Source organism: Canis aureus, chromosome 21 (assembly GCF_053574225.1).
Source record: "Canis aureus isolate CA01 chromosome 21, VMU_Caureus_v.1.0, whole genome shotgun sequence".
Taxonomy (NCBI): domain Eukaryota; kingdom Metazoa; phylum Chordata; class Mammalia; order Carnivora; family Canidae; genus Canis; species Canis aureus.
In genome coordinates this window covers 52133110-52205198 of record NC_135631.1, presented here as the reverse complement: position 1 = coordinate 52205198, position 72089 = coordinate 52133110, and the positions used below count along the sequence as shown (strand labels likewise).

Genomic DNA, 72089 nt, shown 5'->3' with positions numbered 1-72089 from the left:
AAATTACTAACTTAATCTTTTTATTTGTTAAGGGCCTATCCTGATTTATTATATATAGCATGTGTTAGTTTTCATATTCTGTATCTTTCTTTCTAGGATTTTCCCCCCTTTCTGCTAAGTTATCTAATTTTAGCATGATGTTCATATTTAATTTACCATCCTCTTTTTTCCATAATATTCCACAATAGATAGCCATGTCCACTCTTCCTCCATTCCTGACTGTAGTTAATTGGATTTCCTCTCTTTCCTAATAAATTTAGCTAATAGGGACACCTGGGTGGCTCAGCAGTTGAGCATCTATCTGCTCAAGGTGTGAACCCAGAGTCTGGGGATCCAGTCCTGCATTGGGCTCCCTCCATGGAGCCTGCTTCTCCCTCTGCCTGTGTCTCTTCCTCTCTCTCTCTCTCTCTCATGAATGAATAAATAAAATCTTTAAAAAAAAATAAAATAAATTTAGCTAATGGTTTATCAGTTTTTTTTTTAATCTCTTAAAAATTGGATTTTGGTTATTTTGAATATCTCTATTGTTTTACTAGTCTTCATTTCATTACTTTCTGCTCTAATCTTTATCACTTCTTTATGCTTGCTTTGTTTTTGTTTGTTTGTTTGTTTTGTTTTTTTCTTCAGTGTTGTTAAGGTGGTAAAGTCGGGTTATTCATTTGAGTTCTTTCTTCTTTAATATAGGTTTTTAAGCCTTCTAGGGATGAAGATCTGACTCTTCCTGATGGTTCTTCTAGCTAGACTTTGAATTAAATTCACATGAAACAGATTAATAGGAGAAAATTAAATGTAGTAGGTGTACCTGATGGGGACCAGGAAGCTAGCTCAGGGCAAAACAGTCTCACACCCCACAAATCACCCCCCTCCCCAATCCTGGGTGGATACCTGTGACACTCCTCCAGGAAGTTCCCAGCTGTCTTAATATTAACACCTTATTAGGGGGGAAGCAACCTTAACTTGACAATGGTGAGGCCTCTGGTATCTTGTAGGTTCTCTTTAGCATAGAAAATCCTTTGAAGTCTCCCTTTTCCTTACTGGTCCTAACTCCCAAGTATATAATCAGTCACTCCTCACAACCCTGGGGCAGCAGCTCTTACTGCTTATGGGTCCTGTCTCTGTGCTGCAATAAAACCACCATTTTTGGATCAAAGACATTTCATGGATTCTTTCTTGGTCATTGGCTCTGGACCTCACCCCACTAAACTTCACCTACATTCCAAAACCACATCAACAAGAATTATTTTTTCTTATAAATCTCTAAGACATTTCTAACTGAAGGAGATTCCTGTCTTGCAGGACTGTGATCTCTATTAGTTAACCATTTATTTTTCCCTTCTCTTGGTTTTAGGGCAGCCAGCAGTGCATAAGAAATGTCACACACAGGGACCTGGGAGTGGGGGTTGGGGTTTACAGGGTGTCAACTTGTACTTTACCCTCAGCTTGCTCCCTCATCAGTAGGAATTGTAAAAGTACATTTTAGATGAATTCTTAGAAACTTGCATCTCCTTCTTTAGTACGTTTCAGACCATTGAGCTAAAACCTATAAATTTGTTGTTTCTTAACTCAGAATTTATACCAGTTTTAATAATATAATTAAAACAAGGCAAACAAATGTTCTAGAAAATAGGATTTTCCTCGTACATGAATCACAAACCAGTCATCACAAATGCAAGATGTTACCTGACATTTTAAAAACACAATTGGAGTCTTATAAATATTTATCAGTTAATCCCATCAGTCTTCTTCCCAAACTAGAGGATACATGCTTTGGGTAGAAGTATAAGGCTTAAATTGCTGTTTTTATTTTTATTTTTTTATTTATTTTTATTTTTATTTATTTATGATAGTCACACAGAGAGAGAGAGAGAGAGAGAGAGAGGCAGAGACATAGGCAGAGGGAGAAGCAGGCTCCATGCACCGGGAGCCCGACGTGGGATTTGATCCCGGGTCTCCAGGATCGCGCCCTGGGCCAAAGGCAGGCGCCAAACCACTGCGCCACCCAGGGATCCCCTAAATTGCTGTTTTTAATAGAGAATATAATACTCTCTATAAAGTAGAAAAAAACAAAAATAATTGTTGATTATGTTACAGTGCATGTAAAAAGAGCTCAAAAATTCCCAATCACATACATATTTATCATATACAAAATTCCAAAGGTTTTCACTTTTTAGTGCTCAGGACTCGGGACAAAGACCAGACAAATTCTGTATCATACAGCGAGAATAGGGAGGCTTGAAGTGGTAAAGGACCCTATAGAATGTGTGACTTTGTCATAAAAAGTATTTCTAGGGGCACCTGGGTGGCTCAGTGTTTGAGCATCTGCTTTTAGCTCAGGTCATGACCCCTGGGTTCTGGGATCCAGTCCCACATCAGGCTCCCCACAGGGAGCCTACTTCTTCTTCTGCCTGTGTCTCTGCTTCTCTCTGTGTCTCTCATGAATAAATACATAAAATCTTTTTTAAAAAAGTATTTCTAGTTAAAAGTAATAAAAACTCAGCAGATATGTGAAAAGCTCTCTGCCTCCTCAATTGCCTAAATGTATATTGGAAAGAAGGCGTGTAGCGGGAAGAGAGCTTAACAGAGACCCCTTCTTTACCTAAAGAACTCATCTGCCAGATAAGCAACTTTGTTTTCACAAATATCTCCTTTTACCTTCTTCCTAATGAACTTTCTCTCCCTTTGTGTCCTCAGAACCTCCCCATCCTTCTCCTTAGTGCCTGTAAGCTTCATGTTGCCTCATTGTCTTGGGAATCTCATATTTGAGTGACTTCCTGGTAGATATGATGCAGTTTAAAATGTAAGTGACATTTGTTGGGGTCCAGAGCCAATGACCAAGGAAGAATTCTTGAGATATCTTTGGTGCAAAAAGATGGTTTTATTGCAGCATAGGGACAGGATCCATGGGAAGGAAGAGTTGCTGCCCTGGGGTTGTGAGGGGTGACTGATTATATACCTGGGAATTGGGGGCAGGAAGCTAAAGGGAAGTTTCAAAAGGATTTTCATATGCTAAAGAAGACTCACAGGGTACCAGAAGCCTTGCCATTGTCAACTTAAGAATGTTTTTCCCTCCAGCAATTCATTAACATTAATACAATTGGGAACTTTTAAAATATGTCTATATTTAATTTTTCTAATATTTAAATTTATAGTTTTTATATTTAAATTTAAAGATATATTACTTTGAGGACAAAATAAGAACATATATGTTGAAGATAATAGATTTTTTTTTTTTTTTTTGGTAATTGACTAAAAAATTGTAGAAAATACCATGGACAGAAATATGAGGGGTCAAGAGATGGGAATGAAAGAGAAATAGAAGTAATCAGAAGCAGAAGTGCCTAGGTGATACAGCCGGTTGAGCGTCTGACTTTTGGTTTTCAACTCAGGTTGTGACCTCAGGGTCATGTGATCAAGCCCCACATCAGGCTCTGTTAAGGCTGCAGTCTGTGAAGGCTCTCCTTCTTCCTCTACCATTACCTCCCTCATCTCTCTCAAATAAATAAATAAATCTCTAAAAAAAAAAAGAAAGAAATAGAAGCAGTCATGTGGTAGCTTATATATTGATAGCTAGGTACCTCAAACTATGGAACCAAAGTAAAAAAAAAAGGTGATGGAAATAAATATCTGATCCCTATATTAGGCTTTAAAAACTACTTCAAATGAATCAGATACATATGAATAAGTTTAAGAGATTTACAGCCTACAATCTCCCGAATAGCTAATAATATGGCACTATTGACAAAACAAAACAAAACAACAAAAACCTGCAGGGTTATTTCATGTTGGAAATATTGAAACTAAAATAGGTACACACCATTCAAAATTTAAGTAAGATTCAAGAAATATGTTTTATGATGGAAATTGACAAATTAAGGAATTCGGAATAAACCGTAAAGAAGCTGAAGGGCTTCTGATAAACATTTGCAATGTAGGTGGACAAAGTAGAATCCAGGATGGAATACGTTTGAATCAGAATCACCTTTATTGCCTGCTAACATTGCAAATTCCTTTTTTTTTTTTTTTTAACATTGCAAATTCCTGAGATAAAATTTGCTGGGATAAGAAACGTTGATGACAATGTCTGAAAATAAACACTCTTTAAATATCTCCAGGTGATTCCAGTTTGAGAATTGCTGTCCCAATCTACATTATAAATGGATAGCTGACACTATAGAATGTAGTAAATAAAAATAAAATTAGTTCCTGGAATTAAAAAAATGAAAATACATTTTTCTCTGTAGTTCACTTAGTAAGCAGTTCTCGGGTAGGAGTTTGAGAACTGCCACATGGGGGAAGCAGGAGGAAAGGTCCCTCAACACCCACAATGCATCCTTATCTAAATACATACGTTTTCCTTTCTAAATCTGTCTTTTAAAATTTATTATTTTTTGATTATTATTGTTTTAGAAAGAGAGAGTGTGCACAAGTGGGGAGAGGCAGAAGGAGATGGAGAATCTTAAGCAGGCTCCAGAGCCAGCTTGGAGCACAGGACTCCATCTCCTGCCTCTGAGATTATGACCTGAGCCAAAATCAAGAGTCAGACCTTTAGCAGAGTGACCCAGGTGCCCTTCTGCTTTTTTTTTTTTTTTTAATAATGATTTTTTATTAAAGACTTGAATTATAATACTGAAAGTTAATTATACTACTGAGAGTAAATAAACTCTAAACTTTTTAGACTTATTCTAAAAGGCTTACATATATATGTCTCAGATAAGCTGGCTTGATCTATAGATAAAATTAAAGGCAACAGCCAAGACATATAGAAACTTAATGGGGGGATCCCTGGGTGGCTAATTGGATTGGTGCCTGCCTTTGGTCCAGGGCATGATCCTGGAGTCCTGGGATCGAGTCTCCTATCGGGTTCCCTGTGTGGAGCCTGCTTCTCCCTCTGCCTGTGTCTCTGCCTCTCTCTCTGCATCTCTCATGAATAAATAAATACAATATATGTTTTTAAAAGAAACTTTATGAAAAAAAAAAAGAAACTTTATGTAGGGGAGTCTGGGTGGCTCAGTCGGTTAAGCATCTGCCTTCAGCTCAGGTCATGATCCCAAGGTCCTGGCATCAAGCCCCCTGTCTGGCTCTCTGCTCTGTGGGGAGCCTGCTTCTCCTTCTCCTTCTGCCCCTCCCCCCAACTTGTGTTCTTTCTTACTATCATATAAATAAATAAAATCTTAAAATAAAAAAAATAAATAAAAACTTCATGTAAACCTTAATGTTAGAGCAGCCCAGGGGGCTCAGCAGTTCAGCGCCACCTTCAGCCCAGGGCCTGATCCTGGAGACCCAGGATTGAGTCCCACATCAGGCTCCCTATATGGAGCCTGCTTCTCCCTCTGCCAGTGTCTCTGCCTCTTTCTCTCTCTCTGTCTCTCATGAATAAATAAATAAATAAAATCTTAAAAAAACAAACAAATAAATAATAAACAATGTTATTTTTCATACCAAAACATTTTATTTTTGTTGTATTAAAATTGAAAATCAGAGATCCTTGGGTGGCTCAGCAGTTTAGCACCTGCCTTTAGCCCAGGGCGTGATCCTGGAGACCCGGGATTGAGTCCCACATCAGGGTCCCTGCATGGAGCCTGCTTCTCCCTCTGCCTCTGTTTCTCTCTCTCTCTCTCTCTCTTGCTCTCTCTGTGTGTCTCTCATAAATAAATAAATAAAATATTTTAAAAAAAAACTTAAAATAATATCTATATACTCCAAAAGACAGTCAAGGGAAAGAAGAGTAGATTGGCTTGTAAAAATACTTGCCCACAGGCCTCATTCAAAATTATACACATATGTATGGGAGGACTCAGGGAAATTAAGCGAAAAGTATATAATTCCCTTGTACATTTCATTTGCACAAACATTAACCTGTGTTTTCACTAACATTTGTCAAAAGAGAGTATGACCAAAGCTTTCAAATTTTATCCAATTGACAGATACTTTGTGTATTTTATTTTTAAATTATCAAGGAGTGGGGCACATGGGTGGCCCAGTCAGTTAAGCATCTGCCTTTGGTTCAGGTCATGATTCCAGCATCCTGGGATTGAGCCCCACATTGGGCTCCTCGCTCAGTGGGGAGTCTGCTTCACCCTTTTCCTCTTACTCTCCCTCCACTCATGCATACTCACGTTCTCTCTCTCTCTCTCTCATTCTCTCAAATAAATAAATAAAATATTTAACAAAATAAAATAAATTATGGAGAAAAGTAATTTCAAGTGATAAAAATCAATGGATCTTATAAAGCTCTTCATTCAGCCCATTTAATAAAATATTTTGTGGAAAACTATGAGGCAGTTCTCATAAAAGAGAAATGTCACATCTGTATTACATATATCTTTGATCCCATACTTTGCAAAGAGAACACTTACGATTCTTATAAAATAATGTATAGAAATCACATCCTAAGTGTTTTACACTCTATTTCCATAATTTCAAGTAATTTTTTTCAGTCATTATTTTGAATTAACTCCCACTATTTGGAGTCTTTAAAAATATTCAATTACTCTTTTTTGTTGTTTTAAAGTCACTTATTTATCAAAAACTACCTCATCTCAATCCCAGAGTTTTTATTTTTTAAAACTCTAGTTAAAATTTGGGGAAAATCAACAAATTTTATGCCTTAATTGAGAAAGGCACATGACTTATTAAGTTATATTCCTGGAGAGAATAGTAGAGTGTCCTGGCCGCAAATTAAAATCCAACTACCCACAGGAAAGTCTAAACATCAAAGAGATTAGTTGGTGGTACACTTATTTTGAGAATGGCAAATGTCCTATCAGGATGGTTTACAGAGTGAAAGATAATTTCTAATTATGCTATCAGATGAGAGCTAGGCTTTAACATTCCAGTAATTTTTTATTGGAATACACTTTAATCAAAAGGACCATTACATACATAATTAGTGTGAGATAATGTTGCTTATATTTTTTTTTTTTAAATTTAATAGGGCTGCCTGGGTGGCTCAAGAATTGAGCATCTGCCTTCAGCCCAGGGCCTGATGATCCTGGAGACCTGGGATCAAGTCCCACGTCAGGCTCCCTGCGTGGAGCCTGCTTCTCCCTCTGCCTGTGTCCCTGCCTCTCTCTGTGTGTCTCTCATGAATAAATAGATAAATCTTAAAAAAAAAAAGAAATATAACAAAACTACATTGTCCTTCCATAACTTTAAATATACATCATAACTATAAAATCTCCCTGTTACTCAACTCTTTGTGGTCTTGGGGTATCTGTCACTGTAAATGAACATTTCAACTTCACGTGTTAAAATGTTACATTTGTTAAGATATACTAGTATGCTGGATTGAGATTTCTGAATTAATATTCATGTTTATAAAGTAGTTCAAAAAAGCATTGGAATATTCACATTAAACATATGTTAATTATGACAAATAAAGGTATTTCTTAAAAGGCAAGATATTAAATTTTTCAGTAATTCCTTATACATGCATCCTAGTGTTTAGTTTAGAAGACAGATCAAAAAGCATGTAGTATCTTTCAAAATCTATTATTCTTCTTTCTGTCCTCTCTCCCTTCTCTGTGTCTTCCAATTTCATAATCAAGACCTGATTTGTCCAGAGGAAACTAGTTTGGATGAGCAAAAACAAAGAGGTCATTCAAATAGATGACCTGTAAAAATATATTATTTTCTAACAATATCTTTTTGGATGTCTTCTCTACACACCTGTAAATGCAAATGATACTTTTTAAATGGATAGTGCAAGATGCAGAAGAAGCACAGACAAAAGTGAATAGCATTGTATTAACTGTAAGGTTTATAAGGTAACAGATGGTTAACTATTATTGTGGTGACTAATTTTGCAATGTATGCAAATATTATATCACTCTATTATACACCTGGCACGAATATACTATTGCATGTCAATTATGCCTAAATAAATTTTTAAAAATCTTTATGAAGACAAAGTAAAAATAAATATGAAGAGAAGATTAATCTTGGCTCTAAGTCTCACCAAGTAGTAAACTTTCTTTCCAAATATTTTGGTTTTGTTTTAAAACTTTCATATCTTTGTTGCTTGAGGATATAAATAGAATGGAGACTAGCAAATTGAACAGCTGACCACTTGGCTTCCATAAAGTTTAAAGTTGCCCCATTCATCAGTAAACAAAAGCAATATATTTTAGCAAACATCCTACCTTTGTACATTTGTCTGGAGTGTCCGGTGTGTCTGAAATGCATATACCTGTGTTCCATCTTCATTTTCATTTCCATTATTAACGTATGACTTATTAACTTATTAGCTTATCATTGACTGAAAACTGATTTACTCTGAATCCTGGTTATCTCCCAAGCTACGTCTGATCAGTTACCTTATTCTCCAGAAATCAATACTTGAAATGAATATATCCAAATTAAGTCCTGAAGAGCAGGACATTTTCCGATTAAAATATTATTATGAAAAGAGTCCATTTCTATTTCTCTTCGATTTCCCTCCAGTGGATTAATTCTCTCACCTTAATTAGATGATTCTTATAATTAGTTAACATGTAGATTACCATTTTTATTACATTTTGGCGGAAATAACTACTAAAAGATGTAGATTGCCAAATATGTAGATTATTTTTGGATAAATTTTTTACTCTAAAAATTTTTGTGCCTGTGTATACCAATTGCATCAAATTTCTAGGACATAAAGCATTTTCATGAAGTTGTAAATGAATTTAATCAAATCACTAAGCCACCTAAAATTGAGATATGCCTTGTCATTTAGGTATCAGCGCTTTCAAATAAATTAAATACCTTTTATCTTGATATTGAACAGACTGATTAGTGCAGTTTAAGTTCTCTAAAATGATTATTGGACTTTCACTCAGCTTGTTAGCAAATATTGAAAACTTGGCTATTTGGAGATACCTCCCTCAGCTTGAGACTGTAGTAGTGATTGGGACACAGCTGTACTCCAGAAACATCCAGGCTAGTCAAATAAAAGTAAGCGTATAGAAAATCAAAGCAGCGAGTTGCAGAGATAAGTAGAAGATAACATAAAGAGGCACCTACCATTTTCTGAAAGTCAAGTAAGGTTTTCTGTGGTAGTTTAGAAGGATCAAAACTGGATCTAGTGAATGAATGGGGATTAGCACACTCATAGTGGGAGTGGAAGTTACAGTGGAGTATGGCAGGCATAAGGTCCCAGGTGTGGGGAGATCAAACCCCAGATGAAATTGAGATCCATTTTATGCAAGTATTTAAATGGTATCACCAATGGTAAATATATTACCTTAGAAGAATTTTTCTGGCTTTCCATTTTGGTCTATTTTTATGGTAAACAAGTAAAGGTTTACATTTAAATGGTTAGATGCCATTATGGTGCTCCCTTAGTTGCAAACGGGCCCTAATGAGCATGAAATAATGGCATTCAAGGTAGATTCCATAGGGAAACACACTTAGTAGTTGCTCCTAAATTTCTCAGTGCCAGGTGAGGAGCTGAGAGATCAGAATATGTATCTCAAGACTACATAAAAGTCTCATTATGTGCCCCAAGAGTCAGATTCTACCGTTGAATGCCTACAACTTAATTCTAAGATATCAACCTTAAAATTCAAATCTAGTGTTTTAGCTTTTCCTTCTGAACCAATGTCTCTGATTTATCAAATCTTTGTTTATTGCTCTGAACTAATAACAGCATCTTAAGCATCCTTAATGATATGGAGAAATCTTTAAAGCATGATTAACAGATTCATAAGACATATCAGGGTTTCTATGGGGTATTTTACTGATCATTAGAAATTCTAAATCACGAAACATCTCCCATGTTATGCCATATGGGAGGGCTGAAATTAATTAGATGGTTACTAATCAAGCAGATGGAAATCAAGATGCATAGAGGATGAAGTTACATGCTCTACTGGGGCCATTGCTCCCCATCACATGTCCAGTGATTTGAAGATGCAGGGCTGCCAAGGTGGAGACCTCCAATAAGATGCCCATAGTAGCGTTGTTTAATGTTGTCAGTTTCTGTAAGATGCAGGAGTTGTTCCAATTGACAAGGTCCAACAAAATTTACTAACTCATTTGTAATGTGTGTTGTAAACTACGCTTTTCATATTCATCCCAAAGATCCTCACCTCATACTGAGTACATTTGCACATAGGGAAGAGAGCATTGTCAGCTGTGAAAAAAACAGGGAAGAGAGCATAATCAACTGTGAAAAAAACTGATATGATGATCTTTTTTTAAGGTTTTATTATTTATTTATTTATTTATTTACTTACTTACTTACTTACTTATTTATTTGACAGAGAGAGAAAGAGCACAAGCAGGGAGAGTGGGAGGTAGAGGGAGGGGGGAAAAGCAGTCTCCTTGCAGAGTAAGGAACCTGATGTGGGACTGGATCCTGGGATCCAGGGACCCTGGGATCATGACCTGAGCTGAAGGCAGATGCTTAATCAATTGAATCACCCAGGTGCCCCTATTATGGAAAATTTTAAAGTATTCCAAAACCTAAGCAGGGACACCTGCATGGCTCAGCAGTTGAGTGTCTGTCTGCTGTTGACTCAGGGCGTGATCCCAGAGTTCCAGGATCCAGTCCCACATCGAGATCCCCGCATGAAGCCCACTTCTCCCTCTGCCTGTGTCTCTGCCTCACTCTGTGTCTCTCATGAATAAATAAATAAAATCTTAAAAAAAAAAAAAAACTATGCAAATGTCATACCATAGAAATTAAGACATTCTGAATTCAGCAGACTGGTCTCAACTTTTGACTATCATTTTTGCCAATTTTAACCAGTGATCAGAGTACTGAGAAAGACATATCTTAGAGCACACAAAGCAATGTATAGGCCATAGAAAATTGAACATAATGATGAAATAATAATCCCTAATACTTAAATATTGGCTAGATTCCGGTCTAAGAGCTCTGTGTATTTTTGCCTCTTTTGCACATACAATGTACCTATTGTATAGAAGGGAAGCACTGGCACTCCCTTTATTTTATATTTTGAGGACAATGAGTTTGAGACAGTTGAAGCAAAATTGTCTTAGTTCTCACTTACATGAATCAAGCTTCATATTATAATCATCGTATCCTCTTGAATCCCTTTGCTTAAGCTTTAAATGTAAATGACAATACTTTTCTCATTAGTTTATGCACTAGTGGATTCATTCATCCCCACTTGGGTTGACTCATGAAGTTGAGGATAATCAGCTGCATAAGTCACCTCTGTTATCTACCAATCTTGCAGTCACGTCCCCTGCACGTGTAAAATCTGCCATGAATAGTTCCACAGCAAAGTCTATGAAACACAAATATAAAGATACACAGACTTTTAATGCCATCAAATCAGTGCGACAGACAGCAAACCAATAATGTGGCACAAAGTGATTAGTGGAAGGGGAAAGCCAGACATAGTGCAGGGAAGAGAAGGTGAGTGGAACCAGAGGGAGGAAGAGAACACAGTGAGCAGGATAGGGGGTCTGCACACTTACAGCTGCAGGCTATATCATCAATATGCTTTTCCAAGAATCTAGGGTGGGAGCTGAGAAGGGACTTGTTTAAAGAGAGCAATTACTTCTGTGAGAAAAAAAAAATGCCTCAAATGCAGCTGGGTTGACAAACATATTCAGTGAATGGTCATTTTGATTACCAAGAGCTGAGGGGAACAAATAAGAATAATTTGCACAGAAACTGAAAGCCTGTGTATTTCTAAGCCTTGGCTCTGCTTCTTACTTGGCTCAATTATTTATTTAATTATTTTTAACCTGTCATCCTCTTTCTGAATAGCAGCTTCTCTCATATTTACAATATACATTTCAGTTTGGGCAAGTTTCATAGAATGGTAGTGGATTAGTCTGGGTTCTTCATTCATATATTTATATGTACATAAATGCACATAATTATATAGGATGACAAGCTCCAAGATCTGTAGGGTAAGAGGGTAAGTCAGCAAGTTGGAGACCCAGGACAGTCAATCCCAGTCCAGGTCAGAAGGCAGGTAAAAGCCAATGTCTCAGTTGGAAGGCAGTCAAAAAGAAGGAATTCTCTCTTACTTAGGGAAGGGTCAGTCTTTTTTGTTTTACTTGTATCTTCAACTGATTAGATGAGGACCATCCAGAGCAATTTGCTTTACCCCAACCAGCAACATAAATGTTGATCTCCTCCCATAACACCCTAACAGAAACATCTAGAATGATATTTGACCATAGACCATTCAAGTTGACACAGAAAATTAATCATCCCAGGTGGTTCTCAAAGTACGGTTCTGGGAACAACTGATCAGGATCATTGGGGGACTTGTAAGACATGAATATTTTAAAGCCCCATCCTAGACCTACTGAATCAGAAACTTGGCCTGGGCCCTTCATCTGTGGTTCAACAAGCATTCCAGGTGATTCTGATTCAAGCTAATTATTGAGAAACAATGGGATTATCATTGCTTATGATTCTCGCAGATATAACCCACTACCATTGAAATTTACCTGGTCAGGGATGCCTGGGTGGCTCAGCAGTTGAGCTTCTGCCTCCAGCTCAGAGTGTGATCCTGGGTCCCGCATCAGGGATCGAGTCCCGCATCGGGCTCCCTGCATGGAGCCTGCTTCTCCCTCTGCCTATGTCTCTGCCTCTCTCTCTCTCTGTGTCTCTCATGAATAAATAAATAAAATCTTAAAAAAAAAAAAAAAAAAGGAATTTACCTCGTCAGAGAAGAGAGGTATAATTTAGGTGTCTCCTCCAGTTTGTGTCTGCACTAGAACAGCATGGCCTTTCAGTTTGAGAAGCCATTACATTTGTTATTCAGTAAGAATAATTTTTAAAGTGTATTTTTAATATGCCTTTAACAGGAAGTTTTGAGAACTGTCAATAAGATGGTGTCAGTATACTTCATGGCTAGGCACATATATCCTGAATTAGCAATCAGAGTACTAATATTCTTGTCCCATGGCCACCATCATTCAACTGTGTCAGCTTTGCAACATAACACTTTGGGTCTTAATGTTTCAACTGTCACTACCACAAGTAATGCCAGATCTTTCTACCTGAAATGTTTGAGGATAAAATAAGAAAAAAAAAAGTACCCTAGTCAAAGCTTTTGACACTTAGAAAGCACCAAACAAGTACATAAAAAGAAACAGGCTAAGTTTGATACTGTCATTTTTAAAAAAGATTTATTTATTTACCTGAGAGAGAATGAGAGAGAGAGAGGAACTGATTGAGGGGCAGGCGGGGGAAAGGGAGAGAGAGAATCCTGAGCTCAGAACCCAACATGGGCTCCATCCCAGTTCCCTGAGATCATGACCTGAGCCTAAACCAAGAGTCGGCCACCTAACTGATTGACCCACCTAGGCACCCCTTGATGCTGTCATTTTGAAGAAGCGGTATCTAGATCAGTGGAAGAGAAAGGATTGATGTTACAAAAAGCAGCAGAAGAGGAACTGAGTGCCTTATTTTATTAATCCTCTGATTTTGAACCATCCATGTTTTGGGAAATTGAGGTAGCAGAGGAACAAATAACTACCTCTCCCAGGCTTTAGTCTTGATTATTTCCAAATGAAATTGACCAGAAACAAATATATAAGAAGCCAATATATCCTTAAGAAAATGGGTTTGGAGATTTGAAAAACAAAAGATCTGCTTTCACTGACTATTTGAACTTAAAGAAAGTCAATTGTAATTAAAGCCACATAGGTAGAACTTGTCCTGAAAGATGAATATCCTCACAGGATATTTTGCTTCAAGGCCAAGGCAGGTGTAGCTGTGGTTGATTGTGGATCAAAGTATTCTTCCCAGAAAGCAGAGCCAGAGCCTCCCATATTTGATCCCGAGTCCCTGGATCTTTGGTCAGAGACGAGAATATTCTCCCTTCCTGGCCAACAAGATTTCCATGTGTCACAGAGTCCTCTGTCTCCGAGTCTTATTTTGAATGGGGTTTTTGTTCATTATTTTCATGTCTCAGCCCTGCAGGGGTTGATAAGCTACCATTAAGCTTGAGACTGCACATAATCATAGATGATAGACTTCGGATTAGTGACAAATTGGGTAGATTTCAAGGTTATTTTCTCCTTGGAAATGTAAGTATATTCCGTGTTAAGGGGAAAGGTCATATATGGGCAATTATTAGAAAGAGGGGGAAAATATATATGTTTTTGTTTGTCTAGAGAACCTTATCTAAAACAGACTTTTGATACTGACAGTAGTTCTCATAGAACAGAATGGATGAGTTTTCTGAATTGGTTCTCAGATTTCCTGACTAAAATCTCTAATCAGAATAGTTTCAAAGATGCTAATGACTCTATTGCTCATAGTAAAGAGAACACTGATGGTCTGTGGTGTGATCTAGGAATAGAGATACACGGGAAGCACCCAATCAACCACTTATAAAAGGTGAGGAGATGGGTGACTCTGCATACTACTTTCAAATGAATATTTATTGAAAAGTGATGAAATACAATGATGTTCGCTAGTTTCTCCTAAGGTTGCTGGACCAATGGTGCAAAGAAAGCATGACCTTTGGGATTCAATACCCAACTCAAGCACCACCTAAAGGACCACAGAGCTTCTCTGTGTGCCCTGAAGCAGACCTTTATCCCCTGTAGTCAAAAAAGCTAAGATTACTCAGAATCAAATGCAAAATTTCATTCTGAGATGATTGAATTAAAACACAAGCTGAATTCTCAGCTTTGCAGAGTATCCACTGTTAAGGCTAGGACATTTAGTGGACAAAAATAGAATCCTCTAAGTTGGAGCGGTGCTGTGTAGGATGACCAGAATGTAGCTGGGTGCAGAGTCCCACATTCTGATGAATCTTTACTTGCAAAAGAAATTTCCCCAACCCCAGTGGAAGCGTCTTCCCCATTCCAGTGGTATCAGCCTCTTTACCCACAATAATATGGACTTTTCCACCTTCTTCTGAGAGGGTTAACCTTACATTGACTGAGGAAAAGGTAATGGCCTCTTCTAAAGCAGTTACCTTACAGGGTAATATGATTGTCCTCAGGACTCAGCCTTTCCACTTTTCCTTGTTTCTAGATCTTTAACCAGACTCAAGTTCTGGCAGTCCCCTAAAGGTGAAGCACAATGAGGAGGTGCATTACATTTGAGTTTTCTGATTTATATAGATAGAGATCCAGGGAGCATGTATGAGATTGGATACTATAAACATGCAGGATAATAGTGGAAAAAAAAAAAAACTTGTATGGGACCAAATTTATTTACATGGGCTCACTAAGCTAAGATTCTTCATTTAATGTTACAACTCATAAGTTAGAAAGGGCTCTATTTGCTTGATTGGTTGACTGACACATCAACAAAAAGGTGATCCACATTGAGCAATTGGAAATTCTGGATGTGCCTTGGTTCATTGTAGATGAAGGGATTCAAAGACTTAGGGATATCAAGATATCTAAGTGGACTTGTCAATTAAGACCTACTCATCCACATCAGGAAGGTCCAGAAGACAGACTTTTCACCAATATTTTTAGAAATAAATTTATGAAGGAAGACCCATCATCCTTTAAAAGCTCCATGATCTGTCTTTTTTCTTAAGATTTTATTTATTTATCCATGAGAGAGATACACACAGAGAGAGAGAGAGAGAGAGAGGCAGAGACACAGGCAGAGGGAGAAGCAGGCTCCATGCAGGGAGCCTGTTATGGGACTTGATCCCGGGTCTCCAGGATCAGGCCCTGGGCTGAAGGCAGCGCTAAACTGCTGAGCCACACAGGCTGCCCTGATTGCTCTTCTTTGTAGGACACAGCTCAGTGTGGAAAATATCATTACTTAATGAAGAAACATGGAAATAATTGGACCCTGGAGTGGTAGGGGCCATGTGGTGTCACTTATCCACCAAAAGCAAGATGGGTGTGATTAACATGTTGAAGAGAAGAGTGTAAGCAGCAATCAAAATTAATCTGACTCATAAAAACCTATGATAGGTAGTTGATCATAGGGTTCTTAGAAGGGAAAGAGATAAAAGCCTACCAAGTTCTTGCTTGATCTGTATAAATAGAAAACTTCTAGGTCAGGTGAACAAAAGTTTAACTTGAATCATAAAAACAGAGTGTCATGACCCCTCAATTAATTCCTACACTTGAACCAGTATATAAGCTAAGAGCCACGCAAATGAAGGGAAGGCAAGGAATGCTTGAGGAAGGATCCTTAAACACTACCAAAAATATATACCATTAATCTTTCTTTCTCCCATCCCTCCTGAAAGAGACCTTCAGCCTTCACCAGGATGGTGGTGCAGCAAGCAGAAGGATATCAAAAGATTTATCAGGGACCACTAAATACTGACTCTGAATCAATACTGATTCCAGGATACCAAAAATGTCATTCTGACCTTTCAGTCGGAGTAGGGGCTTATAGAAGTCAGATGGAGTTTTAGCTCAGATATGTCTCAGAATGGGTCCAGTGGGTCCCAGAATCTATCCTGTAATTTCCTCAGTTCCTGAATGCCTAATTGGAGTGAAAATATTCACCCACTGACAGGCTCCTCACTCTGGTTCTCCCATCTATGTAGTAAGGGCTGCTTTGATGACAAAGGCCATGTGGAAGCCATTAGAAATATACCTAGAAAGAATAGTAAACCAAGATCAATTCCACATTCCTTAAGGGATTGTAGCAATAAGTGCCATGATCAAGGACTTGAAAGAGGGAAAGAGGCAGAGATGGGATCCTTATTACATCTTGATTCAACCCTCCTCTTTGGCCTGTACAGGAGATAGCTAGATTTGGGAGAATGACAGTGGATTATTAAAGCTTAAATATGTGGTAAATCTGATTGCAGCTACTATACTAGATGTAGTCTCATTGTTTAAGCAAATTAATACATACCTTGGGACCTTATGTGTTGCTATTGATCTGGCAAATCCCTTTTCTCCATCCTTGCCCCTAAGATCTACCAGAAATAGACTCCTTTTAGCCTGTAAGGCCAGAAAGAAAGCTTTACAGTCCTATCTCAATAGTATATCAAATCTCCATCCCTATGTCATAATTTAGTGTTATAGGGACCTCGATTGCTCTTCCTTACCTCAGGGTATCATGCTGATTCTTTATATCCATGACGTGGTTATTGGACCTGGTAAAAAATTAGCAACTATTCAAGTCTTATTGGGAAGACATTTGCAAGCCAGAAGATGGGAGAAAAAACTAAAAACAAAACTGACTTCCTGTGAAATTTTTACAGTGCCAACGGTATGGAGCATGTTGAGATATTCCTTCTAAGGTCAAGGATAAGTTGTTGCATCTGGTCACTCCAATAACCAAAAAAGAGACATAATGTCTTGTGGGCTTCTGGATTTTTAAAGGCAACATATTCCTCATTTGGATGTGTTATTCTGGCCTATTTACCAATTGACATAAAAAGTTGGCAGTATTGAGGTGCAAAGAAAAAAAAAAGAAGAAGACTCCACACCACAACAGATACAGGCTACTGTGCAAGCTGCTCTCCCACTTGGGCCAGCAAGATTCAGCAGATCCAGCAGATCCAATGATGCTTGTGGCAGAGGAAGACAAGGATGCTGTTTGGAGCCTTATACATAATTGGCCCTATATATGAATTGCAACGTAGAACTATAGGATTTTAGAGTTAAGTCCTGCCCTTCTCTACAGATGATTACTCCACTTTTGAGAAAAACAAAACAAAACAAAACAAAACAACTCTTGGCCTACCAGTGGGCTTAGTAGCAACTGAACACTTAACCATGGGCCACCAAGTTGCCATAGGATCTGAGCTTCCTATCATAAATTGGTTATTACCTGACCCAACAAGTCAAAAAGTTAGGTATACACAGCAACACCCTACCATCAAATGGAAGTGGTCTATAGGAGATTGGGTACAAGCAAACCCAGGAGGCCCAAGTAAATTACATTACAAAGTGGCCCATTGTCTTCTCTCTCTCAGCCTGCAACTATGTCCTCATGTGGAGTTCCTCTACGACCATCTGAGAAAGTGAAGCAAAAAGTGGTTTACAGATCATTCTGCATAGTAGCCAGGCACCACCTGGATGTGGACAACACCATCACCATATCTTCTTTCCAGGACATCTCTGAAGGATGGTGTACAAAGAAATCCTGCCAGTGGGAAGAACGTCAAGCAGTACACCTGGTTGTATACTTAGAAGGAGAAATGGCCACATGCGTGATTATGTATGAAACCACAGGTTAATGGCCAATGATTTGGCTGAATGGTCAGGGACTGGGAGGAAGTGTGATTAGAATACTAGTGAGAAAGAAATTTGGGAAGATGTGCATTGGTAGACTTCTTTGAAATGCCAAAAAATGTAAAGATATCTCTCTTCCATGAGAATAGTCACCAAAGGGTGAACTTGGTAAAGGAGAATTTTAATAATCAAAGAGCTAGGATGACCCATTCTGTGTGATGGTACCCACACCAGTAAGCCTCTTCTCCCAGCCACCCTGGTCATCACTCATTGGGCTCACTATCAAAATGGTCACATGGTAAGAATGTGGGTTATACGTGGCTTAACCTAATAGACTTCCACTCACCAAAGCTGATCTGGTTAAGGCACTGCTGAGTGCTCAGTCTGCCAGAACTGAGACCAACATTGAGTCTCAATATGGTGCTGTTCCCCATAATGGTCATCCAGGCACCTGGGGCAAGTTGACCACATTGAACCATGGAAGCGGCAACAATTTATTCTTATTGGAATAGACATCTACTCTGGGTACAGATTTGCCTTCCCTGCACAAAATGTTACTGCCAAAACTACCATCCGTGGATTTACAGAATGCTGTTAAAACTAAGTACCCTAAAACTTTTGATCATACACATTTATTTTTTTAAAGAGTCACTTTTAGTGCATTGGCTAGGAACTTCAGTAACATATTTTTAAAAAGCTCTAATTATTGGCATCTTTATCTTTTCCCTGATTTGTTAAAGAGTGCTTCTTACATTTAATTCATGAGGTTATGTGATATATGGAGCTGGATAGATATTCAGATATACAGAACATGTTGTCAAGTAAGAAGTTCCCTTGAAACCATTTAAATTAAAAAAGAAAAAAAAACATGAAGCAGTGCTAAATTTCGTTTAATAATTATATATATTGAAATGGTTATAATAATTCAAAAAATGGTAAAATATATACATTTTATTAAAACTTATTCTATTTTTAATTCATATAGTATTATTCATAGCACACAAGTTATTATATGCAAATAACATACTTTATGTGTCAACGTCCTTGGTTTAATACTATAGTGTTTGGGATTTTTTCATTTATACTAATGACTCAAATTGGCGCATGATCCATATCTGGTTTTGACATTTAGGTTATAATAGCTTTATAGAAGGAATTGGAATGTATATTATTATCTTTTTTTAGCTTATTATTTGTAAGAAAAATTTTAAATTGCCGCTTCAATATTTTAAAATGTGAGATTGGTCAGATATTCATGAATCAATTATGGTATGTTACATTGTTCTAGATTTTTTTTAATAGATCTTCAAATTTATCATTTTATGCTATAATTGGAATTTTTTATTAACTTTATAATCTCTGTTGCATCCTTAACTATGTTCTTATTTTCATTCTTAATTTTGTTTATCTAACCCTCCTTTCCTTTATAAATTTTTTTTTCTGTTTAAATTTTTACAGATTTATCTTTTTAAATTCATTATTTCATTTAGTTATGTATTATATGCACATTTTTAAAATTAGAGTTATAAAAATACTATTTCTGTCTTTCGATTCTTTCACAGGTTTGTTTTCTGTTATATAAATTTCTATTGTTATTTATATTTTTGTTCTATTGTCTTCATTATATTTTTCATTGTTCTTGTAGTTTGTTGGACTCATTTAATTCCAGTAAAGACAAGTATGTTTTTAAATTTTCAATTTATATTTTAAGTCTTCACTGCATATGTATATTTATACTTATATGTTAGATTAAATCTTCACTATATATGTAATTATATAAAAATTTACACATACATGTTTTGAAAATGCTCACTAAGAAAAATTACTCTTTTCAGATTCTGCAACTCATCTTTATTTTATTTTTGTCATGAATTCTTCCTTAAGAAAAAAATAGTATGTGAAATTTTCAGATTTTATTTCATGTTATGTTAATTCATTTATCTGGATTAATATTTCTTTTAGATCTTTAATTTTTCCTCCTTTTAGACTTAATATTTAATAAACTATGACTATGAAAATGAGTTCAGTCACTATTTGGTAGAGTCAAACTCGTCGAGAAACCATCACCACCAGATTCAGTATAAATTATTCACCATGCTTACCTCTGGAACAAAGTTGGCAATAAACTGACAACAGCAATTTTTAAATCTCTTCTCAATCAAATGATCATACAACAGAAAGGTCTGCTTCACATACTACTATGAACAGAAATATCATCTTTTTTCTTTTTCTTGTTTATTTTTTTCTAAATGCTCATCTGAGTATGTTGAAATTTCCAGACAGTTCACTTCTAGTCCCAGAGAAAATCTACACAGAATGAAACCAAATCTAGTTTGGTCCTAGATTGATTACTTTTAGGACAAATAGTACTCATTGCTTTTCTCTACCAAGACAAACATCTGGTTTTAATTTACACTACTTTTTGGGCCCATGAAAATATTTCATTAATAAAACATAATTCCAAATAGGATATTGAATTAACCAGCTGAATGGATTCATTTAGTCTTATGTATGTCAATATAGGCTATATCTTTCAATTTAATAGTAGTTTGATTTTGGTATAGTTAAATTTAGTTTTCCCTTCTAATGATAATGAAATAAATGTAGAGGCTTCTTCACTCTATTTTTAATTCATCATATGAAAATAAGTTATCCATATTGAAAATTATCTCCTCTTGGCATGATAGAAAGCCAGACATTCATCTACTTAACATTTACTGCAGAAAGTATGCAAATCTGCTCATAGAAGTGCAAGTCAATTTTATTTTAGTTTTAACATTTATAAGATACATTTTTTGAATATTTGAAATGGGCTCTTGGACCTTGATTTTTGTTAAAATTCATAATGAAAAGCAAAGCTTGGTTGCTCTCCATGGGACAAAATCATAATAATGAAAATTCTCACTTTATTCTCAGTAGAATGTTTGATACAATCTGAAGGTGAAAAGAGAAAAGTAATTCACACAGTAGTCTTATTCTTTCTGTCAGGTGCCTTATAAATTTTATTTTACTTAATCTTTCCTGTGACCATTTTAGATTTCTAATATTATTATATTCTAAATTAGAAAAGTGATAGAAGTCAAGCATTTCATCCAAGTTACAGAATTAACTCATGCCGAAACTGCTACTAGAATCAATAATTACCAGGGTTCAAGTCTGTATTCTTCGTTTAAAATCTTGCCTTGCACTAAGGGTGTGAGAATGTACTTTCTTATTGCTCTTAATGTTCATTAAAATTAATTCTAAAGCCATCATGAGAGTCTTGTCTTTCTTAGGAAAATCTAATGGAGTTTAGAACAATCAGCTTTCCCACTAAGATAATTGACAGTGAATCACCTTTTTTTGTGAGTGTAAGATTACTTACTGACTCTTCTCTTCAAGTATTTCAATAGCTTCTTAGAAGCTTTAAGAGTATAGATTTTACATCATCAGTTCCCCATTAAAGGACTCTCTGGTCCTAGAAATGGCATGACAGGCTTTTTCCAACAATTGTTGGTAACTATTTTGGGAGCTGGAATTGCTTTCTCTGGGGAAATATGAGTCTGTGATTCAACTGAATTATTAAAATAGAACGGGTTTTTGTTTTGTTTTCACGCATAGGCCCACAGACATACATATAAACTCATGATGCGTACTCACATACATCACAGCTCTGACTTTCCTAACTAATGAAGATTTGATAGAAGAAAATTAGTCTAATATATGAATTTTATTTACAGCTTAACTTTTTCCATATCAAGAGTTTTCTCTAGAAGTACTCAAAATATCAATCATTGATTTAGGACATTTGCCTAAGAATTACTTAAAGCTAATGAACACCATATACTTGTGGCATGTATATGTCCTAGGTTTTGTGTGTTTCTTTGTTTTTAATTACACCACTATTTTTTATTCTCTTGCATTCTAACATATCACACATACTCTCTCATTCCTTACAATCCCATCCCTGAGGGTATCTGCAAGGGCCCTTCATATGGCAGGAAAGTGATTTATCTTGATCCTAAAACATTAATTTATTTAGAGTAGAACAATTATCTCAATTCCTTAAAATAAAAAAAAAAAAAATCTAAGATTTGAAGCAACTTTCAAGATCAACTGTCATGTATGATGTTTGGAGTCCTTCTACCAGGAAAATATGGGATCTATGGGTAAGGCATTTCCATTCATGAACTCAAATTGGTGAAAGAATGGTCCTCATGGAGTGAAAATCCATCACTAGGACCACCCAACCAGTGGCAATGTTGTTAACTTTTAGTCCTAGTCCAAATAAAGCTATACAGTTGGATGAATGCTTTTTTTTTTTTACATTTGAGGCCAAAAGTTATTTATTGTAATCATGTATCTCCAAAAATAAAATAATTATTTTTGAATCTTGTTTCTGAAAAACTTGATTTTATTTCCACAATTCTTTTCTTCCCTCCTTTTCTGTATGCATTCCATTCTACCTATTTGTTCATTCTAGATTTCTGAGTTTTAGCATTTTCAACTGAGTACAAAATTTCCTGTATATTTTACACAACATGCTATAATTTGGGACATTTTTCTAAGTATTTATGTTTATTAATATTAAGAATATGACATTGCTTATACAATGACATTTATGCTATTATATATTATTTATATATATAATGACTTTCACAGCATCTTTTGAATAATGTGTTCTTATTATATATTATTGATAAACTAAAAAGGAGAAATTGAAATGTTGAACATAATTATCCACAACATATAATACAAATATATCTTCATAATAAACCAGTGGATGAGGTTACAATTTAAATTTTTGGATTCCCTACAGTGGATCAGTCAGAACACCTTCTGTCAATCATGGGCTTGCCATAGAGGTGTCAGGACCCAGCAGAAAACATGTCCCAGCTCTGTCCGCACCTCATGCAAATAGTTCCCTTGGCCCTAAGGACATATGAATGTGGTCCACCTTGTGTTGAATGGACATGGAGGAAAGGCCATGTAGTACCTAGACTTGCAGTTATTTAGTGATGGCATATTGAAGTCATCTGTAAATAGAAAAAGAGCTGTGTACATTAAAGCATATAATGTACTTTTTTATATATGTAAACATTGCTTTAAAAGCGCTATATTTCTTACAGGGCATCTGGGTGGATCAGTAGGTTAAGCATCCGACTCTTGGTTTCAGCTCAGGTAATGATCTCAGAGTTCTGGGATGGAGCCCTGAATGGGGCTCTGCAATCAGTGGGGAGTCTGCTAGAGATTAACTCTCTCCCTCTGCCCCTCCCCCTACTCACACTCTGCCTCTTTCTCTCTAAAATAAATAAATCTTCAAAAAAAAAGTGCCTACATTTCCTAAATCACAAGATGTGTCTTCTTAAAGATAAAGGTCTTTAAAATGTTGAGTGCTTAGTACTCATAGCACAACAATGTAACTAACTTCAGAAAATATTTGGGTAATACCTAGTAGGATTAAGACCAAATCTTCTGAAAAATAAGGCTTTATGAAGTTTGTCATTTTAGAACTGAATTTTAATTGTATGTAAAAGTATAAACTCCTATATTTTATTCAAACAAAACTTTTGAAATTACTCTTGGGTTCAAAATATTTTCATGGAAAAAAGTAATCTGTGGTAAAACCTGTCAGTTAAGATATAGGTGTTATCACTTTTTAAGCAAATCCAAAAGGGCTTTATGCAGGAAAAATCAATAAAAGTCAAAGGTACTGGTATTTGCAGCAGAAAATTTTGTCTCTTCTCAACCTTTATAGGTCTGGGCATGAAACTGCTCTAAGTGTTTCATAAACACTTGAGGTCTCCCTGGGTGGGAGCTGAATATTCAGATATTTAATAATGCTGATTCTTTAGTCAGAGTTGAACTTTGTGGATATGTAATGAGAGTTGGCTTCTTCCCCTTTGCTTTTTTAGTCATGAAAAAGTTTAGCTTTGCCTGGGATGATAGGAGTGTTGGGGAAAAGATGTCACACTTCAGCACACCTCTTGGCATGCACGTTTGTAAATGATGCAAAACATGTGGGTAAGAATGCTTCTGTCACAGGTAAGGTAATCTTATCTACCTCCCTCCCAATAGCTCAACTTCACTGGTTTCCCATCTACCATAACATTGGGAGAATCATTGTCCAAGAAAGCAGGAGTATGTTTTCCAGGAGCTGCACAAGTTGTGTAGCTGATCAGCAGACAGGGTGGTTCAGTCTCTGATGGTCTCTGTCACTGGGCGTCGGTGGCTAAGATTGTCATCCATATCAATGCCCATCCACAGTCACCATCCAAACCTGGAGAAAAATAGGAAAGGAGCTGTGTACACTAAAGCATTTAAAAAGCATGAATACTACTTGAAAAACTAGACACTTGGGATCCCTGGGTGGCTCAGTGGTTGAGCATCGGCCTTTGGCTCAGGGCATGATCCCGAAGTCCTAGGATGGAGTCCTACATCAGGCTCCCTGCATGGAGCCTGCTTCCCCCTACTCCCTATGCTTCTGCCTCTTTCTCTCTGTCACTCATTAATAAATAAATAAAATCATAAAAAAAGAAAATAAAAACTAGAAACTTAGTTAAAACATAAAGAAGTATTAATAGGTGAGTGTGGTCTTTGATATCACAGGCTTGCAATGCATAAGCAGAAATATAAAGCTGCAATTCTCAGACTGTAGTTTCCAAATAAGAGAGTAAAGGTGCCTGTGATAATTCAGGCAGACTCTCAAGCTCTACTCAAAACAATAATTTTGACTCAGGAAGGCCTGAGATAGACCCAGGAACTGCATTTCCACAAGCATGGCAGGTCACCCCAACATGAGTGATTCAGATCACACTTTGAGAAACAATGATGAAACAAAATCACTGGAGTTTGGTGATGAAAAATAAGGTCAGCAGATAGATGGATAGTGTCTCAGTCTCATTTCCTTAGCCTATGTCAAATGATTGTCTCTCCTTATAAATAATATGCATTTTGATGTTTCTTCTCTTCATGGGCCTGGGTGGCTGTGGAATTGGAAAAGAGCATCCAATGTGTATGCCCATGTTCTCATCCAGCTCTTAGTCTCTGTTGGAGGTGCTGATGTGCTGGCTTTCTGGATCTCTGTGAAGTGTGTCCAGTGAGTCAGACTTCCTGAGCCAGGCTTCTCTGACTCTCACCCTGATGCACTGGTTCAAGACATGTTGGCTTCTATTGTGAAGAACCAGTTATACACTCTGGTGCTACTATAACATCCAGAAAAATTTCCTCTGACCCAGGCTAAATTAATGTCTACAAAAATTGATATGCACTGTTCTCTTAATGGTTATTTCCAGGTATTGTGCAATTGGGTATTGATTTTCTCTTTGAAACAAAAAAATTTGAGGTGAGTATGACTTGCCAAGCACTTGTATTTTTAGTTTCTATTTTTGTAATTTTTAAATATTGCACTGGTGAAAATCAAATGACATCCACACCATAAATACTTGGTGATATGTACTTACATTTTCTGGTAATCTAATACAGTTTTTGGAAAAAAAAAAAGAAAAAAAGGTGAAAGGTAATATTACAAGTGCTCATGGAGTAAAACATATTTCTATCATAAAGTTGTAGCTTTAATTTACAAAAATACCTGCAAGGAACACTTCCCAAGGTAATGTTTTCTCAGCAGATGGCCTCTTGGAGTCATAATGCAACTACAGAGAACATTGAAAATTCTCAGTATGTCTTTCATCCAGTGCAAATATACAGAGATGTGCAAAAGAATGAAGTTAGATCCTTCTTTTACACCACATAAAATAATTAATTGAAAATGGATGTAAGAGTTAAGACTATAAAACTCTTTAAAGGAAACAAGACAATATTTTCATGAGATTGGGTTTTGGTGACATTTTCTTCAATAGGATGCCAAAAACATGGGCAAAAAAGAAGAGTAATAGATAAATTGGACTTCATCAAAATTAAGGAGAAAAGATGTATTAAAGAACACCATTAAGAGAGTGAAAGACGTTTCATAGAATGGAGAAAATATTTCCATAAAATATATATGATATATTAATCAGATATATTATATCTGATATATTAATATATTAATCCCCTAATATCCAGAATGTGTAAAGAATTCTTATAATTCAAAGGCAACGACAATAAATATCCCATTTAAAAATGGGTAAAAGATTGAATTAACTTTTCCCAAAAGGAAATATAAGAATGGCCAATAAGCACATGAAAAGAATGCTCTACATCACTAGTCATTAAGGAAATAGAAATCAAAACATATTAAGAGCCAGTTCACACCCATTAGGATGAAAGAAAGAAAGAAAGAGAGGGAGGGAGAAAGAAGGAAAGAAGAAAGGAAGAAAGGAAGAAAGAAAGAAAGAAAGAAAAGAAAGAAAGAAAGAAAGAAAGAGGGAAGGAACCAAAGAAAGGAGGAAAGAAGAGAAACAAAGAAAATAAAGAAAAAAGAAGAAAATAATAAGTATTGGTCAGATATGGAAAAATTGAAACTCAGCTGCTTTGCTGGTGGTAATGTAAAATGATGTAGCTGCTGTGGAAAATTTGTTATTTCCTCAAAAGCTCGACTTTGTTTGTCTTACAAACAAGCAATTCTATTTCTTGATATAGAACAACAACAACAACAAAAAAAAAATGAAAGGACACAAATATACTTGTACATCAGGTTTATGGCAGCATTGTTCATTGGTAGCCAAAAGCTGGAGGTGGCAGGTGGCCATTCATGGCTGAATGGATGGACAGAGAGTTCTGTTATCAGTTTTATCACAATAAAAAAAGAAATATATTACATTAACGTTCTGAATATTATTAGTAAAATGTCAGAATATGCATAGACATTGAAAAGCAAAATACACCTGCCATAGAAACCACACTCATGTCCACTGACATGAGTGGATAAAGAAGTTGTGGTAGACAACTGCACCTATTGGTTATGAAAGACTTTCCAGTCTTTATAGTACTTATACCTCATAAGTTTATTTTTCTTTATTCTTAACTTCAAAAATAAATCACTACCTTTTCGTGTCCTCTTTCAAAGATGAAGAAATTAACTTCCTCTCTACTTCTTCCAAATCCTCCTGACTGCCTTTGTTGTCAGAAATTCTTCATCGTGTAGTCAATTCAACAAAGGAAGCTCAGGAAACTTAATCCCCCAATCTTTGACTATTTGAGAACACCTGAGAGTTTCCTTATAATGTGAGTGAGGATACGCTATGGCCTTGAATGTAATGGGGAAGAAGCCTGATTTTGTCCCTTCTTTTTTCCATATGTATTTTGTTTTTTTAATTTTTAGTGTCTTTTGGCTTAGTTTAGTGACTTTTCAATATGCAGGGTGGGAATTTCATCAATTTATGATTGCATTATTTTATTTGTACATATTTATGTCACATTTGTCATAGCATGTGCTTCAGGGACACTGTTTGACTTTTTTTTTTTATTTTTAAAGTTTTTTTATTTATGTTAGTCACACAGAGAGAGAGAGAGAGAGAGAGAGAGAGAAAGGGAGGCAGAGACATAGGCAGAGGGAGAAGCAGGCTCCATGCACCGGGAGCCCGACGTGGGATTCAATCCCAGGTCTCCAGGATCGCGCTCTGGGCCAAAGGCAGGCGCTAAACCACTGCACCACCCAGGGATCCCTGATTGTTTGACTTTAAGGGCATTTTCTTCCTGCCCCCCATCTTTATTTTAATACCTTTAAATATGATTGGTCAATTGATAGCCATAATATAACTTGTTTTAGATCTGTTAAAACTAGCAAATTGGATTATGATTAATCATTTTAGGGGATGATAAACAGCATTCCTATAAAAGATATCTACAAATTTCAGATCACTTCCTCATTTTGAACAAACTAGATCTATATTGCATGTCTTACATGCTATAGGTGATTGTTTCATTTTTAATTTCTTCTTGGTAATATGCATGTATATATAAACCACATATATATGAATTCATATATATATATATGAATTTTAACTTTTCTTTCTTCTGCTTGTTCATGTTTTCACAAATTTCCTTTAAAATGTCTCTTATGAGACTGACATCACTTTTGTGTAACTCAATTTTATATTTGTGGGCTTGTATTTTAACCTGTACCTCATGAATATTTTTAAACTTCTGATTCCTCTTGATATCTGTCAACATGATTGTTTCATTGGCATTTCCTTTAATTTCTTGATAGTCAGACTTAGTAGTTATATGTTTGTCTGGAGATTTATTTTATTTGTTGAAACAATTCTTTATAATACATTTCTCATTATTCATTTATTTATTAGAATCTTACTTCATTAGTAATTCATCCATTAGATTTTACCCCTTTTTTTTTTTTTTGGATATGAAACCTGTGGGTAAATTCTGTTTTGTTTTGTTTTTTAACTCATCTTTGTAATTATCAATTCTGTTTGTTCTATGCAATAAGCATTTTGGAAAGAGTTTGAGAACATGAACTGGAGCAAAAAGGATACTCAGTATTTCAAAAAATTTCTTCCATCAATTTTTTTCTAATGTATGTCTTTTTCTTAAAACTGTATTCTCCTTAATTTTTACAATCCCTCCATGTTTGCACACAGCCTCTTTTGCTCCAAGGGTTTGTGTAGCTAACACCAAATTTTGGAAGCCAGTGCTTCCTGTTCAGCATTTGGAAGTTTTTGTACATATTTAACTGACTCTGGTCAGGGACAGACCAGCTAATTTTGCTATCTCCTGCTTCCTTTTTACCTTTAAGATGATTTTTGTGGGAAAAAAAAATCAAAACAACAAAATGAGCAAGTCAAAATTTTAGGAAGAAAAAAGTAAAATGTCTCAAGAGGTGACTGTAAACCTCTGATCATCCAAATCTTTAACATTCCATAGTACACATCTGGATCCATGTTGACATCCCAAATTCCTTTGTTCTATCTTGCTTTATAAGTGGCATCCTAATTTGGACTATTTATATCACATAACCAACATGGAGAGAAACTCTCACAGTCGCATATATGGGTAGATCTCTATTGACTGTTACCATCTTCCCTTACTCCAGCTTAAAGTTTACACTATCAGCTAGATTATTTATAATGTGTTTTCATGGCTCTTTTTTTAATTGAAAGTGTGCTAATGTTTTGTGATTTTTTTAATGAGATTAAAAGGGAAAATGATTTGATTTGTTCAACCTCTTTTTCTGAAAATACTTTTTACATGAAATGTTTGCAAAGAGTAGTATACAAATAGGCAGAAACATAAATTCATAATGATCTTTGATTCCCTGCATCTGAGGCAGTTTTTACTGAGACCTTGATGTCCTTTATGTTCATGCACCTTTCACTATTTTTCAAGGGTTGGTGTAAGAGAAAAATGAATGAACAACATCCACATCAAAATTCAGTTTTATTTTATTTTCTTTAAGATTTTATTTATTTATTCATGAGAGACAGAGAGAAAGAGAGAGGCAGAGACTATGGCAGAGGGAGAAGCAGGCTCCAGCAGGGCGGCTGACGTGGGACTCGATCCTGAGTCTCCAGGATCACACCCTGGGCTGAAGGCCATGCTAAACTGCTGAGCCACCAAGGCTGCCCCAAATTTCAGTTTTATAGAAGTTCCTCTACCAATTGCACCATAATCTAAAAGTACACTCTGGTCTCCCGATGGACTGTCTTATTTGTGGATCTCTGAGAACTACATGCTGAAAACAGTTACATATGCTGACTGGTTTAATTTCTAATTCTAATGAGATAAATCACTGGTCAATGAACCGGTAAAATGGGATCAGAAGTGGATTAAGAAATGCATAGAGAGCTAGGTCTTCTTCCTCTGTCCCCCAAAGGCTGTCTGCCAGCTTGATTCTTCATGTAAAAGAGAGTGGTACTGTATTTGCATCCTCTGAGTGATTATGACAGTAACTGGAGGAATTCCTGAACGCTGGCCTGGAATAATGTCAGAAAAATGTCAGTGAGAAGCTGAACCAAAAGATATAAAACATTTCTTAAATTTGCATCTTTTCCTTAAAGCCTTTTAATTTAATTTTATTTTTGAGACCTTTTGAAGAGTGGTTTTAGATTCACAACAAAAATTGAGAGGGAGGTACTGATATTTCCTATCTACACCTTGAGCCCACATATGCACAGCCTCCCCCATTATCGACAATATTTGCCAGAATGGTACAATTTTTCCCAAACACAAGACTACATTGACAAATCATAATATCCAAAGTCCACAGTTTCTCTTAGAGCTCAGTTTCAGTGCTGTATAGGACCTGTGGATTTAAATAAATGTTTAAATACATATGTAATGACATATATTCATCTTTCTGACATCAACCAAGTATTTCACTGCCCTAAAAATCTTCTGTGCTCTGCTTATTTATCTCCATGACACAAACCTTTGGCAGCCACTGATTATTATCTCCATAGTTTCTCCTTGTCCAAAATGTCATATATTGGAATCATACAGTGTGTACTCTTTTCAGATTGGCTTCATCCACTTAATAATGTGCATTTAAGTTTTCTCTCTGTCTTGTCATGGCTTGGTAAATCATGTTTATCGCAGCGAAAAATATTCCATTGTCTTATGTCTCACAGTTTTTTTTTTTTTTTGTTTTTTTATAATCAAACCATAAACTGGAGGAAATTGTGATTGTTTCCAAGTTTGGGCAATTATGTATAAAACTACTAGAAATATCTATAGGCACTTTTTTTTTTTTTTTTTGACATAACTTTCGACTCCTTTGGGTAAATACTAAAGAGCATGAATGCTGGGTCATATGATAAGAGTTTGTTTACTTTGTAAGAAACCACCAAATGGTTTCCAAAGTGGCTGTACCATTTTGCATTCCCACCAGCAGTGAATGAGAGTTACTCTTGATCCATCCTTACCAGTATTTGACGTTGACCTATTTTGGATTTTGGTCATTTTAATAGGTATGTTGAGGCATTTCACTAATGTTTTAATTTACATTTCCCTAATGACATGTGATGTGGAGCATGATTTCATATGCTTATTTCCCATTTGCATATATCTTCTTTGGTGACAGGTTTATTATGGTCTCTGGCTCATTTTTTAATTGTTCAAGTTGATCGAATATTTTATTGTTGAATTTTAAGAGTTCTTTATACATTTTTAACAATTGTCCTTTATCAGATATGTGTTTTGCATGTATTTTCTCCCAGTCAGGTTTTTCTTCTTATTCTCTTGATTCTACCTTTGGCAATGTAGAAGTTTAATTTTAATGAAAACTAGCTTATCCATTATTTCTCACATGGATTATGTCTTTGGTCTTTTATCTAAAAAGGCATGACCAAACCCAGGCCACTTAGATTTTATATTATGTGATCTATGAGCTTTATACTTCTGCATTTTATATTTGGTCTATGAGTGATTTTGAGTTAGTTGTAAAGACTGTAAAGTCTGTGAGTAGATTTTATTTTTTACTTTTGTTTGTGTTTTTTGCATGTGGATGTCTGGTTATTCTGACATCATTTGTTGTAAAAGTATCTTTGCTTTATCACATTTCCTTTACTCCTTTGTCAAAAATTACATGGCCATATTTATGTGAGTCTATTTCTAGGCTTTGTTCCATTCTATTGATCTATTTGTCTATTATTTTGCCAAAACCACACTACTAATTACTGTAGTTTAGGGTAAGTCTTGAGGTTGTGCACCATCGGTGCTCTAGCTTTCTCTTTCCCTTCAATATTGTTGACTGTTCTGGGTCTTTGCTTTTCCATATAAGCTTTAGAATCATTTTGGCAATACCTACATAATAACTTGCTGGGATTTTGGTTGGGATTGCACTGAATTTGCAGATCGAATTGGGAACAACTTACATCTTGATAATATCAAGTCTTTGTACCCATGACATGGGATAGTTCTCCATTTATTTAGCTCCTCTCTGATTTTATTCATCAGAATTTTATAAATTTATTCATGTATATCTTAAATAGAATTTGTAGGATTTATACCTAAGTATTTCATTAATTTGCATGCTAATGTAAATGTCATTGTATCTTTAATTTCAAATTCCACTTTTTATTATTTGTGTATAGGAAAGCAATTGATTGTTTTGCATTAATATTGCAGCCTGCAACCTTAATAAATTGCTTATTAGTTCCAGGGTTTTTTTTTTTTTTGTATATTCTGTTGGAATTTCTGCATACCATTCATATAATTTGAAACCAAAGACAGTTGTATGTATTTCTGCTCCATCTGTATACCTTTTATTTCCTTTTCTTGCCTAATTACATTAGCAAAGGCTGGCAGTATGATGTTGAAGATAAATGATGAGAGGGGATCTTCTTGCCTTGAACCTGATCTTAATTGGAAGCTTTCATGTTTCTCCCATGAAGGACGATGTTAGCTGTAGATTTTTTCGCATACGTTCTTTATCAAATTGAGGAAGTCTCATTTTGTTCCCAGTTTACTGAGAGTTTTTATCATGAATGGTTGTTGAATTTTGTCCAATTATTATTTTTATATCTATTGTTCGGATTATGCGATTTTCCTTTTTCAGTCTATTAATATGATAAATTATATTAATTGGATTTCAAATGTTAAACCAGTCTTACACACCTGGGATAAATCCTACATGGCTGTGGTTTATCATTATTTTTATACCTTTTTGGATTCCATTTGCTAATATTTTGTGAGAATTTTTGCATCTATGTTTGTAAGATGTATCAGTCTATAGGTTTATTTTTCAGTCTCTGCTTTCATAATTTAGGGTGGCATACTTGCTTAAATATGTCTTTGTATTTATTTCTTCATATACTCCTTATTGGTCTTGCTTTCTAAGATGTATTGGTCAATCTACCTTTGCAGTGAGGAAGAGCAAGCAAGCATGTCAAACTGGTTGCCTGAAATCCCAAGTAGAAGAAAGAAAAAAAAAAAAAAAGACAGGCACATAAACAGAAACAGTACAGATACATACACTGAAGCCTTCCCTTACAAAATAAGCTATTTTTAAGCATCTTGTCTGTCTCTCTCCCCCATCTCTTTTGGGAACACCACTTTTAAATAAATTAAAAAAAAAGCATAAACCTGTGAAGGTAGAATTTTTTGGGAACATCTATCATCTTGTTTCTATGAGGCACTCTAGTAACTACTGAGAGTGAAGATGCTATTTCTTTGTCTGAAATTTTTAGACAGTGAAAATCTACTCATTCTTTAAATCTCATTTCAATGGTTTCTTTTAAGAATCTTTCCTATACTCCTCAGACCTGTTAAGGGAAAAAGCCCTACTGACTTTGTCAGCAACATTTGTTGTAACACTAGCCACAAATAATATTTTAAAATTAATTTGGAAATCCTTACTTTATGTTTCTTACTGATGCTGGGATGTAATAGGCATGAGAAACAGACCTTTTCTTTCTTGTATGCTATTTTCTTGCCCCTGCCAAATGCAGCATCTTTAATAATTTCTGCTCCAAAGATAATGTGAAGGAATATTTTAAGCCTAGCACAAATATCTCTCATGAAGAATTCTTTTTTCCAACATTATTGAGATATAATTGAAATATAAATCATGCAAGTTTAAGCTGTAAAACATGATCATTTGATACATGTATATATTGCTAAACGATTGCCACGATAAGTTTAGTTAACACATTCATCACTTGACATAATTATATTTTTTGTATGTGTGCTAAGAATACTTAATATTTACTCTTTTAGCAACTTTCATACATATAACACAGTGTTGTTAATCATAATCACTGTGCTGAGTGTCAGATCTCCAGAACTTACTCATCTTATAACTAGAAGTCTGTACCATTTGAATAACATCTCCCTATTTCTCACCGCCTCCCCAAACCCAAGGCAACCACAATCTGCTCTAAGTTTCTATGATTTTGACTTTAGATATTTTTGAATTCCATATATAAGTAAGATCATACAATATTTGTCCTTCTCTGTGTGACATATTTCACTTAGAATAATGCCTTCAAGGACTGCCATGTTGTCACAATGGTAATATTTGCTTCTTCTTCTTTTGAAAACTGAATTTTATATATATATCTTTGTCAGCAACATTTGCTGTAACACTAGCCACAAATAATATTTTAGAATTAATTTGGAAATTCTTACTTTATGTTTGTTAGTGATTCTGGGATGTAATAGTCATGAGAAACAGACCTTTTGTTTCTTTTATGTTATTTTCTTGCCCTTGACAAATGCAGCATCTTTAATATATACATATATGTACTTATATGTATGTATATATGTGTATATATGTATATATATGTAAATTTTTATATAACTATCTAAATGACATATTATTGATATGATATATCAATAGAAAAAAGAGTTATAGATTTTCACAATTGAGAATGATTTTAGCTGTGGGTTTGTCATATGTGACTTTTATTAAATTAATGCCCCTTCTAAAACGAATTTGTTGAGAGCTTTTATCATGAAAGTGTGTTGAATTTTCTCAAATCTTTTTTCTTTGCATCTGTCGAAAGGATCCAATAACCTTTATACATTCTCTTAATGTGTTTTATCATTTTTATTGGTGTATGTTGAACCTTCCTTGGATCTGAGAATAAATCCCACTTGATCATGGTATACAACCTCCTTAATGTACTGTTGAATTGGAGTTGCTAGAAATTTGCTGAAAAAAAATCTTTATATACACTTATCAGAGATACCTGTCTGTGGTTTTCTTTTAGTGTTCTTATCTGCCTTCTCTTATTGAGAGTTTTTATTTCTATGTCAGTCTCTTTAGTTTTCATCCATTTGTTCAGATTTTCTATCTCAAGATTCAGTGTTGGCAGGCTGCATGTTTGTAGGAATTTATTCATATTTCTCAGGTTAACCAATTTGTTTTTCAATTGTAGAATTATTTTTAATGATCCTTATGATCCTTTGTATTTCTGGGGTGTCAGTTATAATGTCTCCTCTTTTGTTTATAATTTTGTTTAGTTGAGTTCTCTTTTTCTTTTAACTGACTTGTTTAGCTAAAGGTTTGTAAATTTTATCTTTTCAAAAAAACCAACTCTTAGCTTCATGGATTTGTTCTTTTGTCTTTGTAGTCTTTATTTCATTTATTTCTGCTTTAGTCTTTATTCTTCTGGTCCTTCTGTGGGCTGTTTGTTTTTCCTTTTCTAATTCCTTGAGGTATGAAGTTGTGTACCTGAGATATTTTTTTTTTCTTATTATAGGCATCTAGTGCTGTAAACTTTCCTCCTACAAAAAAAATTGTATTTGCTACATGTCACAAGTCTGGGTATTTGAGCTTTCATTTTTGTTTCTCAATATACTTTCTGATATCTGTTTAGATTTCATCCTTGACTCACTGGTTTTTCAATTTTCAGCTATTTGTGCATTTTTAGTTTTCCTACTGATTTTTAGTTTGATATCACTCTGGTAGAAAAAGATACAGATATGATTTCTTTCCTTTTTTTAAAGATTTTATTTATTTATTCATGAGAATTTGAATGCCTTTAATGTCTTTTTGTTGTCTGATTGCTGAGGCTAGGACTTCCAGTACTATGTTGAATAGCAGTGGTGAGAGTGGACATCCCTGTCTTGTTCCTGATCTTAGGAGAAAGGCTCCCAGTGCTTCCCCATTGAGAATGATATTTGCTCTGGGCTTTTCGTAGATGGCTTTTAAGATGTTGAGGAATGTTCCCTCTATCCCTACACTCTGAAGAGTTTTGATCAGGAATGGATGCTGTATTTTGTCAAATGCTTTCTCTGCACATAATAAGAGGATCATATGGTTCTTGGTTTTTCTCTTGCTGATATGATGAATCACATTGATTGTTTTACGAGTGTTGAACCAGCCTTGTGTCCCAGGGATTAATCCTACTTGGTCATGGTGAATAATTTTCTTAAGTACTGTTGTATCCTATTGGCTAGTATCTTTTTTTTTTTTTTTTTTTTTATTGGCTAGTATCTTGTTGAGAATTTTTGCATCCATGTTCATGAGAGACAGAGAGAGAGGCAGAGACACAGGCAGAGGGAGAAGCAGGTTTCATGCAGGGAGCCCAACGTGGGACTCGATCCCAGGACTCCAGGATCAAGCCCTGGGCCCAAGGCAGGTGCTAAACTGCTGAGCCACCAGAGAATCCCCCAGATATTATTTCTTAAATGTGTTAAGGATTGCCTTATGGCTCAACAGATAATCTAAACTGGACAATGTCCTTGTGTATGTCATAAAAAAGATGTATACTGTGGCGTCATTGGAAGGAATGTTCTACATAAGTTTATTAGGTCCATTTGGTCCACTAGGTCCTTATTGTCCTTATTAATTTTCTATGTGGATATTCTATCCAATTATCAAAAATGGGGAACTGAAGTCCTTAACTATTATATTGTGTCTATTTCTTCTTTTAGACCCTCTGATACTAGTGATATACACACCGGCATTACAATATTAAGATATTCTGAATTTGACTATCTCCTTATAAAATACCTTTTATTTTTATCTGTTATTGTTGTTGTTATTGGTGGTACTGCTGCTGGTATTGTTACTTAATATCCTTTCACTGCAACTTGAAGAACTCCGCCTAGCACTTCTTATAAGGAAGTTCTAGTAATCAACTCTCTTAGCTTTTGTTTGACAATTTCTTTATTTGTCCTTCACTTCTGGGGGATAGTTTGCAAGATATAATGTTTTTGTTTGGCATTTTTTTTTCTTTTCTTTCTTTCTTTTTTTTTTTTTTTTTTTAGGACTTTGACTACACCATCCCATTCTCTCCTGGTCTGAAGATTTCAGCTGAGAAATTCACTGATCACTTTATGGAGATTCCCTTTTGTGTGATGTCTTTTTTTTTTTTTTTTTTTTTTTGCCACTTTCAAAATTCTTTTCTTGTCTTTGACATTTAAGATTTTGATTATAATATATCTCAAAATAATTATCCTGGGGTTGATCTTGCTTGGAATCCTTTGAGCTTTCTGTGTCTGGATGCCCATATTACTTCCAAGATTTGGGAACTTTTCAGTATTTGTTTTTTTTATTTATTGAGAGAGAGAGAGAGAGAGAGAGAGAGAGAAAGAGAATGAGCTGAGGGAGGGACATACGGGGATAAAAGAGAATGCTCAAGCAGACTCCCCACTGAGCATGGAACCCAACACAGGATTTAATCCCAGGACCTTGCGATCATGACCTGAGCTGAAATCAAGAGGTGGCTACTTAACCAACTGAGCTACCCAGGTTTCCCTTAACAATTATTTATTTACATAAACTTTCTCCCATCTTTTCGCTTTTTTATCTTTCTGGAAATCACATGATGTTAATTTAATGTTTGTTATTTTGATCTCTCATAATTCATGCAAGCTTTCTTTACTCTTTTTCATTATTGTTTTTTCTTTTTGTTTCTCTAACTGGCTAATTTCATGTGATCTATCTTTGAGTCCACTGACTTTCTTCTGTGTGATCAAATAGATTTTTGAAGCTCTTTTATTGTTTTTTTTTTTTATTATTATTCTGTAATTATATTATTCAGGTTCAGATTTTCTGCTTGGCTTTTTCCATGATTTTTATTTCTTTATTAAACCTCTCATTTTATTCATCCATTATTTATCTTATTGCATATAGTTGTCTACTTGTGTTCTCTTTCATTTCATTGAGCTTACTTAAGAAATTTATGTTTCCATTTTTCATCAGGAAAATCATAGATTTGTATTCCTTTGGGGTCTGTTATTGGACCTTTATTAGTTTCTTCTGATGGTGTCATATTTTGCTGATTTTTCATGATGTATATAGCTTTATATTATAAACTGTGTATTTCAAAGAACAAATATATTTTTTAGTCTTTACAAGACTGCTTTCAGCAGGTAAAGTCTTTCTTATCTGTTCCACAGGCTGGTAGGATTACTTCTTGACTTACACTCATACCGGGTTGGAGCCAGTTACAAAAGATGTCACTAGATCTATAGTGGGGTCCATGATTGACTCGTCATGGGCTTGGGTGGGCATGGATCTGTCTGGTCCCTGGCTGTATAGGACTGTCTACAGTATCTTTTTCAGTAGGGTGGAGCTGGGACAAATATTTACTTTAAGGTTCACAGTTGGGCCTTCAGGCAGCAGGCCTTTTACCTGGTTCATGGAAGGTGTGATTTCCATTCAGTTCCTGTGAGGGTTACTGCCTGGGCATTGGGTGGGTTTCTGAATCAACAGGACCAGCCCTTATTGTTACTAAGAGAGACTGGAACTGTGCTCCAGGTCTGTTTTAGATTGCACAGTGAAGATTGAGGTCTACAGATGTGGCTCTGAAGAAATGGGTGGATGTGTCTCACACCAGGTTCCTGGGCTAAGTAGACTGATAGTGACTGGAGGGGCTAGAGTTATATATATCCTTTCAGGATCTCCAGGGATCCAGATGGCAATATCTCTGACTGGTCCTCTGGGCCAACAGCACTTCTCATGGACTGTGGCTGAGAGGGGCTGGGGTGATCATAGAGTGTTTCAGGGTCTCTAGAAGGGTAGGTTGAAGGGTTTGTTACTGGATGCTTTGGCTGGTAACTCTTATGTCCAACTTCAGCTGTGATGAGGTTGTAGCCAAATATAGGGCTCTTCAGGATCCCCAAGGGTGCAGCCAGAAGTATTGCATGCTGAATCTTTCTGCTACCAGGGCTGTAAATATACTGCAGTCAGAAGGAACTATAAGACTCTTTCAGAATCTCTGGGGTTGCAGATGGGAGTGTCTCCCTGGATCCTAAGAACTGATAGACCCAAAGAACTGATAGCAGACTAGCTATAAGGGGCTAAAGCCATATATAGGGACTTTCTAGGATTTCTGGGGACATAGGAGTTTCTCCTGCCTGGTCACTGTTTCGATAAGGACAGTTTTGTACAGTGACTGGTAGGAGCTGGAGTCACATACAGGACTCTCAGGGTCTCTGTGTGTTCAATTGTCAATGTTTCCTACTGGTTCCCTCTTCTGATAGGACTGAGCTTCGGGGGCTTCTGGACAATGTCTGAGTGGGGTTTGAGCTGGTTCACAGGTCATTTTAGAGTCCACAGCCAGGACAGAGGTCTGTATATCCATTTCCTGATGCATAGGTTGACATAACTCTTCCTGGGTCTCTTGCTATATGGTGCTGGTGGCAGAACCAAGGCCAACAAGGCTGTAGACAATTCTTCAGGGATATGGAGCTACTCCTAGATCTACAGCCAAGATCATGGTTTGTGAGCCTGCCACCTGGGTGTGACCCTGTCTTCTCAAGATGTCTCTCCTTGATCTTGCAATGCACAACAGTTTCAAAATCTCCTGCTTAGATCTCAGATCTCCCCTGCAGGTATTTATGTCTGGATAGATACCAAATTAATCTTATGAGAAGTTCTTCCAAGTACAGTGTGTCTTCCATCCATTCACTCATAAAAGCTTGATTTTGTGAGTATGAATTGCTCTAAAATATACTATGGATCCTTTTTTTTTTTTTTTAACCAAATCCCCTGTTTGCTCTTGGGAGACAGTAAAAGATTATCCAGAATATGAATTCACTGGAAAGTCAGTACTTTCTCCCTCAAAATACTATTCACAAGAGTGAATAGGTATTATTAAATTTCCTTAATATATATTCATGTCCTCATTGCTTAACACCATATAGAAAAGTATATATTCATTAAGTGATTGTTGATAGAGCATCTGCTTTATACAGGCACACTTCTAAGGTCTCTGACACAAGATGAGAACTCAGTTCTTGTGGTTTACATTCTAACAGGGGAAGCTGGACGGCAAGCATAAAGCAAATAAATACACAGAGTAAATAAATAAATGCATAAAACTAGATAGTATATTTGAAGGAGACAAATGCCAAGGAATTGGAAAGCAAGAGTGTAAAGCAGGGAAGAAGAGGGGAGAAGTCTGACTGAAATTTTAAATAAAGTGATTATAGTAGGCCTTCTAGAGAAGATGACATCGGATCAAAAACTTGGGGTAGATGAAGAAGCAAGCTGTGTTAACATCTGGAGACAGAGCTTTCCCGTGGAATGACCATAAAACAGAAGTGTGCCTGGCACTTTCTGGGAATAGCAAGGAAGGAAATGTGATCCAGAAGATCTGAGGTGCCAGAAGAATAATACAGAAAGTCAGAAGGTGATGGGGTCTGGGTGACACGTGGCTTCTTAAAGCATTCTAAGGAATTGGCATCTATTCTGAGTTAAGTGTTAAACCATTGCAGGGTTTTGAAAAAGGAGTGACATGTTGACTATTTATGTTTTAACAGGATCATACTTACAGCTATGCTGAGAATACTGTGTGTGGTGTGGTGAGTGGAGAGTAGCTAGGAAGAGGGTGGAACTCCAGGTGACATAGTGACACTCATGATCACAGAGGGAACCAGACACAGAAGGTACAGCAGCTGGTGTGTTTTGATGAAAGAAAAGACAACATTTTGGATTTGGAGGATGAAAGACAGTGATTAGTCAAGGATGAACTCATGGTTGTGGTCAAGAATAATGAAAAAGAACAAAGGAATGTGACACTTCATCACAGAAAGTAGCAGCTGGAGGAGGGAGGGTTGTATTCAGACCAGAGTTCCTTGCACTTGGCATGACTGAGATATCAGAGACATCCAGCAAGTCATGATGAAGGTCAGCATCTCAGGGGGCCGGGGTGTGAAACTGAGGTATACATTTGGCAGACAGTATATATTTTGTCAATATAGTTTTGCTATTGGAAAAAAAAGATTAAAAAAATTTACATTAGTGGACACAGGGTGACATCCATTGTTAAATTTCATCTATGGCAAGACAAAAATGCATCAGGATAAGTGCGCATGGAAGTGAAGAAGAATAAGAAACTGTCTCTTTCAAGTTGTTTCTTATCTTCTTACATTAACCTTCAAAAATATAATTAAATATATTTGTATATACTTTGTACTTTTGAATATGTTTTTAAGATATTGCATACATCAAAATATTAATTGAAATGAATATATTTCAAGAATAATTCTCAGTAAGTGCATACTTGTATGTTTTCAGAATCTCCACATGACAGTCATTTTTACCCATGAATACCCTAAGAAAATAAGTGGGTTTAAATTTTTACTGTCACATGTTACTTCCTTCAACACTAACTTTCTAATTCAAACTATATATATTTTTCTTCTTTTGATTAGATATTATATTGAAATCATAAATAAACTCTCACATTTCTTTGGAAAAATGAACTTAATATGAAATGCATTCTGCTGCTAAATATGGTAAGAAATAAGGCACATGGAGAGCTTAAAGCAATGACAGAAAGTAAGAAAGCATGGTACACGCAGTCTTCTATACTGAACAATTTTTTTAAAAGATTTCATTTATTTATTCATGAGAGACAGACAGAGAGAGAGACACACAGCAGGCTCGATGCAGGGAGCCAGACGTGGGATTCGACCCCAGGTATCCAGGATCATGCCCCGTTCGGAAGGCAGGCGCTAAACCGCTGAGCCACCCAGGGATTCCCTGTACGGAACAAATTTTAATCTGCTACTATATCATTACATTGCATAAAATGGAAAACTATAAAAGCTAAAAGTGTTTTTCTTAATAAAGCAGTATTGGCTCTGTATTATTATTATTATTATTGAGTACAAATCAGTGGATGGAGGGTTAAAGATCTTTACAACTAAATAATGTGGATCCTCAGAAAACATAAATTCCTTTTGAAACCATAGCTCTTTGTTTCCTTTACGTTGGTGAGGGTGCACCCCTGCCAAATGCCACTGTCAGGTGGTTTCTGAGGCAGAGAGGTAAGTGTGTTGTGACGTACAGTCGTGCTTGCGATGGCAGCTCCATCGTTCCCTGGAATATGCCTCAGAGACCACAGAGCTGAATGATCGTAAGTGGCTAGGACCAGCAAAGAACAAAAGAGTTGAGCACATTGTGTCATGAAAGACAAACGTGTCCAAGGAAAATGCTTGCTGGTAGTGACATTCCTTTCTATGCAGAGCTGGCGTGCCTGATTTCTAAAAAGGGCTCAGTGCTTGAAATTTTCTTTGAGCAGAATGTTTGAAATCATGCAAGCTGGAGTGGCAAATAAGGCAAAACCATTCCCCACATGTAGAAAAATCAGCAGAAGCTTTCAAACATATGACTTATGAAACGACACAGCTGGGATTCTTTTTAAGCAGCGTGTCAAGCTATTACTCAGAGCACTGAAGATGTGGTTTTGCTTCCCGCTATGTTTCTCTGAAAGGCAGTTGAAAAGAACTGACTGGCTGCATTCAAAACGTGGAGAGAAACATCAAAAAAAAAAAAAACATTAAAAAATGGTATATGCTATTCAATCATGAATTTCTGTGCTTTTGTTGAAGCTGCAGCCTTTGTTATCAGTTAAAATTACAATGAAAACACTGCCACTTAAGTAAATCATTGATACTCCGTAGGCCCTTATGTGACACGTAGAGGTTGGTGACATAACAAAATAGTGGAGAGAATATATGATTTCAGGTCAAAGAGCTTGGATTGCAGAATTCGATCCGTGCATTTCTAGTTAAGAGAAATCAATTTTACCAATTTTTAAATGGGGCATAGTAAGAATACAGACCAAATAGTATAGGTAATTTATGAGGAGTGAGCAAATGTTTGTAAACATTAATTTTAAAAATGTAATCACTCAATTTCTTACACCCAGTAAGAGTGGTACCAAAAAAAAAAAAAAAATGTTGGTGAAAATGTGGAGAAAACAGAATACTTATGCACTGTTGGTGGGGATGCAAAATGGTGCAGCCATTGTGGAAAACAGTTGACAGCTCCTCAAAATATTAAAATTAGAATAACTATATGATCCAGCAATTCCACTTCTGAGTACATACTCAAAATAACTGGAAAAAGGGTCTGTGCACCCCTTTTGGTATCTGTACACACATGTCCATAGGAGTATTATTTACACTAATTAAATGTGGAGTTAGCCCAATGTCCATTGACAGATGAATAGATAACCAAAAGGTGGTATGTACATACAATCAATTTTTTAAAAAAGATTTTACTTATTTATTTGAGAGAGAGCGTGTGAGAGAACATGAATAGGGCATGGACAGGGAGAAGGAGTCTGTTTTTAGCTAAGGCATAATTAAATTGAAAAATGCAATTATAGGTGTGCTCTATGGCATCACCTTTGCTATATAATGTTAGTTTGAAACAAGTCACAGGGCAACCCACACTAAATTGGAGGAGATTACACAATTGTGTGCATCATTAGGCGTCACTTAGGTACGACACACGGTAAAGGCGCAAAGTATATAGTAAATTAAAAGAACAGAATACAATGTCACTCATTGATAAATACTCACCCCAGAAAGTCTTAGGCTGAAATAAATCCACAATCAAATTAAATTATCTTAAATAGCAGTATGTCATTTTTGACTTTAAAAATAATTTAAAATGGAAAGGAAAATATTCAAGAAGTCCTTAGGTGAGTTTTAGCTAAAACAAATCAAACAAATAACACAAAGGAGTAGGTCTAATTGCTATTATGTGCACCCAAGAAACTTGAATAGATTACACTTTAGTTTTGCCCTCATATTCTTTTTCTAAAGCTTCTTTTTTTTTATTATTTATTTATGATAGGCAGACAGTGAGAGAGGCAGAGACACAGGCAGAGGGAGAAGCAGGCTCCATGCACCGGGAGCCCGACGTGGGATTCGATCCTGGGTCTCCAGGATCACGCCCTGGGCCAAAGGCAGGCGCCAAACCGCTGCGCCACCCAGGGATCCTGCGCTCATATTCTTAGCACAGCGTCTAGATCTTAATTTTAGGGTTCCATGTTATAATGAAGCTTTCACTTATCGCATGTTCAATACAGTTTCAGAGACAATATCAGAACAATTTGTGTGTGTCGGAGTTTTTCTTATGACTTAATCCTCCTTTTAAATATAAATTCCGTAACTCAAGAAATAGGAGTCTCAAACCAAAGGATAAAAAGTTCTCAGAAAACTTGATTTTCCTGACTGCCAATCTTCTCTGCCACATACTTTTCTTTCCTTTTCTTTTTTTCTTTTTTCTTTTCTTTTCTTTTCTTTTCTTTTCTTTTCTTTTCTTTTCTTTTCTTTTCTTTTCTTCTTTTTTTTCTTTTCTTTTCTTTCTTTTCTTTTCTTTTTTCTTTTTTCTTTTCTTTCTTTTCTTTTCTTTTTTCTTTTCTTTTCTTTTCTTTCTTTTCCTTTCTTTTCTTCTTTTCTTTTCTTTTCTTTTTTCTTTTCTTTTCTTTTCTTTTCTTTTCTTTTCTTTTTTTTTCTTTTCTTTTCTTTTCTTTTTTTCTTTTTTCTTTTTTTTTTCTTTTTTTCTTTTCTATTCTTATACATGCTTCTTTTCATGTCAGCTAACACACCAGATATTAATATAAAATGATCAATACAGATTTTTAAACTACCAAAAAGAAGAGAGGAACAATGTACTTAGTTGGGGTTCATCCAAAAGAAGTCAGTGGGAAAGTCAAGAGAAAAAGAGAAGACAGCTTAAGCACATTACTTTTGTTAAAAGAACATATTTTTTAGCTGGAGTAGTTTCAGTGATTTAAAATTAGTAACTTTCTCTGTTGTTCTCTTCAGGGTTGTGCGCTGAAAGCTGAACTTGATAAAGTATGCATGTAACACTGTAGAAATAAGAGCAAGAAGCATCAGGGTGTAAAGTTACAAAGACCTGCTGTTATGATTCTTGTCCCACCCCTAGTGCAGGTCTGTCCATGATCTCTGGTAACGTGCTTACTAGCATTGATGCAACCATGAGCAAACTCCACCTTTACTTTGCAGGTTTCCATTCTACCAAGCAATGGTAAACCAGGGTTGTGTGTTTGAGGGTTGGTGATTGAGGATTTGAATATTCAAACTGTCTCTGCCCTCCGGAAGCTAACGGCATGAAAGAATAACAATAAGCTTGATAAATTGGGTACATCTTCCAGGTTACAGCAGTAAGCCCAGCCATTTCTATTCATAATCTCAGTTGGCACTTATGACATCCCTACAAAATAAGTATTATTGCAATTCTAGTGGAGAAGGCAGAGGGGAAAAAGTTACAAGATCTTCAGACTCTAATGATATAGAGACAGATAAGTAACAAATATAAGGCAAGAATCAAACAAAGAGCAATTTGGCCATTTTATTTCAAGGAAACATTCCCTGATAAGTTCCTGTGAGTTTTGCTAAGGAAAATACCATGTGGGGAAACAGTACTTTTAAACTATCTAAAGTAAATGATTTTTTTTTTAGATTCCAATTATTGTAGATATTTTGTAAGACACAATGAAATGAAAGTGAAAATATCAGACATATAAAAGCCCTATTTTTATTATTAGATACAACCAACATAAAACTACTTTATAATAATTTCTAAATAATTCCTAAATTTTTAAATTTTTTATTAAAAGTCCTAAGTGCCTGCTCTGGATTCCTTTCCTTCTTTAATGACAAACTAGTGACCAATTTTGTGGATCATATTGATATGCAAACCATACTATGAGGAACAATGATACTGAAAAAGTTTCTGACATAATTGCTAAAATTTTTGTAATAGAGAGATCATAGAGCTATTTAGTATAAGATTTTTCAAGGTACATCAATAAAATAGTGCTAAATCAAATTTCAATAGCATACATTCTTTGAAGGATGAAATAACTGTCTAAAGGAACAACTCTTTAATGATGTATATTTAATATAATAATTAACAATATCTGAGAAAATATTTCACTATATACTATGTCAGAAAATTGTCTACAAATACAATTTATCCAAAATTATTATTAATAAAGATTTAGGAACAGGTAGGTAGTTTAAGGTTACATTTTCCCTAAAGATCTTGCTTCACATTGATCAATGGTGATTTTCAATCAATTGCAATAGGAAGTTTTATCAGTCTTTTGAAAAACCAAGCTACACAGATTAGCATATTCCTAAACAGAAAGAATGGACTAAAGATATTATATCATTCTGAGGATACCATATGAGGTTGTCTCTAACAATTTGAAAATGATGATTGAAAAACTGAAATTTTGCATTATTGAATTTTCAATATTACAATTAACAATTTCTGATTGAAATTGTGATTGCAGTCAAACCCATATACAAGGAAACTGAATTAAGCCTACAGATGTTGTCAAGTAATATCACTCCCTGGTGAACCCCAAGATGAATTATTTGATACATTTACTCTCAGATAACTTATAGATTTTATATATTTTATGCACTTGTTGGATAAAAGCCAATTAAATATTGGATGACATCTGCCAAAATAAGTATTATGGTTTAAATGTATTTGACATTGTGACATTCCTTCTGAAATTGATGAGGTTGCAGAGCTAATTGTCTGTTGAATCCACTTTTACAATATGAAAATAAAACCTTAGACTTAGCATTGAAGAAAACCCATATAATATTCTATCGAATAGCAGGAAACTATGTTTAAATAATGTGTTTAAATAATTAAGGAAGATTTGTTCCATTAAAAAGTATGGAGATTGTAAAGTACAGTACAATGCATTATGCTAAAATATGAACTGATGTGTTTTGAGACTATTAATTCTGACCCTTTTTATTAAGATGTAAGTCATATATCTATATAAAAATAATTCAGGGATCATGTAGGTTTATAACAACTTCCCCCATATTGATTTGTGTCCTTTGAGTTAAAGTTTGAATAATGAATGTTAATTTTTATCTTCAAGATTTTCACAAAACAACAGGAGGTATGAGTATGATCTATAAAAGATGAGACTGCCCATATCTTACTGCTCCATGTGAATAATGGTGACCTCAAAACCCACATGTGCAATCTGTCACGAATGAAACTTGCACACATTTTAGGGTTAGTAGAATAATGATTATTCAACTGAGAGAGAAGGCTGTAAGGTTTCTATTATAAAATAAGATGGATGACATTATGTGTCCAACTAGGTATGACCATATCCTTGACTTACCAAGATCACATTGACAGGGAATTGAAAGGCTCTGCCAATCAAAACAGGCTTTCAGATGGAAGAAGGCACTTCATGAGCACTATTTTGGAGGAAGACACTTTCATTTATTTATGTATGTATTCAATGAAAATTATAGTTATATAACAAATGTGATCATTGAAGCCACCTGAATTTTCCTTAGATTTTAGAGCTGAGGAGACAATGTTTCACACAGATTAATCAATATATTATATATATTATGTGCTAACTCTATATTTGATTAGTTCAGCAATTTGGGTCTGGGAAGAAGCAGATGACTGTAGGTATCCCTAGTGTATACACAAGGATAATCCCTTCTAGTTTTGCAAAATTATCACCTGTGACTTGACTTAGTTTAGATGAGGTTGCCCAGAATGCAGAAACTGAGGCCATGATGGAAAGCTGCATTTCCAGGGAGCAGCAGAGAGGCAGAGATGGAGACAGGACAAGTGAAGGTCCATTTTGGAATGTATCATCAAGCTAGTCACTACTCTGTGCAACTGACTTTTGTTTCCATAGCACATTCCCAGAGAAGCCTCATTAAAGGCTTCTTGAAGTCTTCTATGGTGGAAGAAAAAAAACAAATAAAACAACAGAGAAGAATTTATTCACCAATCTTATCTCCTATTAATCAAATATTTTCCCCATGTGATCACTCCAGTTACAAATGCATGGAAACGTAGCAGAGAGTTCCTAGCACTCTTCTGCTGGGGTTGGCCATTAAAACAACAGCTGGAACAAGAAACAAGTAAAAGGAAGACAGTACCAAAAGTGGATGAGAGAGATTTATGCAACTGTTCAAGAGTTATCAAATAATAAACTAGTGATAAAAAATAAAAATAAAATGTTGTGGGGCACCTCATTGGCTAACTGGTTGAGCATCTGCCTTTGGCTAATGTCACGATCCCAGGGTCCTGGGATCAAGCCCTGCTTCTCCCTCTGCCTATGTCTCAGGCTCTCTTTCTATGTTGTTCATGAATGATTAAATAAAATATTTAAAAAAATAAAAATAAATAAAAATTAAAAATATCAAGTTGCTGATAGGTGATCTCATTATAAAGACTTTATTTTCTTTTTAAATTATGCTACAGGGATGCCTGCATGGCTCAGCTGTTGGGAGTCTGCCTTCTGCTCAGGGTGTGATCTCAGGGTCCTGGGATTGAGTGCCACATCAGGCTCCCTGCAAGGAGCTTGCATCTCCCTCTGCCCATGTCTCTACCTCTGTCCCTGTGTTTTTCATGAATAAATAAATAAAATCTTTTAAAAAAATATTTTTATATATTTTTTATTGGAGTTCAATTTGCCAACATATAGCATAACACCCAGTGCTCATCCTGTCAAGTGCCCCTCTCAGTGTCCATCACCCAGTCACCCCATCCCCCCATTCACCTCCCCTTCCACTATCTCTTGTTCGTTTCCCAGAGTTAGGAGTCTCTCATGTTCTGTCTCCCTCTCTGATATTTCCCACTCATTTTCTCTCCTTTCCCCTTTATTCCCTTTCACTATTTTTTATATTCCCCAAATGAATAATGTTTGTCCTTCTCCGATTGACTTCACTCAGCATAATACCCTTCAGTTCCATCCATGTCGAAGGAAATGGTGGGTATTTGTCATTTCTAATGGCTGAGTAATATTTTACTGTATACATAGACCACATTTTCTCTATCATCTTAAAAAAATAAAAGAATATAAAAATAAAATTATGCTATGGTTTTCCCTAAGTATAGTTGCTTGTTATTAGATTGCAAAGGAAGAACAAAAACTATCATTTTCACATGTAATATTTTACAAGTTAAAAAAAAATCCCAAATAATCTACAAGTCATCCCTGGGACTAATAAGTGAGTACAGCTTGTTCAAAGAATAAATCCTTAATAGACAAAACTCAATTGTTTTCCTATATATCAGCAATAAAAATTGAAATTTGAAATTGAAACAGAATAAAACCACTTAAAACATCATCAAAAAAAGAAGGAAATACCAAATTAGATTTTCATAAATTTTAACAAATTTACCATGATAATATTAGACATTAATAGGGGAAGACATGTGTGGGATATATGCAATCTATTTTCTCAATTTTTCCATAAATTTAAAGTTGCTCTAATGTGATACATTATGTAAAATCGCACTATATATATATATATATATATATATATATATATATATACACACACATAGAAATATTGGTAGCAAAAAGTCCATATGTAAAGAAGACCAAGATACTCAGGTGGTAGACTGGGACTACTGGGACTTATGGCATTTGGTTAGCTATGTAACTTTATAAGGTTTTTGATTCCTCATATATGATAGAATGAAATTAGCTATAAAAACCAAATTGTTGGGATCCCTGGGTGGCGCAGCGGTTTGGCGCCTGCCTTTGGCCCAGGGCGCGATCCTGGAGACCCGGGATCGAATCCCACATCGGGCTCCCGGTGCATGGAGCCTGCTTCTCCCTCTGCCTATGTCTCTGCCTCTCTCTCTCTCTCTGTGACTATCATAAATAAATAAAAATTAAAAAAAAAAATAATAAAATAAAATAAAAACCAAATTGTTACTTCTATCTTTAATATGTGAAAATATGTAAAGACCCAGCAAATTCTATTATAAGTTTAACTGATGAACAATGATCCTATTGTAGAGACTCAAAATAATGTAATCCAGTTTTATAAATATGGTCAATTCTCTGTTAGTGGATGGATTGTCTACAAATTAAAGATTAGTAAAACAAGTCGTAGATTAGAAAAAAAAAGAGAGAAAACTAAGCCTACACAAAATAATTCCCCCCCCACCTTAGCCATGTCTTCTATTGGTTTTTATATAGTCCAGTGTGTATGAAATGCACTATACATTGGGTTTTTATGTCTCCTAGCTAATATCTAGTCTTTAATCTTTTTTTTATAAATGCTCCTCCTTGCCTTGGTTTCTTCTGTTTTGTGTGAAGAAATGTTAAATATTAATATTATTTAATGTTCAATCTGAGTTTCTTAAATCCACTTCAGTGTTTGAAGTTGGTTAAATATCTAGAAGACCCACTCTAGTTATGTTCCATTCAGAGAGCCTAAAGGGAAACGCTGTTCTTTCTGTTCAGACATGAGGATGAGTGGGTTCTTCCTTTTCAAGTGGCAACTATATAAAATTGATGATTTTCTATCAACTTCACTACATGCAGATATTCTATTTCTCAGATGTTCCCTTTTTTCAGTGAGCTCTACCTTCTTGGATATAAACATTAATTTTGTATTTGCCTGTTCTTTTATAAACACCATGAATTATTTTAGTCCCTATTCCATAGAATAGGTTGTTTGAAATCCTACTCCCCCTAAATAACACATTCTATTAATACTATCCAGCTTAAGCATTATATACTCAGCTTAAAATAAAACCTTTAAAAAATATTTTTTTTTTACTGTTGGCTTTTGGAATTCTTTTAAATTAATTAATATTATGATGTCCAAAGTATAAGCAAAATATGTACTAAAGTGTCCTATAACTAAACATCCTTTCACTTGCCTTACAATATCCGGACAGTTATATAGTACATTCCCAGAGAATGACAGAGATCATTATTTTTCTCAGTTATCTGCCGTCTAGTTCATAAAGAAATCAATCTTGCATGGGCAAGAAGAATGCATTATCTTCCTCCTTGCTTCCCTATTTGCTCCTCTGGCCTCCACTTCATTCTCCTGGATGTTGACTACTTGGTGCAAAATACTGGCCTTTTTAAACATCATTGTGGGAAAGCCACACAGTCCTTCTAATAATTAATTGTGTGTATACACAAACTTTAAAGTTCAGGTCTACTAGGCAAACAGACTTGTTTCTTTTTGTTAAACACAAACTCCCACTCCAATCGAGCACATGTTATGATTTGGGTTAATGTTAAGTGGTCAACTCTCTCACTAAGCATAAAGAAAAAAAAATATTTGGGATGACTGGGTGGCTCAGTAGTTGAGCATCTACCTTTGGTTCAGGGCGTGGTCCCAGAGTCCTGGGATTGAGTCCTGCATCAGACTCCCCTTAAGGGGCCTGTTTCTCCCTCTGCCTATGTCTCTGCCTCTCTTTCTGTGTCTCTCTTGAAAAAACAAATAAAATCTTTTAAAAAAGGAAAAAAAAATGTCTATTTTAATCCCAATTCTTGTAGTACATTCTGTTGTACATGTACAGTATGATTGAAGTTTTTAAAAATTCATTAAAATACATCAGTTATTTCAGATTCGGCCATTGATCAGGAATAAAGCAATTCAAGAAAACTCTAGAACATGTCATGGTGCTATTTTTGCAAACACATGGGTGTTACCAATACTCCACCTCAGCTGCTCAAGAACTGAATGTTTCTTGCCACTGAGTTTACAGAATGTATAAACTCAGTCACACGGCTGTGGATTCACTTCTGCCCCCATCATTCTTGATTGTTGGAGTCTAGAACTCAGAACCCTGGCCACAAAGGAATCAGGGGAAGTTAGGCTTTATCCTCAGACTCATAAAGCAGAACATGATATTAATGCTTCACAAGTGTTTCATCAAATCTTTAACTCTAAATTCAGCGGGGTTGAGAGCCTGACTTTTGCCAGAATTTTGGTAGATGACCATATGTAGTTTAAACACAACTCCTAGCATTTCTCACAGGTTTGAATTATCTTTATAAAATTTAATTCACTTTTAAAGTCAAATCATATTTAAAGGCTGAAATAAGCTTTGTTATTGGTTATTACAAGTTGAGGAGGAAAAAGAACATGACAGAAGAGAGGTGGGCATTCACAAATTATGTAAAATTATGGATATATTTGTTAGGGGAATAATATCTACTGTGTGTATAAACTACTAGATATTTTGAAAATTGATCAAGAAAAAAAGAGCTTTTGAAATAGCTTGAAGCTCTTTTCTGTCAGCTTCCCTAAGTGATTTCAAGTGGTACTGCTCATTATGATGCCCAAAGGAGATTGTTTTGGGAAATGGGAATTTATATGATGAAATGGAATAAAATGTATTGCACTCAATTTTCATTTCATAGCTATTATCCAAGCTGGGTAGTAGAGCTTCTAAAAGGTGGAAAGGAGAAGTCTTGCCTATGAAAAATAGGTCCAATTTTTAAAAATATATTGTGCTTCTAAAGCCAGCAGCCAGGAAGAACAATGCCCACCCCTCCCACACAGTTTATATGCCATGAATTTCATTATGCTGATGCCATTTTAACCAGCATTTTGAGCAGGTTTTGAAAATTTCTACTAGATACAAGAAATACCTAACTGAAAATCTGATGTAATAATTAAGCTTCTGATCTAAAATGATTGACTCTTCACAAGGTAACTTTGAATTAATCTTTTTAAAAAGATTTTATTTATTTATTTGAGAGAGAGAGCACAAATGGTGGGATAGAGGGAGAGAGAAGCAGCATCCTCATTAAGCAGGGAGCTCCACACAAGGCTCTGTCCCAAGACCTTGAGATCATGATTGGAAATGAAGGCAGATGCTTAACCAATTGAGTCACCCAAGTGCTCCACTGGTTGAGTCTTAAGTGAAGGTAGTAAATCCTCATCCTTGTGGAAGTTGTAGAAGTATCTGATTCTGGACTAGGACAAAGAAATATGTATTCTCCAATATTGCCAGAGGCATTATCATATCTTTAAAAATAAATTTACAAAAAAAAAATAAATAAAAATAAAAATAAATTTACATATTTAAGAGCTTTGTAAAATTCAGTGGCAGTAAGGAAAAACTGCTTCAGGCTACAAAGGGTCTGTTCAAATTAATAATTTAAAAGTTGAACCTGAAAGCATTTACCAGTCTCTTTACAATCATCACACATGTGCACACACACACACACACACACACACACACACAGAACTCCTTTCCTTTTTACCAGAAGGCAGGAATTGAAATTCTTTGATAACTGACACCTCATTTTATTTTTCCATTGACAACAACAAGATATCTTGCCTCATCTGCAAAATAAGAACAATAATCTCGGAACAAAGTCTGATGCTTGAGCCCATAGATCATTCCTGCTCAGCTGAGTGCCATCACTTCTTCATAAAGACTATGCTTCTTAGCCTGTAGGTAAAGCTGAAGTAGGTAATTTCCTCACAAAGTCAGAAATGCAAATATGAGAAAAAGACTAGAAAGTTATATAAGGACAACAGAAAGATAAACAAAAATGTTGCTGTGTTAAAGCAAGCACAAAATGATTGACAAACTGATTTCTTAAAAAAATAAACTCATTTATGCATCAATTCCATCCCAGGAAATTGTACAAAAAAGTTAATATTCCTAACTGTTTTATATATATATTTATATATATATTTATATTTATATTATATATATATATTTAGCATACTGTTTTATATGCTGTTTGTATTTGACTTGAGAAAGAAGGCATAGGAGAAAGTACTGGAAAAAACAGGTTACTACATTAAGTATTTATTAATATCTCCCATGTGTCAAATATTTAGAAGAAAACCCTGGAAAACAAGACATGGTCTTTTCTATAAAACTGCTTATCTCCTGTAAGTGGGCAAAAATTAAAAATTTCAATTAAAGTGTGAAAAAAATTTGTCCATTTGCAGAAAAAATTATGTACATGTAATTTTTCATGTTTTCACACTGAAGGCCCCACCAGCTCACTGGGAAGCCAGCATTCATGCCCTCTTGTGATAGTGAGATTCCATGTACATGTGAGTCCACTTGGAAAGGAACAGAACTAGGAATAGAAAGACCACCCAGTAGTGTGTTCCAGGCAAAATGGTGGCTTGATCCAAAGCAGTGAGACGTATTTGGTTTGTATTTCAAATGTGTGGAAAGTACAAGCAAGCACCTTGATAGCACACAAACAAAAAATGTAGTGAATGTCTGTAGAAACTAGATTCATCAAGATAGTTTAAATACAGAGGCTTAAATAAAGGGATTGCTTTGGAATTTAAAAGAAAAGTAAAAAAGGTTAAGGCATTCAGGTTCTAACGAAATTAGTTGCCATTCACATGGCTACATGTCTCAATAGCAAGGGAATATTTTATTTAGTCTTGGGAGCTGGGAACATAGAGAGAGAAGTGATAAAATGGAATAGTTATTGCCCAAGACAGAGCACAGAGACTCTCATAGAGGAACACAAATTCTCTTCCTATTCTCAATCTTCTTCCATTGGATGAGCACAAGAAGCCAACTGGCAAGAGCACTCTTATGACTGAGTCCAGCTTTATGGTACAGAGTCAGGCAGACCAGATGGATAAAGTAGAAGTGAAGAAAAACACATAGCATACATATACACCAAAGCAAAGTCAAAATCTAAGTGACAATAACTGATAAAACAATAAAATGACTAATTTTATAAAGAAATCTTCATATTCAGTAATAAAGTCAATAGGACAAGTGCCAAAATATGAGTAAACCATTCAGAGAAAATGAGATGTATAGGACAAACATTATGAACTGATGCTTAATAACATTGAAATATAATACATCAAACTTAAAACTGTACTCGATAAACATTCACCTATCACCCATCTTTCATCCTCAGAATGATGAGAGTTAAGTTTTTGAGTATACTTTTTTTTGACAAAGATGGATAGATGGGCTTACTTATATATAAGTAGGAAGATACACTTACACCTATCCAAGAAGGACAATTGTGTACTCCCTCTGTTTCCAGCTCCTCTCTGGAAGGAATTTGTCCATACCTGTAGCACTCCAAGAGCTGCCACCTGAGAGATGGGACCCTAAGTCTCCCTAGCTCTGAGAACCAATAAGGTTTGTTTATATGAGTCCCACAGAACTATAGCAAACAAACAAACAAACAAACAAACAAACAAACAAAAAACAGTTGTTAGGCAGATATGCAAGTACTTCCCTACAGCTATAGCTCTGGACTCAGGGTAAAACAAACAGACAAAATTGCTCACTTCCCAGATTCTCCTGGGAGGAGTTTGACTGTATACTTTACTAGCTACAGCCTGAGGGTCTGGCTTCTAAGCAGCCAGCATTTAGGTTCTGATGTGATATTCCTGGGAGGCCAACAGAACTGGTGGGCACTTCCCCAAATTTTCTCTCTGGCTCTCTCCTACAATAAAATTGAGTCTCCAGCTGTTCCCTAAAAGGAGCTTGTCCACACATCTAGCATACTAACTTCTATAGCTATTATCTGAGAGATGAGCCCTCATATCATTTAGTTCTGATAGCCAATGAGAATTGTCATTTATGACTTCCATAGGATCATATTAAACAACAAAAAAGTTGTTTTTAAACATGTGTGCAAATACTTCCTGTAGGTATCCTCTCTGAGCTCAAGACAGAGGGAGCAGATAAAAATGCCTATCTTCCAGTTTCTCCTTGAAGGTTATTTGACTTCATAAAATCTCTCCTGTAGCCTGAGGGTCTTGCTTCTGTTTATCTTGAATGTGATTGCTGATCAGGATCTTTTAGGGAGCCCAAAGAGCTGGTCAGCAAATCCTTCCCATCTTCCATGGCTCACTCCAACAGTAAAATCAGATTTCCAGCTTTACCCAGAAAGGAGATTGTTCAAACATTTACCACCTCAACTATGATGGCTGTCACTAGAGAGACTGGTTCTGAAGTCTCTCAGCACTGAACACTGATGGGACTCAGCATTTATGAATCCCAAGGGACATAAAACAACAAGGTGGCAACTTTGATGCACAAACACTGCCACACAGTTCCCCTACCTTGGCAAATAGGGAGTAGGCAAAAACACCTAACTCCCAAGTTCTCCCTAAGAGGGAGGGGCTATATTTCAAATCTAACATCCTGACTTTCCCAGCTCATGCCTGCAGGTTGGGCTTCTCATTAGACTCCCTCAGGGAGCTGAAGGTGAAAGCAATCAGTAGTTTTTTGGAAGCCTGAACAGCTGAATGTGCCATTGATACACTGACGTGTTGACATGCCCTCATTTATTGGGAGCCACTAAAAACAAAGATGGCACCTTGGGAAAACACAGAAATTTGAATGGCAAATAGGAGCTCAAGTCAAGATGATTGAAGAGGTTTACCTCCTATGTAAGATCAGTCTGTCAAGGCTGAGAGAGGTGGCTATTTTATCTAATGCGCACAAAGCAATGCAAGAATGAAGAAAAATGAAGAAACAAAAACAAGGAACGATGTTCTAAACAACAGAACAAGGTAAATCTCCAGACACTGACCTTAATGTAATGGAGATACATGATTTTCACCTGATACAGAGTTCAAAATAATGGTCATAAATTGCTCACCAATGTATGAACTAAATAATATTTTAACAAAGATAGAAAATATTGGGGCACCTGGGTGGTTCAGTCATTTAAGCATCTGGCTCTTATTTTAGCTCCAGTCATGATCTCAGGGTCATGAGATTGAGCCCCTTATCAGGCTCCACACTCCGCATAGAGTCTGCTTGAGATTCTCTGCCTTCCCCCTCTCCATCTGCTCCTGCATTCACTTGCTCACTCTCTCTTTCTCCCTCTAAAATAAAATTTAAAAAACTTAAAGTATTAAAAATATCAAAGAGATATGAGAAATGCCAAAAAAAAAAAAGAGAGAAATAAATAAGATCTCACAGAACCAATCCAAAGTTAGTAGAAGGAAAGAAATAACAAAGATCAGAGCAGGAAAAAAAGAAACAGAAGAAAGACTAAAAATTTTGACAATAGAAAAGATCAATGAAACTAAGATACTTTTTTGAAAAAAAAAACTGACAAACTTTAGTTAAACTAAGAATAAAAATGGCAGGATTCAAGTAAATTAAATCATAAATGAAATAGAAGATATTAGAACTGATAACACAACATACTAAGGATCATAAGAGGGTACTATGAACCATCATATGCCAACAAATTGGATTACCAAGAAGAAATGGATAAGTTCCTGACCACAGACAACCTACAAGGACTGAATTGTAGTAAAATAGAATATCTGAGCTGACCAATTACTCACAAAGTGATTAAATTAGTAATCAAATTTCTCCCAACTAAGAAAAGTCCAGGACCAGATGGCTGAACACTGAATTCTACAAAACACTTAAAGAAGAAATAATTTATATATTTCTCAAATTCTTTCAACAAATAGAACACTTTCAAACTAATTTTATGAAGCCAGAATTATGCCAATATTAAAAACAGACAGGTAGCCCGGGTGGCTCAGTGGTTTAGCGCCGCCTTCACCCCAGGGCCTAACCCTGGAGACCAGGGATAGAGTTCCACGTCAAGCTCCCTGCATGGAGCCTGCTTCTCTCTCTGCCTGTGTCTCTGTCTATCTCTCCTCTCTGTGTTTCTCATGAATAAATAAATAAAATCTTAAAAAAAAAAAAACAGAAATGGTATGAAAAAAGAAAACTATAGGCTGATACCCCTGATGAACATAGATGCACAAATCCTTAACAAAATAATAGCAACCTTAATTGAACAGTACATTCAGGGAATACATTACAGGATGGAATGGAATTTATTCCTAAGATGCAAGAATTATTCAACATATTCAAATCAATAAATGTGATACACCACATTAATGGAATGGAAGATAAAAATCATATGATCATCTCAGTAGATTAAGAGGAATCATTTAATAACATTCAATATCCTTTCATGATCAAAACTGTCAGCAATATGGATATAGAGGGAATGTACCTCAACATAGTAAAGGCCATATAAGAAAATACCACAGCTAGCATTATATGCAGAGGTGAAAAGTAGAAATCCTTTTCCATAAGATGGAATATGACAAGGTGTTCACTTTTGCCACTTTTATATAAATTATTATTGGGAGTCCCAGTCAGAGCAATTAGGAAAGAAAAATAAATAAAAGACATCCAAATTAGAAAGGAGGATTTATAACTATCCCTATTTGCAGATGACTGGATACTAAAGACTTCATCAAAAAAATGTTAAAACTAATAAATGAACTCAGTAAAGTTGCAGATAAAATATAAAGAATATATATAATGCATAATATATAATAATAAATAATACAACACTTAAATATATATTTAACAAAATAAGTGGATAACTCGTACACTGAAAATTATAAGACATTGATGAAAGAAATGAAGAAGACACAAATAAATGTAAAGATACTCCATGTCTATGGATTGGAAGAATTAGTATTGCTAAAATGTCCATATTACTCTGAACAACCTACAGATTCAATACAATTTGTATAAAATTCCCATGGTGTTTTTTACAGAAATAGAAAAAAAATTCTAAAATCTGTATGTAACAACAAAACACTTCAAATAGCACAAGAAATCTTGAGAAGGAATAACAAATTAGTAGACATCATGTTTCTTGATTTCAAATTATACTATAAAGCTATAGTAAGCAAAAGGTTATGGTATTAGAACAAAAATAGACACATAGATCAATGGAACAGCATAGATAGCCTAGAAATAAACCCATTTATATATGGTCAATTATTTCTCAACAAAGACAACAAGAATGCCATCGGAAAAGGATAAACTCTTTAATAAATAGTATTGGGGAAACTGGGTACATACATGTAAAAGAATGAAATTAGAGCCCTATGTTATACCATAAACTAAAATCAACTCAAAATTCATTAAAATTCATTAAAAGCTTGAATGAAAGACCGAAAAACATAAACACTTAGAAAAAAAATAGAGGGTGAGTTCTTTGGCAGTGGTCTAGTTAATGATTTTTTTTTTGGATATTACATCAAAAGCAAAAAAGACAGTAAACACTAAAATTAATGTATTAGGCTGCATCAAACTAAAAAGCTTCTGCACATCAAAAGAAACCACCAACAAAAAGAAAAGACAAGTTATGGAATGGGAGAAAATATTACAAATCACATATTCTGTAAGGGGTTAATATCCAAATTATATAAGTAACTCATACAACTGAATAGGAAAAATACATCCAAACAACCCAACAGATATCTGGGTAAAGAACCTTGATAGGCATTTTTCCAAAGAAGATGTACAAATGGCTAACAGGTATATGAAAAGGTACCCAATTAACATCAATAATTATTAGGGAAATGCAAACCAAACCACAATAAGGTATCACGTCATACCTTTTAGGATATATATTCAAAAAGACAATAATAAATATTCATGAGGAGGTGCAGAAAAGGGATCATTTGTACATAGCTGCTAGGAGAGTAAGCTAGTATTTCCACCAGGAAACAATATGAAAGTTCCTCAAGAAATTAAAAATAGAAGTAACGATCCAGCAATTCCACTGCTGGTGTATATCCAAAGGAAACAAAATAATTATCTCAAAGAGATATATCTATTCCCATATTTGCTGATGTTTTATTCACAATAGCCAACGTATGGAAACAACCTAGACGTATGTGAACTGATGAGTGAATAAAGAAAATGTGGTGTATATGCATACAAATAAAATATTAGTTATGTATACTTTTTTTAAAAAAGGAAATTCTGTCTTTTGCAACAACATAGATAAACTGGAGGACATTATGCTAAGTGAAATAAGCCAGAGGGGAAAAATCGTGAACTTGTATCTACTGAGAGTGAATGGTGATTTCCAGGGACTGGGGAAGGGAAAAATGGGGAGAAGTTGGTTAAAGTGTAAACACTTTCAGTTATAAGATGGATAAAGTCTGAGAATCTCATATACAGTATACATATACTTGACTACACTTGAAACTAAAAGGTTCTAAAAGAATAGAACTTAGTGACATACCAAAAAAAAAAAAAAAGATGTTAATATTGGAAGTGATTAATGTGTTAATTACCTTGATTGTGAGAATATCTTCATGATGTATACATATATTAAATCATTACATTGTGCACTTTATTTTTTTTAAAGATTTTACTTATTTATTTGAGAGAGAGAGAGAGGAGTAGGGGCAGAGGGAGAAGCAGACTCCCTACTGATCAGGGAGCTTTGAGTGGTTTATCCCAGGACCCTGAGATCACGTCCTGAACTGAAGTCAGATGGTTGACCGACTCAGCCACTCAGGTGCCTCATACACTGTGCACTTTAAATATATTACTTTTTCTTTTCTTTTTTTTTTTTTTTTTTGGTCAATTAGACTCAATAAAACTGAAAGAAAAAAGAAATGGTTTTTGAAATTTTAGTGCAGTTTCACTATAGTGGAATTAATTCTACTAATGTAGTTCCATATATGTGAAATAACACCTTAAATTATTATGTGTGGTACTAATAGTATGGTCAAAAATTGAGAAAATTCCATCTCCCTAGTTACAGCACAGAATGAAAAATAAGATTATTTTGTCCTGATGTTTGTTATTATTGAAGAAATCTGCTGCTACTAAAAATATAAGGGATTGACATAAAATTTCTTTAACTATAGGGAGATATTATTGATGTACTTTATATTACTTTCCTGATACTGAATGACCATGAAGCTGATATAACGCAAACTTAAAAAAAAATGTGATATTTCCATCAATAAATGAAAAATATGTATAACTCCATCTGATATCTGTTAGACATTCAACTTTTAATAGCATTAATATTGTCAAATCAACAATATTCATCATTAAAGATATATATTTAAATCAGAATTAAATAATTTTGTAGACATGTGTATATTTTTTGAAGACTAAATGTGAAAAAGAACACATAGAATTCTGTTTAAATCTAGGAAGATCAGAGAAAACCAAGCAGGAAAAATATTAACTCCACTCAAAAACTGTATTCAGACTTCTGAAAACCAAAGACAAAGAGAAAACCGACAAAGACGAAAGGGAAAACAAACACTTGCATAGAAAGGAACAATTATAAGATTTATAGATTATAGCACTTTCTCATCAGAAACCATGCAAACAAAAGGGGGTACAGTGACATGCTTAAAGTGATAAGAGGAGCATAAACACACTGCTATAGAATTCTGTGTCCAGTGGAATTATCCTTCAAATATGAAAGAAAACACAGATTTTTCTCATATTTAGAAATGCATATTTCAAACTTGAAGGCAGTGGCTAAAAAGAAAATTAAAAAGAAGTGTAATGGGGATGCTAAAAGAGGAGGTACACAAGTATAACTATATGATAATAATCAGTTAAAAACAGAAGGCAAAAAAAAAGAAGGAACATAAACACATAAAATGAATAGAAAAAATTACAAATAGAGTAGATATTAATTCAACATCCATAATCAACTTCATATGTGAATAATCTATAGATCAATTAAAAGAACAGCAATTGTCAGTGTGAATAACACTCAAGACCAAGTTATATGTTGCCTATTATTATTTTTTTAAGATTTAATTTATTTATTCATGAGAGACAGAGAGAGAGAGAGGCCGAGACACAGGCAGAGGGAGAAGCAGGCTCCATGCAGGGAGCCTGACATGGGACTCGATCTTGGGTCTCCAGGATCACATCCTGGGCTGAAGGCTACTGAGCCACCTGGGCTGCCACATATGTTGCCTATTAAAAATCCTCTTTATTTATAAAAATTAGGATAGATTAAGTAATATGATGGGAAAATATGTCATATTAGCATTCACTAAATTGAAGCAGGAACAGCTACATTAATTTCCATAAAATAGATTTTAGAACATGAAGAATTTTCAGGAGTAATGAGAGGAATTGAGTGATGATAAAAGAGTTATTTCTCAAAAAAAAAAAATCCTAAATTCTTGTGTCTTTAACAGTAGATCACCAGAATAGGGGAGGTAAAAATTGGAAGAACTACAAGAAGAGAAAGATAAGTATACCACCAGATACTTCAACACCTCTCTTGCAGTAATGCTAGATCAAGGAGGCAAGAATCAGTAAGGATCTGTTTGGTTTCAATTTGCTGCATTCTTTACCAGAAAATAGAAGCAGAATGAATACTTCCTGACTCATTCTTTAATAAGGCCAGTGTTACTCTAGTTCCAAAACCAGATAAAGACATCATAAAAGAGGAAAACTGCAGAGCACTGTCTCTCATGAACATAGAGCAGAAATCCTCAACATAATATTAGCAAATCAGATCCAACAATGTAGACAAAGTTTTATGCACAACAACCAAACAGGATATGCAAGGCTATTTCAACTTTGGAAAGTCCATCAGTGCCGCAACCCACTATATCAACAGGTTAAAATAAATTGATGTGGAAAAAGCATCTGCAGATGTTTGACAAAATTGATTATGGATTCCACAAAAGAAAAAAAAAAAACACTTAGCAAACTAAGAAGAGGCTCTCAACTTCATAAAGAACATTTCAAAAAAATGGTAGCTAATATCATCCTTATCATAAAGAGACAAGACACTTCCTTCTTAAGACTGAAAAACAGCAACATGTCTTTGGTCAGCTTTACACATCTATTCAAAACTCAGATGTTTCCAGGATGGAAGTATGAAGGTTGGATAGGAGAAGCACAAGAGGAAAATGAATGGCATTGTTAAAGTTGGCTTATGGCACCACATGTTTATGAAAATCCATAGAATTTACAGAACAAAGAATGGATCTTGATGCCAGCAGATAGAATAATTTAAGAGGTCCAGGCATAACAGGTTGAAATGTAAGACCATGACATAAGAATCTAACTGTATTAGAAATATAAGAAGGAATCTTACTCAAGGGGATGGGGGGAAATGATGGTGACCTAAATCACTTTGGAAATTAATGGGGTCTGTAGGACTAGAGCCAACAGAACCTTGCACATAAACACTGTGCTTTAGGAGGTGATCCCAAGACTGGATCTGTTAGGTGTCCAAGTGTTGGTCTCAGGGTTCTAAGTTCAAGTTCTACATTGGGCTCCATGCTGGATGTAGAGCCTACCTAAAAACTAAACAAAACACTTGCTTTAATAGATAAAATGGTTTCCTATAGACTTATGGATTAACACTTGTGAACGCACTATAGGAGCACACTAGTTTTAAACTATTAAGTAAATGTTTGGTGGACGGCGCAAACTAGGTGTCTCCTTGCTGTAACTGGAAATTACAGATGAGCAAGGGGAAGAGGCTGGAATGATCCATGTGCTACTGGGTTAGAGTTGGAGATATCAGAATGAGCTGTATTTTGCTTAATAAAAATATAGATGACTACATATAGAAACATTTATAAATATGCCCACATATAGTTAATATGCAACTATATTATATCCTGACAATAAACTAACAGGATCTCATGGAAAAATGACTGAATCTAGGGCCATAGCAAAAAGCACATACTATAAGGCTGGTGCACCTTATAGGGCCAGCAAGGAAAAAGTGCCAAAAAACAAACAACAAACACTGTGATTGGGATGAGTCAGGGGGATGCAGGGACCAAGTGGTTCCAAATGGTCAAAGATGGACTGTTTGAGCAATAAAATAAATAAATAGTGTTTGATTATAAAATATGAAATATTTATCTGTGCATGGAATGATAGAACTAAGTACATTTAGAAATAATAAATAATAAATAATAATAAATGTGTAAGAATAGAAAATAGATAAGTTAAATGTGGGAGAATAGATAAATCTGTTATGCAAAAGAATTCTAAATAAATTTTGCATCGTTGAGGTTGGACTATAACTCCCCACTTCTTAGGTGTAGGCTGTGCATAGATTAAAAGAAAGATTATTTTAACAACAACAACCAAAAAAACCCTCATTGAGTAACAAAAATAAAACCACAACTATAGAAACTCAGAGCTTTTTACTTCCTGAGCACCCAAACGGAAAACAATTATGGTTTAATCTGACATTGGATGAGGATATGAGTTAATAACATGAATGGTGTAAGATTTGAAAATTAGTAAGTAAAAGCATAAAATACATGCCTTAAATTTAGTTGGAGAACACTCTTTTTCATTGAGAAGATCTATTATACACTTTGAAAATGATCAATCTTCCCAAAATTCTCTGTAATTTCTTTGCAGAATGTAATAGATATTCAGCAATAGAATTTTAAGATGAGAAGACATGCAGAGGTTCAGAAACTATGGGACCCAAACACTGGGAACTGAAAAGTAGAAAAGGGTGGATTTCAATTGCGTGAAAGAGGAAGAAAGTCCCTTAGATGTGTAGACAACAGGGAAGATACTAAAAAAAAAAAAAAAACAAAAAAAAAAAACAAAAAAAAAAAGACATTACTACCTTAAATAACAGACAAGGTTTTGCTGTTTAAGTGGTTTAACCTGCATGTGGTCACAAAAACAAAGTAATATTTGGTAGAATGAAGCACAGACACAGAAACATAAACTAATTTGTGTTGGGAGAGGCAGCTGTTGTCTGTTTTCATAGTGATGGAAAACCTCACTTTTTCAAGTTTCCCTTAAATAAACCTCCCTCACTTGGCTTGGAAATGGGAGCAGCAGAGTTTTTTCTGGAATGTAACAATCTTCTGAAAAGAACTCTTTCTCTCTCTGCTCTTTATTTAGTCTTTTCTTACAGATGGACTCAAGCTAGTCTTTGCTATTACAATTTTGAGCTTCAACAAATATTTCTAGAACTAAGAAAATTCCTTTTAAAAAGCCGTTGTAGGTATAATGGGTATTATTTCTCTAGTGCCTTCTGTCAGAGGGACTGAATGCAGCTCCAAGTACTAGGAATACTACTTCCAGTAGGATAACAAAAATCGAGATTTTATTTTTCTCACATGAACAAGAAGTCCGACCAAAGGGAGGAGAGAGGGCTGCAGACTGTGCCCACCTGATAAGACAGAGGTGTCATAATCCCAAACTCATATATATATATATATATATATATATATATATATATATATATATTATGACCAACTTTAGGATCTAGATTTTGTCACTCTTTGTCTCATGGTTGCAAGTCAGCACCTCCTCCTACATCGCCTAGTGGCTCACAAAGGAGTAAAGACCTGTGGAAAAGACCTTTTAAAGATCTGTGTCCTTTGCATAGGGCCATTCCATGAATTGTTGCTTATTCACCACTCTTAGCTTCACAGGAGGCCAGGTGTGTTCCTGTATTTAACAAAATCAAAGTCCCGAGAATAAAACACGGGGAGAATTTGACATTGGATGGGCAGATAACAGTTTCTATTATATCTCCTCATAAGTCTAGACAACACACACATGCAGAGACACACACAGATGGTCAATGTCCTCATTTTACTTATACAAGGAAGTCGTCTGCCATTTGACTGCTTATACAAATACTTTCCTTTTTTTTCCCCAAAGATTCGTTTATTTATTCGTGAGACAAGAGAGAGAGGCAGAGACACAGGCAGAGGGAGAAGCAGGCTCCCTGCGGGGAGCCCGACGTGGGACTCGATCCCAGGGCCCCGGGGTCACGTCCTGAGCAGAAGGCATAGATGCTCAACCGCTGGGCCACCCAGGCATCCCTACAAATATTTTCAATTTAACATTGGAGCCTGAAGCAAATTCTGCCAAGGTTTTATCTTTATAGCAAAAAACTTTAGAAAAGGATTACCTTTTTCCTTTTTATTTATTCATTTATGAGGATGGTAAACTATAACATAGGCCTCCCTCTATATGAGTAAGAAAAGGAATACTTAACAGAAACATAATATTTCAAGTAAAGAGTCAATTTCTTTTGAATAAAGAATTATTTCTTTTGGATGAAGACAGATGAATATGGGGCTAGAACAAGAAAAAACAGTCAAATGAGTTGAGTGATGTGACTACACATTCCTCTTTACTTGAAATAATATGAATTAGAGTTATTCCAATAGAAATGTAGTATTTTAAGACTTACAATTAACAATCTATTTGTTAAGAATCTTGTTTCCAATAAAAGTGTAGTTGTTACGTAGAAGAAGTTCATGGACTTTGAGTTGCCCTAATGTTTGTCTTCATTCTAGAACTTCCTGGGATTTCTAGGATAGTAGTGGACACAAGGAAGATAATCACAAGCATCTGTTAATGACTAGTATGTGGGAGAAATTCTCACATTCATAACTGTGACTAATCCCAGAAATTTTGTGAAATAAGTATTATTCTCTCTCTTTCTCTCTCTCTCTCTCTCTTTGCTACTAGTAATTTTATAACTAAAACTACTAATCATGAAACAATAACATTTAAGTTGAATTTAAGCTAAACCAAAGCAGCCAATTATGCAGAGATATTAAACACTGGTTTAGGGAAGATTTAACAATAATTTGACAGTTTCAGTTATATTACTTTTTAATTTATTTTTTAAAAAAGATATACTACTTCATTTTGAGATTTCCACTTTTACTGAGAGTACTTTTATATTAAATTTCCTTGTCTATTATGCCATCCATGCAAGTCTTGTTTTTTTGAAAAATGAATAGACAAGTGCTTCGTTAAGGAATCTCTGAAAGATCCTCAATAGGTTGGGGAAGGTCTTTTTCTCTCTTTGACCTTTTGAAATTGTATTTTAGAATAGGAAACGGTCTTCCATTCAGAGCAAGCCTCATTATGTCTGTTGCAGTTTCTCTCCACTTAAGCCAGGAGGAGGTTATTAAACATCTTTCAGAGAGAAATGCGTGGAGTAGTCAGAAGAGATGCTTATGTTAATGTGGACTGGTTCAGGCCTCTTTTTGTCATGAAATAATTACTGTTGCAAAATACCAGCAGGTGTTGAAAGAGCAGGATTAATTTGTAAGAGTTGAATGACATCATTTCAAATGGCTTATTAAACACTAATTAGATTTCGAATTGTGTGACTCCCCATATCCTTATGTCAGGATGGGAAAGTTTAAACATCTTCTTTCTCTATGATGGAGGTGAATAAGGTTACAGTTTAATTTTCATAGGTGACAGTTTATCAAATGAAATCAAAATGGAGATATCCAGCATCATGTTTTATAGAATGGAGAGTATATTTAAATCTCCATTTCTGTCCTCAGTGTTCTTAGCCAATTAAGTGACTGTATTAAGCGGTATAATTCCTTGATCTTCTGTTTGTAATTCAACGCATTTATGTAATGAGGTTACTTCAGATGTATTGTTGAGTAAGAACACTGAGACCCCTGGATTGAAAAAAAAACTCAAAGAATGGTCAAACTCAGTGCTGAATAATACCACATTTTGTGTTTATAAATTTAGATGATGCAACTTTTTATGTAGTCAGCGTAACACGTTTTGTTCTAGAAAGCAAAGATATAAATATACAAAATACTTAAAGCTCTCTGAGGATGTAGTATTAAACTAATGTAATGATCTTAAAGAATCACATGAATGAAAATAAAAAGAATCACATGAACTAGTTATAACTAGATGCAATATCTTTCAGAAAGATGAGTTATGCTTCAGCCTATTAGACGCAATTGCATATACACTGGAATTTGGGTCAAAGATAACAGCAGATATAACAAAACATATTACATTCTGAATTGACAACCTGTTGCTACTGTCTTAACATGCAAACAAAAAAGGACAGAATGACGCTGAATGCCAACTGATTAGCCTCACTCCCCAGTGAAAGGCATTTCACCTTTACCCTCCAAATGTACACGGAAATTTGCAGAGTAAAATTCCCCTAACTTCATAACAGTGACTTCTGTCCCAGCACCGGTACCTCTGTCTTCCTCCTTTTGACCCTCCACCGCACACCTGATGCTCCAGTGAGCTGCTGAGCCAGAGTGGAGCCAGAGGGAAAAGAAAATATGCATTGCCATATATGCTTATCAAAATACCCTCCCAAGTCTTGAACCTGCAGAAAAGCTAATAAAATCTCTACAACTAAAAATTAGCATTCTATTTAAATCCCTTTGTTGCCCAATCTGTTACCATGCCATCATCAGGCCTCATAAAGCGATGGGGTAGGGGCACCTGGGTGGCTCAGCACTTGAGCATCTGCCTTTGGTTCAGGTCGTGATCTCAGGGTCCTGGGATCGAGTCCTGCATGGGGCTCCCTGCAAGGATCCTGCTTCTCCCTCCGCCTATGTCTCTGCCTCTCTCTGTGTGTCTCTCAGGAATAAATAAATAAAATCATTGTTTTTTTAAAGAAGCAATAGGGTGGAGTGGGGCAGCAGGGAACCAGGTGTGATCACAGTGCACTGTTACCTTTCAACAAAAATACAGGCTCATATGACAACAGCTTTTCTTTACAACATTTCTATAGACTATTATGGATATTAGACATTAATTTTGTGTTTATGTTTTAAAATATTGCATAAAAATGATTGGATTACTGAGGTTTTATTTGAATCCCTTTAAATTTTGCTCCAAAGCAAGTCCGCTCAGCCTTATCAGCTCTGAGTTTGGTATTTCAGAAGTAGTCCATGTTTGATCTCACCAATGGTGGGCTTTTTCTTTTTTTTCTTTTTTCTTTTTTCTTTTTCTTTCTTTTTTTTTTTTTTTTTGCATTTGTTTTCCCACTTATTCCCAGATTTTCTCATAAAAAACAAGTCAGATATAAACAAATATATAATATTTACAATTATGTTGTTGATTTATCGGTTTGCCTGTTTGTTTTTATTTCCTATACCTCCTCATCCTTATGTCCACAGTAAAAGCAAGTTCCATCAGAATAGGAACCTATGTCTTCCACTGGTCTTCTATCAGTTTTCCTGGCACACAATAGACACCCAAAGACTCTATATTGGATGAATGATTGTATAGTTTTGGTTTGCTCCATTTTTGTTTTTGTTGTGTGTGTGTGTGTGTGGTTTTTTTCTTTTTTTCTTTTAGCATGGGACATGTAGTTTTCTGGGGAAAAAAATAAGTTATCATTTCCCTGGGAATTTATCAATTATCATTGATACTTGATGTTTAATTGTCATTTCCCTGGGAATTTACCAATTACCATTCAATGTATGCAATCAAAGAGAGGAAAATTGAAATTATATCATTTATAATCACTCATGCAAGCTCTGTTGGCCATTTATTTCAAAACATAGGCAAGAATGTCCATGCTGATATTAGCCTAAGCAAAGAGGCATCCACTGGGTGGTATTAATGGTAACAGAACCACTGTGCCTTAGGTAGAAGTTCTGTTTTGAAGTCATTACAGTTGAGGCCAGGGTGGTTGGTGGGGACTTCTGCAAAATATGTTATGTGTTATGGTCAATAATTTATCATATAACCAGAGGGAATAGTTGAGATTTGAAAGGTCTGATATCTTTGTGCGAGAACTAATTTACCTGCGGTGTACCAGACATATCGAAAAGGTATTATCTAGTGCTAAAGACAATAGGGCAATGAGTTAGCAAGGTTTTCTGGCAGGATATTAGAGAAAATATTAACAACAGGGACAGATCTAGAATAAAAGCACCTTAAAAAGATTAGATGGGAGAAATCTCATCCTTTCAATTACTATAGACCTAAAATTAGCTTACCATAGACCATACACCATATTGTGTCATTTTTTAACCAGACTCTTTGAATTGATTGATTGATTGATGATTCATTTATTCATTCATTTCAAAATACCATATTTAGCAATTTCTATCTGCATTGCTTTGTCCTAGATAGTGGGGACATGGAATGAGTGATATTTTAAAATAACCAAAGATATGAATAACCAAACGTTGAATATTAAGCAACAACCTAGTTCTAAAAATAATTGAAATGTAAATAGAGCTCAACTCAGGACTATGCCAGTATTAATACGGATTGAAAGATTTTATAAGATGAAAGGCAAAATATCACTCATTGTGACATATTTCTAAGGGAATAAGTGGGTAGCAAGAGTACAGAACAGCTATATTTCTATCTCCAATAAAAATAGAATATTGGATGATAGAATGTTGCTGTGACTGTTTTGTCTCTTGCTCAGAAAAAAAGTTTTATTAACTGCTTGATCTATCCAATTGACTTTGCAAAAATCAATTGTTAAGACTGATGAAAGCTCTGATTGAGGGGGAAAATGGTAGCAATATGCAGCAGGAACTCGTCTTAATCCACACAAGCCAAATGAAACTGTAAAATGGACAGTTTCTAGAGATCTAACAAAAGTAAATAATGTAATCATGAAATATGTGCTTGGCAAAATGCCTTATATATTTTGGCTTCATTTTCCAGTTCAATATTTTTATGGTGAAATAGACAATGCTCCTTACAAGAGCACTAACCAAGCATTTTGAAATTTCTATTTAGATCCCTGTTCGGTGAATCAATATTACCTGTTCACACCTTGATTCTGAACTCACAGCAGCGCCACCACTAAGACTAGTGCAGTGGTTTGGATTCTGAATGTTTTGCTTATGTCACAGTCCTTAAACATTCCATTTAATGAGCAGTAGTGACCTTTTCAACATAAATGTACACTCTTGGTTAAGTTGTAGTTTTCTTTATCTTACATTGCTTTGATGGCACAGTATTTAATAATATGAGTTAAGGAGAGCAACTCAAATTCTTTATGGGGTTAAATTTCTATATTCAGGTTACTTAGAGCATTACTCAAAATACTAGTAGAATTGTAGGAGAATATAGTGATTCTGCATTAATCTACTGAATAGTCTCTTAGATGATGTTTTGCTGGCTGCAGGTGTTTTATTACAATATTTGTTTTAATTTTGCAGTAGTTGATAAAAGTTTTATCCTTGCATTTTTACTATTTCAACTGCTACCCAAATTCTTTTGTGGGGAGCCCCCCCCTATGAAAATAGTGTTCTGTCTAAAAAAGTTATAGTTAGCTATGTTATTGACCCATCCATACAGGAAAATATATAAGTAACAAAAAAGGACGGAACATTAAGTCTAATATCACTTTCAGTTGAGAGGTAGGCATTGTTTGTGTGTTGTATACAATCCATGTCTGCAATGAATCAAGTAATTCTATGTTAATAAATTATGTAAATTTATAAATCCTTTTAAAATTCACCTATAACCCCACTCCCTTTGGTAGGGTAGGAGCTTAACGTCAAGTGGTGACAGTCAACAAGCCCACATGGGTGTCATGTGGGCCAACCTCCCCTCCCCACTTTCTGTAAAGTTTCTCTCAACTCTGCACAAGTCTTGTCCCATCCCCTTCTGTCATTCTACCTTTAAATCACTCAATTCTGCACAAATCAGAATGAATTTAGCTCTTTCCCCCACCATCAGTAGTTATTGAATAAAATCTGTTTGTACTGATCTAACTGGTGTCTGCTGTTGTCTTTGACAGGTATATGATAAAATATGATATACTCCTGAGAAATTATGGCTGTAGAGAACAATTTACAAAAAGTGTATATAATACATACATGTGCATACATATATGTATGGGTTTAAATACACAGGTACATATTTATATATATTTTAAACACATCTAAACACACCTGGAAGAGAAACAGTCCTTATATATTATGCAGTTTGCTGACATTTATGCAAAGGACTTGGTGGTTGTGATGGGGCAGGAGAGTGCTGTAAAGACTCACTACAACCCATTGGAGTAACACATGGTGAATAATGCAAGTACATGGGACTTTTGTCTTCTCACTTCATTCGTGCACTTCATTAAAGAAAATCATTTAGTAAATTGAAGAAAATTAAGAAGAGTTAAAAAAGAATAAAAATAAATCAATCAAGCCCTTCGAAACTATGAATAACTCTTCAGTGATTGGAGGTTTTCATATTCCACTGTGATTTTAAAGTTACTTTGACTGAGTTACAGTTACTGAGGTCTGTTTAAAATAGATTATTTGTAGTATTTATTAATGTGGTAGTTTTTCTTTTTGTTTAAAGATTTATTTGTTTGTTTGAGAGACTGAGCAGGGGGAGGGGCAGAGGGAGAAGGAGAGAAACTCAAGTGGACTCTGCACTGAGTGAGGAGTCCTACTTGGGCTTGATCTCACAACCTTGAGATCACACTCTGAGCTGAAATCAAGAGTTGGATACTCAACTGACTGAGCCACCCAGGTGTCCCAATGTGACAGTTTTTCTACTAGCAAAAGTAATGATTACAAGAACACAAATTCTGAAGACCTGGTCTCAAATTTGCCTGGTCTCAAATTACAGCACTCACCCATGTTGGTTGTGTGACCAGGCAAATTACTTAACCATTCCATGCATGAACTTCCACAGCACTTTAAACAGTAGTAGTCATTGAATATATACTATACTGTTATATATGTAAAATCTTCTATGAAAACCTCATTTACATTTTACTAATTTTATCATCCAAAGAGGGAAAAAAAAAATGTGTTGACTTTTTTTCACTTGTTGTCTTAGGGGAAATAGTTTTAAGAGTTCTATTAGAGTATAAAAATCCATGATTCCTCATTTTTTATAGATTCTACATTGTGACTAAACATAGTGATGCTTGCTGAAATATTTAATGTTCATCTTTATCCTTGATTTTTAATTCCTGAATGTTAAAAAACATTTCAATATGAAGTTTTTATTTTTAATAGCCCAACATTTTGTTTGTAGTTATTTGGCTTCATTTTCAGATATACACTTTTAACAGAAATCTAGG

At 35.3% G+C, this 72089-nt stretch overlaps 1 long non-coding RNA gene across 1 annotated transcript; it reads right to left on the bottom strand.

The window, feature by feature from the left end:
* Positions 1 to 22637: 22637 nt before the first annotated feature.
* LOC144293083 (uncharacterized) lies at positions 22638 to 69868 on the bottom strand. Its single transcript, XR_013360587.1, has 3 exons — positions 69814 to 69868; positions 24183 to 24358; positions 22638 to 23114 (listed from the first exon to the last, which is right to left on the bottom strand). It is a non-coding gene; the product is annotated as an uncharacterized LOC144293083 (long non-coding RNA).
* Positions 69869 to 72089: the final 2221 nt, after the last annotated feature.